The 54469-nt window shown below is 41.8% G+C and overlaps 2 protein-coding genes across 2 annotated transcripts; both read right to left on the bottom strand.

The window, feature by feature from the left end:
• Positions 1 to 280: 280 nt before the first annotated feature.
• KIAA0408 lies at positions 281 to 23361 on the bottom strand. Its single transcript, XM_082307376.1, has 7 exons — positions 23291 to 23361; positions 15786 to 15889; positions 11348 to 11546; positions 8218 to 8559; positions 7795 to 7874; positions 5081 to 6455; positions 281 to 3182 (listed from the first exon to the last, which is right to left on the bottom strand). Exons 3-7 carry the CDS (start codon positions 11480 to 11482, stop codon positions 3009 to 3011), a joined length of 2106 nt encoding a protein of 701 aa, XP_082163502.1. The 5' UTR covers positions 11483 to 11546; positions 15786 to 15889; positions 23291 to 23361; the 3' UTR covers positions 281 to 3008.
• A 1447-nt stretch (positions 23362 to 24808) lies between these two features.
• MTCL3 (MTCL family member 3) lies at positions 24809 to 54267 on the bottom strand (the record flags this gene model as incomplete). The annotated part of the gene is made up of 5 exons (XM_082307375.1): positions 24809 to 26110; positions 26752 to 26823; positions 49135 to 49293; positions 52746 to 52970; positions 53308 to 54267. 5 exons carry the CDS (start codon positions 54265 to 54267, stop codon positions 24809 to 24811), a joined length of 2718 nt encoding a protein of 905 aa, XP_082163501.1.
• Between the last annotated feature and the right edge of the window lie 202 nt (positions 54268 to 54469).

Genomic DNA, 54469 nt, shown 5'->3' with positions numbered 1-54469 from the left:
CTAGCAAATACGTGCAATAAAGCCATTACTGTGGTTCAGTACTGACAGTTCTGGGAACTAAAAAATTCACCACAGTGCACTGGCTCTGTTACGGGTGCAGCTGAAGAGAATATTTAAACAGTGTCAGTGGCAATTTTCTAAAATTGGTATGTCCAGCTAGCCACCTGCAGACCAAAATCACCAGTTTTGCTACTTTTGGGCATCAGAACCAATGTCTGTAATTAGACGGACACAGAAAATCTTGACAAAATGGACTTGTCCTTGACCTGTTAGTTTATTTCAAAAACCTTCTGTTCATTAAACTTACATACATCAGGGAATGTCGTAGATATTTGATCCTTTCTCTGTTATTCAACAACATGATATATGTCAAAGGCGATCAAAGAAACTGAAGGGAACTAAAGAAACACCTTCACTGACTAATCAAGGGAAATGCTTTCGTAGTTACGTACTTCAAACAGAAGTGCACCACCATTTTTCAGACCAAAACCGCTTAACTTTACCATGAAGGTAATTTTAAAAAGTTTTATTGCAGTCATCACTGACTGAAATGAAGAATCATATTTTTTTACAATTCTCTCATATTACACTTTCCTCAGCCGTACGCATTTAAAGCTGCTCAGCTACTTAAGCATTTAAAAGGTCAATTTGCAAGGCATTTTGGTTTGCTAATTTCCACAGTTAGCTAGAATCTTAAGCCATATTCCAAATTCACTATGAATCATCTTTAATTTTTCTAGTTCTAAGGAAGCTAATGGAGTGCAATCTCTAAATTAGGGCAATCAGGCAAATTTATAGCACTCTTGATTTTTCACTTTAGCACACAGATTTTTGCCTCTATCCAAACTGTATAAAATTTCTTCAAGATTTTATTCAAGTTCTCCTGCCCTTGTATCTTTTCCAGTAATAACTTTGCAATAATGTCTGAGTAACTTTTGCTGAATTGTTGATCTGTTTGAAGCCTTCGTATATTGTTGTGGGATTTTCCCACCACTCACACCTAGAAAGGACCACAAGTCTAGATTGGGCAAATTACTCTGAGCATATTTTTACCATGCAGGCAGCCACCATGGCATGATAAGGTGAGATTTATGGCTCTAATGCCTGCTCGCTCCAATACTGGCGTGCCTGAACAGTTACTGATACTACTATACAGGCTACATTGCTCAGAACACATGGCCTCCTGTTTTCTCTGTCTGCAAAACTAAAGTTGTACAGAAGAAAGAAGAATAAGGCCCTAAAAGGAAGGGAAAAGGCGTGGACTCTCAACATGACTGGAGTAAGACAACAGATCACTATCAAATTAAGCACAATTAATTTTCCCTATATTGCCACATATACAATTCACTAGGACAAAAGCCTACACTCTCTCTGAAATCCTTTTTACATTCACATAAGAAGATGTGCACATTAATGGATCCTGGGACGATTCTTGAAATTCCTTTGAACACACTATGTTTCTCCAGGAGAAGAAGAAAAGTTGCAAGACAAGATCAGGCTGATGTTGAAGAAGTGCCTTTTTACTCCTTTTAACCTAGACACGCTGTTTAAAGGGAACATTTATCATCATTACCACACTATGCATCCAGCCTAGAGAAGGGTGCAAACATTCCAGGATGAAGGACACTGTCTTTCTGAAAGTTCAGCAAGAGTCTGGGTAGCATCCATATTTCTTTCACGCTGTGGGAAGGAACAAGCCAGGCTCTGTGCACGTCATTCAGATGGCCCATAATAGCGAGTCAAGTGATGGCAAAAACATACTTCCAACGCCATGTGTCTAGGATTTCGGGCACCATTGTGATCATACCTCAATGCAATATTTCCGTACTAGGTGCAGCTTGTTGCCAGAGTGCAAGTAAACTTTGTAACTGACTGCCACGAGTCAGTCCGGGAGCAGTAAATGAGCAAGTGGCTCAGGCACTCTAGTCTAGGAGAAGAGTAAAAAAGGAGTGTGGCTGCAGCACTGGGAACAACGGTCCTTGTTCTCCTGCCTTGAGTGAAAGTAAACAAGTCCATTGTTATCTGACTTTGCCAAACCTCAAAGTATAATGCTAGAAGGAAAAATAAGTTTTACAGAATTGAGCATATACAACCCTTTTCTTCCCTTCATAAATTGTATGTTACACTAGTTGAAACTACCAAAGTGTTTACAGTATGCTATATATATAATGGCACATTTAAGCTTTTTAAAGGGATTGGAACATTTCAGGAATGTCTCTGGTGCTGAAAAAGGCTAATGTATTACAAATCATATAATATTTTAATTCAGAAAAAATATGTTTAGGTATTTTGACCTAGCATCATAAGGGTTAGGAAACCGAACGAGGATGCCATGAAGCATGACTGACGAATCAGTCGAGCTAGTCTGCTTCAGATACATATTGTGCAAGGCATTATCGCTGCAATCAGTCACAAAAATGCATATTTAGTTTTTGTACATTAAATACTACACCTGTGAACCTATGTAAAAGATATACAAAATATAAATGTCATCAGGACTGTATATTTCAAACTTTTTAAAATAAACACGAAGTATATATATATGTAGGCATATAGGTTGTAATTTCAATGTCAACACTAGCACAGTTTGTCTCTTCTAAATACAGACCTGTATACTTCCTAGTCCAACACATGCACCTACGAACACATGATCATGCATACAGCTTTACATTCTGCTGTTTGCAGAAGAGTCAGAATATACAGCACTATACATTATTTCAACTCAAAATTGATTGGCAAATTAAGGAAGATGCCATTCAAAAGAAATTCCTTGTGAGTTATTACCAAAAAAAACAAGAGAAAACCAGGGGTATAGTTATTTCATCTCAATAAAAACACTGAAGACCATGGTGATGATGACCTAAGATTCAAAACGCTTTGTCTGGCATGTGGTGGGGGTCACTCTTGGACAAGATACAACAGTGTAGAACTGGTTGCTATAACACATACCGAACACAGTTATAATGCGGCATAGAGCTTTCACAACACCATCCAACCCAGCTCTGGGTTCAGACTACTGAGGTCTCTGACCGAAAGGAGACAGAGCAGTTGTACGCCGTTCTTCTCACAGCAGGTGGTGCTGACGGTGATCTGGATGCCCATCTGGAAGGTAAGCGCCGATTTGCTGGCCGAGCGGGCCGAGAGAAACCCTTACCACTTGAACATTTAGCTGGCACAGATACCTAGAACACAAAGGCAATTCCTTGCTTTAACAAGTTACGGCTTTTGTGGAATGCAGCGGGAATGTAGGAAGACATTTGGGGTGACCTCAGAACAGGTGGTCTGAAGCTATTAAAAGGAGCACAGTAATGCGCAGAATGCAAAAGAACAGCTATTTCTATGTATAGGGATCCTCACATCAGTTGCAGTTTAAAATATATGGAGACAAGTGTCAGACACAAGGACAGGTATAAAATGTTAATGCAAGCCAAAACTGACATTCACTTCTCATTTCTTTTCATTTTTGGAAGTTTTTCTGTCAATGAACACTGTATACCGTTCTAAACATAGAATACGATCTTACACTACAGGAGTATGACCTACATACTTTTCAGGTATTTTTTGATAGACCCGATTTCAGCTGTTTCCATTAGAGCAACGTGAAGCTGTTTACACTTGGTAACTAATTCAGAATGGTTATGTACTAATGCTATGTCATGTCTACATGCAGAGCCTTATATACACAGGAAAACCAACAGATTTTGATCGTAGCTACAGTGATGTAAATTGGAAATAATGAAAATAAACCAAATGCTTCATGCCATGTGTAGTTCTTTACATCTTTGTGACGTGAATGCTGCTGGACCTAAAACGGTACCCTCTAATCAGGCAATATTCTACACTTAGTTTGTACAGATAGAAATGACAACATAAAGTGTGAGCCTATGGAGAAAAAAAATCCAATTGGCTTAGTAAAGTTATTCTGGACTTACATCAATGTAAACTCAGTCATTACCTACTCATTATTTCTTCCCTACATATTCATTGATGAAAATTTGTTTTCCTATCAAAAGTTCATTGGATGAAAAAGAAATCAGAAGCTTCATGGTTTTTTCTTTCTGTGCTGTAGTAAAGATGTGTCTGCTAAGCAAGATGTTGCATCACTGCAAGGCTGTCAAAGACATGCAGAAGAAAATCTGCATAGTCGGATTCTCAGCTGTTTAAATCCACATAGCTCCACTGAAGTCTGTGAATTTGTGACAGTTTAAAGCATACCAGCTGACAGCCTGAAGCCATTTAAGTTTCTCAGCTTCAAACACATTTGCCTTCTCTTTTCTGAGATGCTAAGGGGCATATCTCTCTGTTCATTGGCCAAGGAGCTCTTCAGGAAAAATTACTTTTCTTTCTTTGTGGCCTTTTACAGAACCTGCAACTTATAGTGTATTTTCAAAACCATCTGTTTCTCTTTTCATTAAGAAAGAATGTTGGCAAAGGTAATATTTCTAAACTTCTGCAAATAAGTTTCAGCCAAATCTAAATTAATTAATCACACCGTACTCTTCTGTTTCTGTGAGCCTATGCTTGAATATATAGGAGAAGCCTGGAACTGAGACATGAGTAAGAGGAGGTCACTTTATTACTGGAAATTTTATGGAGCTACAATAGCCCTTTTCATAGGCAGTTCCAAGGAAATCCTGAACCAAGCAGCACCCTGGATGCCGAAGAATGCTATCTAAGCCCTCTAGGATTTTGATATGGCCACGTGTGCTTAAACCTTTTGGGAAAGCTTAAGAAATAACTTGTCAGCTAAAGGAAAGAGCAAGGGAGTTAAAACCTGATTGCGATTCTCAATAGTTCAATCCTTGAATAACTGCAGTGCAGTTAAAATCTAGCTTTACACAACAGCAGCAGAGATCAGAATCTGGCACACCTCGTCACCGGTCATTCTTACTCAGATGCTTCTGCCCTCCCTCAGCTCTATTATCTTTAGGGAAAATACTCCTGATTCATCCAGATCCTGGCCTAAAGTGTCTATTTTTACACAATTATTTACAATATCATGTTAGCCTGACTCATTTTAGAATCTGAAGCTTGGTAGGAAACTGAATTATTTTGTTCTTGCTATTCGTATGAACCTTACCTCTGGTAACTTCTGTCTCTCTTTTCCTTGCTTGAGTTGCTGCCCAATATGCCTGGCTGAATTCCTCGGAAATTCTTGCTTTCCTTGCTCAATCTGGAGCATTTCTAAATACTGACTCAATGTCTCACAACTCCCATCGGTGAATTCAGAATTTGCCCGTGTCCACTTATCTTTGTAGCATTTCGCATTACATGGAGAAGTCACTGTGCATTTTTCATAGTTTTTCAAAAGCTTTTCAACAACACCATAGTTCGACCTTGAGTCAGCTGAACGCGGGCGACCGGATAAATTACTTGGTCTCCAGTCATGCTCATGAAGCATGTGCCTATAACCGCTAGTATTTGGAAGTCCATTTATTTGCTTTTGTTGCCCTGCCGTTCTGACAGCTTTGCTGGCGTTGCCAGTTTCTTGCTCCTTTGCTTCGGAGAATTTGGGATTTGAAACACAAGATGCATTTACAGTTTCTGTCCTGCTAATAGCAGAGTCACACAGTGGGCCGCAAGGTTTATGATCTTCTGATGCTGTTCGAGGCACCTGGTTTTCTTGCAAGGCATTATTACGTTTATCTGTGTGAAATACAATCCGGTTAAACTCATCGATCTTTGCTGCTAAAGTTTCATTTCGTTGGGTCTTTCCCAAAGTATACCTAGAGTCTTCCAAAAGATCATTGTGCAGGGTAGCAGGGGCATACAAGTCATTACTGTAATAAGGGCTGCTGTGAGACTTGGGATTTTGTTTCTGGTGCATCTTGTTGCTTTGGACCATATTTCCATCTGAACAACTCTTCTGGGCTGACAGTAGGGAAGGTTCACTTTTATTGTCTTTTCCAAGTTTGCCCACATCATATGCCCATGTGTTGTGGCAGAAACTTGTTGGTACATTGCACTCATTTTTGGTTACAGGTATTGCAGCAGTTACCATCACAGGACCTTTCACAGCCTGCCCTTCATTTGCACAGGCTGCTGCAGTTTCATTCTGGTTTATAGGTGAAGGATTCATCAGTTTCCTTCCACTCCTACAGTCTAGAGCCTTGCAATTGCTTTGGATGCCTGGATCCCTTATCGGTGCTTCAGAAAGCTGCACAACTGCAGAAAGTGAGTTTGTTAGGTGCCGAGAAGTGCTCCGTGGAGGAACTGGTGGAGCTTCTTTCTTTTGCCAAGCTCTGAAGTCTGTTCCTCTGTCACCAGTAAGACCACCATAAGACATGTCCTTCAAAGCCTTGGTGGAGCTCATCAGATTCTTCCTATTATTATGTTCCTCTCTTTCAAAAGCAACTGAAGTCTGTGATTCATTGCTGGACACATGGCTCATCTCAGGCAGAATGACTGTGTTTTGGGTTTCCTCAAATTCCCCCAGGAAAGGAAGTGACTTCATTCTGGAAATAAAAGGAGAGGTGTTTTAGGGATAAGCAATAAGGGTATTCCCCCAGGGGACCTCAGCATGGATACATTCTCCCCGTGAGCAAGTATTTTAACACTGGCTGCTTAAAAAGACTTGGGAGCAGTTTTGCTGCAGCTGATACACCCAGCATATTTGAAACATACATGAAGAATTCGAAGAAAGCTCAACAAAGGGAATCTTGTATTCCTTTCCCTTGCCACTAAAATTCTTTTTCTGAGTTTTTTGTAGATGATTGCTTGTTTTCTTACCTACCCTACAGTAAGGACAGTGGGATCTTGTGAGTTCTAATGACTACAGTGAGAGTCTACCTGATTATGAACTGAATGAAGAAAGCTTTAGGACATAGTGCATCCCTTGTGTAGGTTTCCTAACATTATGCATGACAGTACAAATGTGTCTTTTGAGATCTGTTCAAAAATCACCTTGCTCAGCCAGGATTTAGAAACTGTGCATCAGCTATGAATCTATTTGCTTTAAAGATACAAACACTAACACAGCTACAATAATAAATTAGTGACAGACAGCCAACTGATTGCATGGGGGAGTGTAAGAAGTCCCTCTGCTCTTTGAGAGAATCTGAGAAGAGCTGGCCATGATGCAGACTTCCATGGGTTCCCAGCATAGCTGAATCATAGCCTTTCTCAATCTCTCTCATGGTGTGCACCCTGTCACACTATGGGTTCAGTCTTACCTTCTGAGAATTTCTGCACAACTTGAGAAGAAGACTGGTGTTCAGCTTGCTAAGGAGACCATGAACATTGAATTTTTAACAGATGGCGGAACGTTCATTTGCCATACTTTTCAGGGTCTGGCTTACCATCTTTCAATTAGTACAAATGTATGGTTGTTCTTCCTTCTGTTGCCTTCTTTGCAGTCTTGGATTGTCAGTCCCTGACACATCCCCCACACTTAAGGCTAGATCTGGGCTTAATCTAAGAAATCTCCCAGCCTAACAAATCCATACGGTGTTGTATAGAACTGCATGGAAATGGGACCAGGGCAGACAGAAATATCTGTTCTATTTCCCAGTCCTCTATATAGCCATTAGAAACAAGTACAATTTCATCTCCTATAAGTACTAATTTCATTTTGTAGGTTCTATAGATGAGCTCCATTTTGCTAGCAAAATGTGCCCTTGCATCATATTTCAGTATATTTCATTTGAATATTTTATGCTGAGCACTGAAACACGAGGAAGATAGGAACTGCCCAACCCCTAATAAATTCAACAGCAAACCTCTCTTCAAAGTGAACAGGAGCACAGCCTCATTATTCATTTTCTTTCTCTAATATAGAGTCCAATATGTTTTTACCTTCTGTGGTTGGACTTCTTTCGAATTTCCTCTTGATAGCTGCATAATTCTTCACTGACTCTGGCAAGTTCTTTAAGAGCCTTTATAAATATAAAACCAGTCCTTTAATATAAGCCTTTTAAATGGTATCTCCAGAATTACTTTGAAACTTGTAGTGATTTGCACTTAAGACTCACAGCAGAGGAAAGTAGCACAAGGAGAGATACAAAAATGCCCCCAGGTTATGAACGGAGGTAAAGAGCATGCTGTTAACACATTTAAACAGTGAGAAGACACCCATCAATAGCAAACCAAGGAGGGAGTTGAGACAGTGCCTTGCTGGAAAGCTAAAATCAGGGAGATCAGTTCTTTAGGTTAACGTGGCAAGCCAAAGCCCTCAGCATTTTCCTCACCCTTGTAACTGAAACATGCTCATTTACTTACTACATTGAGATCACCAATATAATTCTTGGCATTTTTCTTGGAAGTTTTCATGCTGAGGCTGTCTCCAGGTTCCTCACGGTTCTCAAAGGCCAGATTGTCCATTAACAGAGTATTGTTTCTGCTCTCGGCTCTGGTTTCTTTACAATCATGTCCTGTTTTACTGAGCAAACTCCCTTTTTCCATCCTGCCATTTGCCACATTGTGTTGATAGTTCAGCTCCACTGTGTCACTCTCTTCTGAAGTAGGGGAATGCATGGACGGCTGCAGCATCTTGCTCTGAATGGCCTTATTATCATGGACGTTCATATTGCTCTCCCTTCTAAGTTTTACCTCCTGGTAAAGCTGAAAAAACAATAGAACCTTCTATTAAATCATGGTACTGTGATGAACTTCATGGTAAAAGAACATATTCATCTTCTGTTTTGAATGATGCTTCACTCAGCAGCACCAAGTAGAAAGATTTTATACATGTGTTTGCTAGCAGAAAAATGTTGAGTCACACAGTGTGATAGTTCACAGACCGTTATTGTCACAGGATGAAGAAAGGGCTGTTACCGTTCACAGACTCTTTGCCATGGTTTTAATGCACAGCTTCCAGCCATAGGATGGGATTGGAAGAGATCTCACGAGGTCAATGGCCCTGCCTTGAGCCAGAAGCTGTATGGTTGTCTTCCAAGTAATATCAGCACACTATGTGGTGGACACAGCCCTGATCTGATGGATGGGGAATGTGAGGGAATGTGAGGGAAGGAGAGGGCTCTGGCTACGTTACAGCCTGTTAAAGTATATTAGTTTAAGGAGGGGAAGTGAATTCTCATCACATATAGTGCCATCTGTGCTAGAGCAGACTCTTCTGGTTCTTAGGCAAGTGGAATTCTTCCCTATGACTGGAGTGATAAATCACTACTGCAGAATGGTATCAATTGGCAAAGTGCTGTCACCCTCTTATCTTCTTTCATGCTATCTGCTGAGATCCAGTGGCTTTATTAGTAAATGAAAAGGTGTTAATTCCTGTCACCCAGCACATTCAAACTAGGGAACTGTGATAAATTATAAATTAGAAAAAATAGCAACATCATAAAAACCTCTTCTGCTTACAGTGTCATTTCCAGTGCCAAGAATCCCACGGCTCTTTATAAACATTCATTCTTAACTTGCTCTTACAAAGAAAGTGCAGAGCAGGCACCTCTGAACAGCCATCTGCCTGCTCTCTCACAGTGCACAAGGCCATCACAACAGCTTTTGGAAGGACAGTGAAAAAGAAAAACAACACGAAGAACGTGTGGCCATTTCATGGGTAGTGCTGTGGCTTAGAAGTGTTCTCACATTCAGAGACTTGACACTTGACCTCATCCTGCGCTTTCAGATTTCACTCCCAAAGCCCAGCTGCTCATGGAACCTGAGGGCTGAACTTTGTCATTTCCAAGAAATGAGGGCCTCATACAAACAGTATGCAGTAAAAAGGAAGGATACCACCTCATAGCTCAACAATATCATCTCCTAAACCACATAAGTCTTCCTGGAGAAATCCAGGAATTAGTTAGGTTTTGGTGGGTTAGAGAAAACCACCAAATAAAAACACAAACTGATAAGGTAGCACAAGTTTTATTGAGGAAATCCCTCTACAGATGCTGATATTTAAAAGGTATCTCCCCTTTTCTCCAGCCATGCGGCTTTTGGCGAAGAAATGTCAGGCAACTGAAATCAAGGGCAGCTACAGACACAGCTTAAGAGGGGACCTTAGGATACCGATAACCTTGGGGTATCATCTGCAGTTTTGTCTGGTCCTGCAGTACCCAGTGATTTACTTCATTCCCTTCCCCTCAGCCCCATTCCATTCTTTATCTTTTTCTGTCTCTGTCACACTTTCCTAATCCATATGCTAATAAAGCACACGGAAAAAACACGGTCTTTGCTGCCATTGTCAGGACTACTGATAGCCAGAATACCTTTTCACAACACATTACCATCATTCCGAAACAGCTCATATACCTAACAAACTGAAATTCTACTACACACACAAATCACATTACTAACTTTTGAAGCATTCTCACCTTGGTGGTGAAATTAGGTAAGACTGCACAGAAATGTCCTAACACAAAAGACAAAATGTGGCAAAGACTATCATACCAAAGTCTGCAAGAACTGCAGGTAAAATATAAGAGAGCTGACATTATGGAGTTATGCTGCAGGCTGGTTTAACGGGCAGTGTGTGGCTGCAATTCATTTGGCTCTGATCATTTTCCTTCTCATACTTTCATGTGAGCAATCTCTGCCATACATTCCTGTGTTGCTCAGCCACAGGGCAGTGTTGGCAGAGACCAAGCAAAACTACTCCATGTGTATATTAGAATGAAAAATGTGGAAAGCTCAGTGGTGAAAAAACTTGCTTCTATACGTTGCCAACGCAGATTCAATTTATGCATTACAGAGTGCCAGAGGGTTCTGCTGCAGGGACAATTTGGGGATAAAAGAATAATAAATAATTACCTTAACTATGTCTGGAAGGAGATGCATTAGAAATGGCAGGGAGTGAGTGTTTGTTAGTATGTGTAAGCACAAGTGGTGTCAGGACTTTCATGCTATTTGCTGTAGCTGTTTTCTCTACTAAAAGCCGTCCATAAATGGAGTGGGTTCTAGCCAGAACAATTCTGCCACATGCAGCGGTTAATGTATGACATTCTTTCTAATATTACCATTTTCCCCCAGCAGACCTGTGTCATCTAATTCCTTTTTGCCAGAGAACTATACCTAGATTTTTTGTTACTAAATATGCATTTTCCTAAACCCCATATATGCAGTTGTTCAGCATGTACTTGAAAAAAGCATGTATAATATGAGCAGCGTGGCTCATGCCCAGCAGAACTGGCAGCAGTATATACAGCCAACAATATCATAGCAAACTTCACACAAAGTGACATTTAACCTCCTGCTTTGTATTCATGACTATTAAAACAGCAATCGCAAATACTGCTTAACCCCAGGCTTTGCATCCTACCATCAGCTATTAGAAACTTCCAGTGACAGACAAGAAATAGGATATAATTCAGGAAAAAAATAAACCGAAGCGACCCCTAGTCGCTTCACCCCAAGTCAAAATGTTAGTGTTCAGAGTTTTGTTTAAAAGTACCTCTTCTATTTTCTTCTGCATGACCTTCCATTGACATTCCCATTCTTTCCTTTCGTTGTCAAATCTCTCCAGCAATTCCATCTTCTCTTTATTCCAGTTCCTCTCAGTATTCTCCAGTTGTTTACGCAGGTCCATGGTTACAGTCTGTGTAATAGCAAGAAGATAGCTCTGCTTTTTTTTCTTCTTCCCTGAATGTTTCCTGGAAGTTTATCAGAATAAGTCTTACTTGTGTTTGATTCTAGCTTTCAGGGAAAAAACAACCAAGCAAAACCCAAAAATAATTAACTGAAATGTGCTTGCAGGATACAGCATCACACGATCTGGAGTATGACTGGAACATGGACGAATTAAGCGTTATAGGACACAAACGCAAGGGCAGAGAGGCCCAATCTGGAAAGGGGAGGAGGGACACGCATCCAGCATCACAGAATTCAGGAACGTCTGCCACAGCAGGCTCTGTACCTTGGCCACTTCGCATCTTTGCCATTACTCTTCACTATAAACCTGTTTTCAATGAAATTCAAGTCTGCATGATATTGAATGGCACTTCAGGACCTTGGGATCCTGACGTCTGCCCTTGAGGGTGAAAGCTATTTTTATGTTTGTTCAAAAGACAACTGCAAGTGTAAAGGTATCATGTTTGCTCATGCACTCCTTTCACACAGGCATGTAGCATGACAAAGACTGTGACATTCTTTTGGCAATTGAAGACTGTAAACTTGATACATACAGAAAATTCTCATGGCTCTATGAATGCTTCAGCATACACGAACGAAAACAGGACAGGAAAGCCAATAACAGGTAACAAACATATACAGTAGAAAGCATCATTCTACTATATAAAGGACTATAGGTCACTATAAAGAGTTCATGTATTTTGGATTTACAAATCTAAGTCTATAAATGTTAGTTCTAGGACCAGCATAGGGAAAACTAGAAACTATTTTCCAATAGGACTAACTCAAATCTAGCTCAAAACCTTGCTCAGAATATTTAACTAATTTGTGCTTCAGTTTCTCTTTCTTCTTCAGAAGTCTTTAGTATCTTAGTATCTGTGAATGAAAAATTATTAATCGAACTACTAAATATGTATATTTTAAGGGAAATATTTTGGATCTGCTCATCTGATTTTGGAGCAAAACAGTTACAGGTTTTTATGGGCTTTGTGTTCCTCTTGCTTTCTTAGGCTTTACAATAGAAACTCCACTACCATCATTTTACTATGCCAGCAAGGACAAAATAACACTCATTCATTCAGTTACGATGGCTCTTGTGGTATAATGGCTGGTATACACACATTGATACTTAAGTTTGTTAACTTTGGCTCTCAAAGCCAGCTGTTGTGTTACTTAGGTGGACATGGAATCTAGTTCCAGTCATAAAAGGCCTCTGCATTGCTTTGGTCTCCTGCCAGACACCAAGTGTATGGGGAGGCAAATGAATTATCACAGAGTTAAACTAGGGGTAAGCCCAGTTTACCTTCCTGGAATTTGTTCATTTCCCTGACTGATGGTCAGTGATTGTCTACTCACAGGAACTGCCCATTTTATCGCCCACATTTTCTTTGATATAGTGAAAATTCATTTTTGAGCTCCACGCAAAGTTCTTCCCCATCCTGTATTTTATTGGACAAGTCTTGTTGATTCAGCTGTGGCTACTGTGTAATCACTGCTTACCAGTGTCTGCGTTATTTCAGCTGACTGGGAAGCTGATGCCAAACTTAGGAGTCAGCTTCTTTCAAGAACAAGTAAGCAGAAGATCTCAGCTGACGCCCAATGGGTTACTCAGGTCTTTGGGTCATAGGAAGTCCTGCTACAGGATCTCTCAACTGACAGCCATCATGGGCCCAATCCTAACTAACTCAGAGGATGCAAAACTGTTTACCCCAAGCAATTTTGGATGGAGGACTTAGAGAACAAGCTGACTATTCTTCAAACATCTCTGTCAGCCCGTTTCACAACGGTGTAACCATGCCACCATGTAACGTGGTATTGGAGCTTCCTCTTTCAAACTCTGACTCACACCTGTCTTGGAGCTCTGAAATGACAATCTGTCCCTCAACTATCTACAAACTAATTTCAGACCCTTCTTCTTCCACCTGCCCAAAAACATACAGGGCAGCTTTATAAACACATAAAACTCTCTGAAACTAAGAGATGCTGAAAGACAGCACAGCATTCTCATCACAAAAGAAGTCAAGCACTGGTTTGCTCATGGCTTCTTAGGGAAGGCAGCCAGGCTATAGAGACTGCACCTCTCCAGGCCAACATTTCAGCTTTGTGCCAGACTTCAGTAAGTGCTGACCAAAAACAACTTACAAAAAAATGCCACTGCACCTAAGACCTGTTGCAATCTAAACATCTATTGCTAATGAAATTTAAAACCATTTCAATAGTTTCTCACTTTGCTAATTCAAAGGTTGCAATTTTTAGTACAGTAATTTTCTTTTTTTTTTTTGTTTGGTTACATCTATGTCTTTATAACCTTTCAAGACATCTCTGAGAAATAAACAAAAGTCAACTTTGTGCTCCACTAGAATCCTTCAAATACATGTCAGAAAGATATAGAAAAACCTGTAAATGCTGCAAAGTCATGAACAAGACAGGCAGGCATGATTTGTCTACAACTTGCACAAATGGTGATTTTTACTAGTGCACTATTAGTAATAATGACCATGCTTCAGTTAGCAGCACATTACTAGAAAGAAAGTCAATACTATATAGCATATTTCTTTTTTACACATATAAGAATAGATATATAATATGTACTCCTTTCAGGCATGCATATAGCAATGAAAAGGCCCCTGGTGGTTTCTTAGTGCTGGGAACTACTATTGCCATGTTTGCATTCATCTTAACAATTTCCAAGTTGTTTCATATGGGACTCTGATTATAAAAAGAGATTGGAGACCATCAAAATGAAATCAAGTCTTGGAAGAGGTTAGTTACAGAAGTTACAGATAGTCACTTGTAGCTCTAAGATCCACAAAAAGCTTGTATTGCTTCTTATGCTTCTCTGATTTCCTCTTGACATAAGTTCTGAGAAGAAAACTCATGTTTATTGATGTTAGCAGCTGGATCACTATACAGTTTCGCTGCTATTGTACAGTGGATAAATTCCTCTGAGAGTTTTAACTCCTATTTCTGTGACTCTTTCCCTTTTCTTTTTTTTTTTTTTTTTTTTTTTTTTGGGGGGGGGGAGGGTGTTGGTGTTTTTTTCCCCTACTAGCTATAAAGTCCAATTTGTAGTCCTGGTAGTATACCCTCTGTCTGTATAGTGCACCGAGATGTCCCCCTGGGTATTTCACATTGCTTAAGCAACCCAAAAGGATGTAAAATGCCACATTATAATTTGCTGTGTGGATCAGAGCAGTATCTGTGCTCTTGCAGTATTGGCACTTTCTGCATGTCCTAGACAAGGTCAGAAGCTCATTACAGCAATCAAATTCAAGCAAATAATCAATTTTGTCTACATCAGCTGCATTTTCCCTTAACTTTTCCTTTAGCCCTCCCTCCTCTCAAGCAAGAAATATTTTAAGCAACTATTTGATGTTAATGTTATTATTCCCACGTCTTACCCGTGCCCTTTTTATCCACATATTAAAAATGCAAAATAGTTTGCAACCAACCTCTATCAACTTCTGAAAATAATCTGCAGTGACATCAGCTGAGATGCTATTTTTCAACAGAGATTAATTAGATTGGATGTGTACAACCATTCAGATACACAAATCTTCCCTTGATTTTACAGGAAAAAAAGTGATTAAGTTATATTTCCAACAGTGCTGTATTTTGGATGACTAAGGAAATTGTAAATTTATGTATTTGTTCAATTATAAAAGTGTGCCACGTGTTACAATATTGTGCACTTTATACCTAAAAAGAAACTACAATTGAGTGAGAGAGTGAAAGAGAGAGAAGGGAAAGAAAGAAGAAAGAGAAATGAGAGAGAAGCGAGAAAGCGAGAAAGTGGGAAAGCGAGAAAGCAGGAAAGAAAGCAAGAAAGAAAGAAAGAAAGAAAGAGAAAGAAAGAAAGAAAGAAAAAGAAAGAGAAAGAAAGAAAGAAAGATAGAAAGAAAGAGAAAGAAAGAGAGAGAGAAAGAAAAGAAAGCAAGAAAGAAAGAAAGAAAGAAAGAGAAAGAAGGAAAGAAGGAAGGGAAAGAAAAAGAGAGAGAAAGAAAGAAAGAGACTCGAGTGCTCAGAATGCTACCTGTCATCCCTGTTCTGCTGATACATCTGTGCCTGCTCTGAAGAAACTGACTGAACTAATGAAGTCTTTCTCTAAGAATGAAGACCATATATAACATACACGGACACCACGTTACATATAAATAACATTAGAGAGACGTTTAAATAACTGTTTGCCACATTAGTAATTTGCTTTCTTTTTTAATCTTAACTGTTCAAAGCCACTGATTTAAAACAAACCGTAACCATACCTTTCATGGAATAAGAAATCCTTTAGTTTTTCAGTCCATTTCTAAACAGCAGTGAAAGCAATGAAATGCATAGCTAGCTGGGATCCAGTTCTGCGAATCTTGATCTTTAAAAGAAATAAGAAAGCTAAGCAAGACACAACCTTTCAACGGGGGCAGCATTTGCAACTCTCTTTGAATAACTCCGCAACTTTTGCAAACTGAAAAACAGTTCCGTTCAGCATCATCCCAGCAGCTGGCTTCCACGTGACGTCAGTGCACGGAGGATGGTTTTAAAGCCATCTCTTCCAACCCCCAGCTCTGTAACTTTATATCTCCTCATATTTTGTGTAAACAACTCCAAGTCCAGGACATTTTTAGGTTTTATAGTGCAGTCCAGTCTTTAAAGCTTGCCAAAGCAGCCAGTGTTAATATTAAAGCTATGACAATAGGCAATTTTAGGTTTCTTTTATTAGCGTCCATGTTGTAAAGGAAGATTTTTTGCTGCCGTCCAGACCCAGTTTTCAGGGTTATATTTTTTAGTATGATCATTTTGAGCTTTGCAACTTGATCCTCATAAACTGCTTTGTAAAGGGAGTTTGTTTAAGGCAGCAGTTTTGTTGGTTAACAGCTATCTTAAAGAGCTAAAAGCAAAGCACTCCTCCCTAAAATCTTTCCCCGTATTCTAAATATGCTATCACTTATGAAGTGCAGAATTATTGGGCACTGTGTAATCCTACTGTCTTGCATTCTGGGAATGGCGATAATGGCTTCTTTGGGATATACCCAAATATTCCTGCTACTTTATAAGGTTTCTGGATCAGATTCTCCAGTCTGCTAAGATACTTTGTGTCTCAGCAAAGCACTTGAAACTGGATGGAGAAACTCCCTTGCACAGGGAAACTCATCCCTGGCATCAGGCTAGCAAGGAAGGTCCAGGAACACCTCGGCTGGGATTTAAAACACTGGGAGTGCCCATAGCAAGTGTCGGCATGGGGTGAGGGAAGGCAGCGTATGCGACAAAAATGACCCCGCAAGTGAAAGTCCATGGGAGACCCTGAAGCCAGCGTAGCAAAATTTAGCTGCTCCCCCTGCTGAGCCACAGGCATGAGGAGCTCAGCTTGCTCCTTGCGTCTCTGCCCACCACAGTAACTCTCCTGTTGCGCTATGTGTTAAATTGCTCTCATCTGGCACACTGAGAGAGACCCCCGGGCAGAAGCTTCACGCACATACCACTGCCCTGCCGGGCATTGTGCTTGGATGTGTCTGTGGACAGTGACTGAGACCACCCATAGTCAGAAAATTCACATTTCAGTAAACGTTTGTCCCTACATGTACCTGGAGAAGGGCCACAAAGTACTTGACTCATGCAGCATAAAACTCTGGACAAATTCTGCTATCAGATGAGTGTCTTCAAATGCACTAAGCAAGAGTGATGTGTATTTTTGTGGGCAGAGCAGCCAATGACAAGAGGATCAGTGGGACGAAGGACACGATATGAGGATTCACACATCCTTTGCTTAGTCAGCACTCTCCTCTTTAGAACAATAAGGTTTTATCTGTGATAAAATCCATGCACAGCATAAAAATTTTAGCTCTGGGTGCATTTTATAGTAAATACCGAAGCAGGTTTCAGGGAAAACACATTTTTTCTCCTTATATGGTCTAGCTGTAAGTCTCAGTGAATACATTACTGGGGTGCTTATTCTGCTCCCATGGAACATAAGTAACGGGACTTGGGCTATTTGTGAAAATTTCAAAGATGACCTAAAAATTGAACAAAGATGCCCAAGTACATGACTGAATGTTCCTGAAGAAAATCCCCAGTCCCTAAACTGTGAGGATTTAAAAATTCCCTGTTCATAAAGCAACAGCGTGACTTTCTTTTGGGAGGTTATGTCCCAACACGCCAGCTGACATGGCTGGGAGCGAAGCCCGAGTGCCTTGGAGCAGAACTGAGCCCACAGCTGGAGGCTGCGTGCCACAGCGCTGCCTCCTCCCCAAAGCCAGCACAGCTGCACCACTGCAAATGAAGACAGACTCTGAAGACATGTTTTTTTACTCTTATCCATCCACATAGGCTATTATTCTTGTGTCTTTAACATTGCTAACTCAATGCCCCTCATCTTCTTACATGAACCCTTCTAAGTAAAACACAGTAAAATTAAAGAAAACAATGGACTAAATCCTAAGCTTGAGTTTTCGCTCAGGCAAAATCCTACATTTGTCAGTGTGAGGAATTAGAAATGTGTGAGACTGAGGGGCTCATTAGGAGACAAGAGCTGGACCCCACTCATAGGTCAAAGGGCCATGTTAAACTCAGCCTAATAGGGGAAAGGCAGAGAAAAGTTGGGACAAAGAAAACATGAAGCGAGCTCTAAAAACCTGGGCTCATTGCTCTGGACACCCTTAAGTGTAGCAGTAGAGACTTCTGCTTTTGAGGGAAAAAAGTTCCCCAACAGAGACTGTCCCTCCCCCAACAGCAGCAGACAAAGCAGCAAATGTGGCTTTCTGGCTTCTGGCACAGGCAAAATAAGCAGAAAGGCTACTGTAGGTTTACCACACCTGACACACTGCTTCCACAGGCAAAGCGCACTTTGTCCGTATCTGGTATCAGCTCTGCTTGTGTTAAAAGTCAGCACCTCAACAAAAAAGGTGCAGGGGCATTTTAAACAAGCCCTCTGCTAAATTTCTCTTCATCGTGCAAGACTGAAGACAAAGGAGCATGAGTTTCAGCATGGGCTATAATCTGATTGTATACTGAGGGTAGTGTGTATTCTGGTTAATAGTCTGTGCTGAAGATCATTTTAGAGCATCTTCAGTTCTGCTGTACTAGCTTGGTTATGGCACACCCATTTTGCTACGTCCACATAGATTTGGTAACAAGAAGGAAGAACAGCACTGCTGCCACTGTAATCAACCCAACCACACCATCAGATTCCTGAATGATTTATGCTCTGATAATCCTGGCAAATACATCTCAGGAGTGGATATATAAATCAGGATATGGGCAGAAGGGAATAGAAATTCTGTCTCTTCTTACTGTTGTGCACTGCTGCATTAGTATATAACTTAGTGGAGAAATAGAGCCAACAAAGTGTTATGTCACTTCTCCAAGGTTACATTGGAAATCGGTGGCAGATACTTTAGATGTTTACTTTAAATAGAGCCACTGTAATTTTCCCCATAGGCAACTGCATGTGTAATGGCAAAAGTTGGGTTTGAATATCACTTCCCCTGGCATTAAATCAGAGACAGAAATGTAAGCCAATGGGAATTACGTCCCTGATACTGATGCCTTTAGAAGTCTCCTACTCACCTATCAGATTCTGGGGTGATTAAGGGGAAGGGCATCTAATATCCTAAAGCACTGCTTGTTTTCGTAAACAACTCCCAAAGTTCATGTGCAGTTCATCTCTTTTTATAACACATATTTAGACAGCCATGTTTTTGGCAATTTTCTATTTTCCGACTGCCAGGCATATTTCTGCACTATAGCACCTGCTCTCTTCTAGTTTTGATTCTGAAGCACTGGTGACATGTGTCAGCAGACACTTATTCTATCTCTAACTGGAGCTTCAGGCATGGATATTTTTGGTTGAAAGAAATATCTCTGATCCTGGAGAAGATGATCATTCTAGTACCATGGGAATTTTTCAGTAACAGTGAAGAAAATATTTGTAGAGGTATTTTGTCAGGGCATTCAGAGATGACTCTAAATAGGAAACAAATGTAATTGAATTTATCTGGTTGCGATAAAGGAAAAAAATGCATCTATTTTCTAAATGACATAAAAATTCATTCGAGTTACTGCTGATTTACACAAGTGTAAAAATGTCAGAATTAGATCCATAGATGTAAGATCTCTTCTTTCTGAAAGAACATGGGATGAATTCCCTTGGAACACAGGAAACAGAAATTTAATCTTTCAGAGAAATGTAAAATTAAGGCAATCTCAGGGTTCAAATTCAATAACATTTTTGCCAGAATATTAATATTCTGCCAGAATATTCCAAAGTGGGAACTGCTAATCTGCTATTGGTTTAAGTGAGATTTGAACTGATAGGTAACCTGGCATAGCCAGCTTGTTGCCACATAAAAGCAAAATCTTACATTCTTCTTATTATCGCTCTTCAGAATTGGATGCTATGCGGCAGACAGATCCCAGTGAATCAGCAGTGCTCTGTCTGGCTCTGCCCTGCCTGACTCCCACGCACTCCTGCTAGAGGACATGGACCTGTTCAGCTGCATTTATTCACTCGCCTGTGAGGTGGACTTTGCCCACCAGGCCCGTAACTGAGTGGGGAGAATCTGCTTCCTTTCTCAGCAAGTACAATTATTGCACTTCTTTGTGAAACCAAGTTATTTCAGTTTAGCAAGACAGACAACACTCATTTCTTTGGCTAGATGTTATCTTCTGGCTATGGATAGATGTCCATACTGATTTTATTAGCTTTCTCAGCAGCTTTTAAAATAGTGAAAAATAGAGGGCTGTGAACTTCTCTGCAGTAACTGGTGCGAAACAGATAAGCAGCTCAAATCACTCCCTTCAAGCTGAAAGCAGGAGGACATGAAAAATACATCTCATTTCTCATTGAGATTTCTCTGTACTGAGGTTTGCAGGGGTCCTCACTGTTCTCCTGGCTCATCACAGATTCAAAGACTGTGGGGAGCTTCTAAAATTATTTTGTATGCTTTGGTAAGCTTTAATTTCATATTGTAGCCTGTGCAATAGCTCCTTAAATGTCCCAAAAGGTCTCAGCTTTGATTTGCTTTGTTGATGTCTGACAGAATTAGGATGAGGAAAGCTCCTGCTATATGCAAGAAAAAACACTGTGAGAAATCAATGGGATTGTAATTGCCAGTCCTGCGCAGAGGTTATCTCCACCTTTTCTCAAGAGGTTCATCCTCACCTCTTCTGATTTCTGAGAAAGAAGCAAACCTTTCCCAATTACTTCCAAGACGTATTCAATGTATGAATTCAATGTATTAAACTTTCTTACTACTTTACAGTAGTACTGTTACTGATACACTCAGTGTAAATCAAACCCTCTCTACTCATCTTTATTACATACAAGGCTGAGGAAAGTATAAACAAGTGTGGGTTAAAATCTGAAAACCCAGAACTTCAGATCAGATTTAAGTATGATTTTTTCTCTTTTATGGGACTGAGCCAGTAACATTTAACAAAACCCAAATGATCTTTTCGTCCCCCAAGGGAGACACTAAAACAGAAAGAAATTCAGTCAAAATTCAGTCTCGTGCTAAGATTTGATATGACAAGTTTAAGCCCCAAATTATTATACTTTTAATGTCCAAATTGCAAATCCTTAGGAGAAAAAGAACTTCTCAAGCAGTTGCTGTAAAATTTCCTACAGCGGTTGCTGACAGAAAAGCGGCAAAAGCGCCTTTTCCCAGTGATTTGAGAACTATCGTTACAGTTACAGAAATTCACTGTGAAGGGATGATATACTTGACCATATCTTGCCATAATAGTTTCTAATACGTGGAACTTAACTTTTAGGCAACTGAGCATAAATTAGAGCAGCTTAGAAATTCCTCAAAATTACCTTGGGCCCGACTTTCTCTTCCATCAGGACACTAGGCAAGGCTATTAATCTCACATACATTGATTATCATTTCCTTTAGACATATCTTGCTAACTACAAAATAAATAGTGATGATAACATCCCCTAGTAGGAATAAGTTTTTGGATTAAATCAAGGTTAAGTGGTTTAACTGATCAAGGTTACTACACCTGCAGAGTATGCTGAGGGAAAGCTCGACAAATGAGGAGAAAAACACAAGCTTTGTTTAATACTGAATATTGTGAGTTTATTATTTTTTTCATTCTCATAAAATAAATTTTATTGCCATAGCTCTGCTTCCCTCTGAGAGGTTTCCCTCAAAATGGTGTCTCTCTACTATCTCAGGTAGGAGAGCACAACCCAGGCAGAGAGATGAACTGTTCTCACTGGGGAATGGGTTAAGTGAACAGAGTGCTAGCATGATAAATCAAAGGCAATCCTTACTGCCAGCTAGAAAAACAGCTGCTTTATTTATTACTAGATTTTTTTATCATGGCATCTGCATAAAAAAATTCATTAATATGCTTACTTGTAAATGATCACCTTTGGAGAATTCACATTTGTGGGACTCAGTGGTTTCAACATAGGTTGAATAAAACAGAAAAGAAAACGGACCTCCATTGGGCATTTCCGATGAGGTTTTCATAGTGGGAAATCTACTGTTTGTAGGAACCGCCTATGTTCAGTGTGATAGAAAGATCATGAGTTGCCTGTGCTCTCAGTGCAGCCTCTCATAGGCAAGACGGGAATATTCAGTAACTATTGATGTGCACCTATGTACACTATATAAGCTTCCCTCACTTATGGTCACTCTCCTCCAACAGCATGGTTAGGTGGGGTTCACTCAGCAAGCCAAGAGATACCATGTTCATTCAAAACTCGTTCCGAAACACGCACAGGTCTTACAAGGAGCGGCTGAGGGAGCTGGGGTTGTTTAGTCTGGAGAAGAGGAGGCTGAGGGGAGACCTTATTGCTCCCTACAACTACCTGAAAGGAGGGTGTAACGAGGTGGGGGTCGGTCTCTTCTCCCAAGAAACAAGCGATAGGATGAGAGGAAATGGCCTCAAGCTGCGCGAGGGCAGGTTTAGGTTGGATATTAGGAAAAATTTCTTCACCGAAAGGGTAGTCAGGCACTGGAAGAGGCTGCCCAGGGAAGTGGTTGAGTCCCCATCCCTGGAGGTATTTAAAAGACAGGTAGATGTGGTGCTTAAGGACATGGTTTAGTGGTGGACTCAGCAGCGCTAGGTTAACAGTTGGACTCGATGATGTTAAGGGTCTTTTCCAACCTTAATGATTCTATGATTCTATGAAACCTGGAGAGAGAATCCAGAGCCCGGTGGCTACAGACTGGAAAATGTTATCTGATAAACTAGGTTGTCAGGAAAAGATATTTGACATCAGACAAGGTGACTAGCATCACTCTCTTCAATTCAAGTCAGACTGTAGCGTGGCCATTTCTCTAGAGCACTGAAAGAATGCAGCCAGCCTACATCTCTCAGAAGACTCCTCACCTACTCTGATACCTCCTCCTTGTGCATCTCATTCTCAGGGGCTCCAGTTCCTTGCCACATTTCCAGATATAGTACTCTACATACCAACCATTCTGATTTTGTCCCCTCTGTGGTGTCTAATCCACATAATACAGTGCTGGAAAACATTATCATCACAATCATGCAAAATATATACAAGCTGTGACATACAACTGCAGAATACACATCGAATGTGGTTTTACTATTCATACGTGGCTACAATACTAATTCTTTTTCTGGGAGTGGGAGAAGGAAAGGAACAGACTCCTCACACCCACTCTGCCTATTTCTGTTTTGCTTCTGATTTGGTGCAAATTAATGCATATTAAATTGGTTCCAGTGACTCAGGAAATTTTTGTTCAAAAATGATAAAACCAGATGAAGTGAAAAATATCGTCTTCTGTTTGCTTACCTGGAACACCACGGTGAGCGGGTTTCCTATTCAACTGGGTGACTTTTTGGTATGTTTTTTGCAGTTTTTTTGGTTTTGGTTTGGTTTTGGCAAACAAGTAGTCTTCAGTGTTTTTACAGCAGTGGCTATTACAGAAACTATGTCTCTTGCACTTCTTATCTTGGAGGGTGGACAAAATAAACAAACTGAAAATAATACTACAATGAACAGTAAATGATGAATGGCTTACAGTACAAAAAACAGTGTAAAAAGGAAGACAAGTTTAAATATTGTTGTGTATGAAAGGGATGAAAATAATACAAGGATGAGAATAAGTAAAATGATAGGCTGGAACATCTGGGAAAGTAAATACAAAGACAAAGAGAACAGTCAATTAATGGAATAGCAAGTCCAAAGTTTCAACAAAATAAATAGTGAATCAGACTATGCTTGTGGAGGGACCAAGTGCCCATCTCCCATTGACTTCAGTAGGAGTTCTGCATGGCCAAGCCCCGAAATGTCCAATTTAACTATTGCTGTTATTTAACTATTGCTGTTATTTATTTAGAGAAAATACTAATTAGTTTGCTTTAAATTTGTATAAGCCCATGCAGTGCTCTGCCTTTAAGCTAATGGGAGCTCTACAAGCTCAGAACTATGGCTAGATCAGAAAGTGAGCATGCTAAATGCCGTTTCTGTTTGATTTCATGCAATACATGTATAGTAATTGATTAGCTTTAAACTCACTGCGTCTGTGACTTTCTGATACAAGGAAACAAAAGACTAATTAGTCAGCATAGGAGTAAGAAATAATAGCTTCTAGCTTCACCGGGAAACTACTTTGACTGTAAACTAGCAGAACAGCACAAAGCAAATTAACACAGCAAGAGACTTACTAAAACATTGGATAATACCATGAGCAATAACAAGATTTGCCAGCTATAGGATTGCATGATAAGATAAGGGTACGTAATTTTCATTTTTCATGGCAAAAGATCTTGAGTCAGCAAGGAATTTGCTCCCCGAAACCTCTCTGGAACAATTCTGCATAAAAATGAACTACAGGAAAGATGCTACTCACTGCTGCATGTAAGCAGTGACCCATAGGCCTTCAACAAGATACAACCAGTTACAGCAATTCCAATATTCACACTACCGTGTGGCTCTGTGACTCTGTAAAGTAGATTTGCATGGTTTATTTTTCTCTGTGGTTTGTCATATTCTCTATCATTTTGGAAATTTAATGTTTCCTCCTGTTTAAAACTAGTAAGATTTTCTTTTTATTCATTTAACAGGAACCCAACCACTAAGAAAACAATCAATCATGTTCATTTATGTGCCAAAAATGCTGTCTGCACTGTCTTTACTGGCGATGAAGGCACAACTCTGGCAAATGCAGTGGCAAAGCCAGAAAGGAGTAAAATCTTCCACCTCCTAGAGCATAAGTCTTTTAATTTCCAGGAGACCAGACTTATTCGCTGTTCACAAATATTGGTAGAACAAGGTCAAATGTATGGCCAAATGAGGATTTAAAAAAAATTAAGAAATAGCACTTTTTGTCCACTGTCTAGAATAAAGAATTTTCATGTGCCATACATCGAATTTGAGGCTTAATTGACTCGGCAGAGCCTTTTTACCTGTAGGCCGTAATAAGTAAAAGTCTACCTGACTCACTGACAAAGGTTCATCGGCACTTCGATCATCCGAAGACTTTGGGACTTCGAGTCTGTCGATGAAAGCCTGGAGCTCTTTCCTGAAGGCCTTCATCTGTGCGTTGATCCGGTAAAGAAGCTCATGCTCACGTATTCTGCTGCCATCGTCTTCCTCATCCATCAGTCCAAAGAGGTCCCCATTGGCTACATAAATTCTTGCCTCTGTTATGATAGTGCTCGTGTCAGAAATTAAGCGATCTATTGTCTTGCCCAGCCGCTCAGCTTCAGAGCGAATGTCCTTCATCTGCTGCCTGTCAGTGAAGCTTTTTTGCCACCCAGATGGTGTCGGATAAAAAGACCTCGTGGGTGTCAGGCACCGAATGTTGCGTACCTCTTCGGAGTCACTTTCCCCACCGATGGGGCCTTCCCTTTTGCGGTGAGGGGGCCGGGAATCATCATCGCTCTCTTTTTTTCCTGCATCACTTTCCGCATCACTGTCTCTGGGACTGCCACGGATCCCAAGATGAGAGGCCAAGTCATAGCGTTGCATGTTGGACATTAAGACTCTGTTCTCATATTGGAGTTGCATGACTTTGCCACTCAGCTCGTTGATCTGCATTCGTGCAGCTTTTAGCTCTTCCTGTAATGCTTCTGTCTTGGCATTATCATGGTGCCTAGAGCTCTCATGGGCCCCAGACTTGTACTTGTATTTGTTCAGCTCAGCTGTTATGCGCTTGTTTTGTTCTTCCAAATCAGCTAAATTTCTCCTCAGCAATTCTGTTTCATCTTCTACTAGCTGCAAATGCTGTCGTAATTCTGACAGGGATTCACTCTGCTCTCCCAGGAGCGGGTTAGTGGTCCCTGAGAAATCATCCCCTCTTAAATCATCAAGCTCTGCTTTCAGTCCTCTATTTTCTACTTCTAGTTCCACTATTTTCCTCCCAAGAATGTTAGCTTCCTCCTCCACAAGTCTCAATCGAAGCTTGAGTTCAGCTTCCCTTGTGGTAGGTGGCCCACCTGCTTCACCTTTTGGCAAGGGACTGTCCAAATCCCCATAAAATGATCTATATTTTTGCAGCTCATGTTCAAATCTGTCTTTCTCTTTATCAATCTTAGCCATTTTCTTCCTCATCAAGGCTGCTTCTTCTTTGACAAACTGTAACTGACATTTCAGGTCTTCATTGTCCTCCTTAAAAAAAAAGAAAAAGTAGTATTTGAAGAAAGTTGATGTAAAACAGGAGACCTCCAGTGGATGGTCTTAAATTACAAGATTAACAATCTCAGGTACATAGTTTTAGATACTAAGAGATTTTCCTGCAATCATTTTTTCACCGATCAATAAATTAAAGAGAGGGAAATGAATACTTAAATTTAAAAGAGGGGGAAAGACTAATTTACTTGCAACTAAAGTTTGCACAGTCCCCAGAAAATACATTGCGGGGGTGGGGGGGCTTGTAAAAAATCCTTATATTTTCTAGACTTGCAACACTGTAATAAACTGTACAGTGTTCAAAAATCCTGAAGTCAGCACACAAAGGGCCTATAATCTTGTTTCACTAGTGCTCCCATTTACTTATTTTGCCTAAAATATCGAGTACATGAAAGCTGGTGGGTTCTGTTGCAGCATCAGCGGTTTGTTTAGGTGGTCCTTGACATAGTGTTGTCTGACTGCAGGTCTGGGGTAAGAGCTCTCCGTTTCACAGCATACAGGAAAACGAAGAGCAAAGCAAACAAGCAAGCAAAGTGCAAATCTACAAATCATGTACATCATTTCCATAGTGTCCCTGAAGCCTCCACATGAGAATCCAGGCTGCTGTTATTACAACATACCTCTGTTGGTGTCTGCTGTGACTTTTTTTCTGATTTTGGTAGGTCTTTGCTCCCTCTTCTTTTCAGTGATTGCTGCAACAACGAAATGAGATGCACCGAATATTTCACTAAAGAGGTATATGATTCAGTCACTCTTTTAAAACATAGCAAGTCAAATGCAACTACAAAGGAATTAATTTCTTGTAATCCTTGAGATACCAAATACAGAGGGGAAACACAGCTGCCCAAAAATGACACAGCAATGTTATACAAGTAAAATATTGGTTTGATCAGTCTGTTACCTTTTTTATTCAACACATTTTAAGACTAATGCATAATGAATGTTTAACACATGACAAGAGAGGTAAGAAAGCAGGTATCCCAAGTGGTAACTTACAGATGGGAAAGCTGAGGCAAGCAGGGAAACGCAGCTTGCCCATTTGATATTAACGCTAATGGGGCCAAGGCACTTAAAGATGCATCTAGCCAGACATGTAGCCTTAGGTTTTGTGGTAGGCAAGCTACATAAACCAGTGTCACTGAGATCCTGTCAGCGGACTTGAGTGTACGTCTACAAGCACACCTTTCTCTGTGTCCCACCCACAGGCTTCAAGCTTGCAGTGTATTGCAGTCACACCTCTGTAGATGTATGCTGTAGACAAACTCTGTGCAGACAAACTCACACATAGATCTGGTTGCTAGGTTTGTTCTGTTTCCAGAACATATTCAAGTAAATACAATTTAAAACTGCTTGGACTACAAAGTCCTAGTGAGAAACAAAGCATATTAGCTTAAGAACAGCACCACAGAAACACATGTATGCACCACCATATGAGCAAGCTTCTTTGGTGTCTTCTCATCTGCTATGTAGCCAAAGTGAGTAGAAAAGAAAATCCTGCTTTTAGAGCAGGATACACTGGAATCAAAGCCTACTAGCATATCCAGCAAAAATCTCATAATTGCTGACAGTAGAAAGTTTGTTAGTGGGCAAGCAGTAGCAGTGGAAAGCAACTGCAATCATCCCACCGTCAACACCCAATACAGATCATTAAGAAAACAGCAGGAGAGAGGAAAGCGAGTGAGACAATATGGTAATACATAACATCCCACTTGCAGCTGTTCCCAGTTTTTATGTTCCCCAGGTAAAATGTAGGCCCTGAGGCAGGGCAGTGATACAACCAACACCATCTCCCTCCGAGATTATGCTCTGGTAGAAGGATCCTTTGTGCCACTGAGAAACATGCATTTCCCTGCACCAGCCAGGGGAGAATCCAGCTGTATCTAAAAGCCATCCAGTTCCACACAGTGGGAATTAAAATATGTTCATAATCCTCAAGGAACAGAGGACAGTGGGTGAGCATGCTGTACATAACAAGCCTGTGCACTGTTCGCCTGCTGGTACCAATTGCTGTCTTTCTTCTGCAGATCATCCCCATAACAAATACTAAGCTCGTGGACTGCTCACTCCAAAGGGAAAGTCAATGCCATAGAAATGACTCACATATATATCTGAGCAATCACAAGAGATTTCTCATGAGGCACTTTTTGCTAAAATTTACTATAGAGCTATGCAAGAATTAAGAAAAATGACCTCAGTTTCAGAATCAGAACTAAAATTCACAGATGGGCCCATCAAGAACCAGAATTAAAATTTTTATGTCTCTTGCAGAAACACTGAATGCTCTCAGTAGACAAAACAATAAAACTAATCAAAGATCATTAGCTGTGATAGCTAGATAGCTGGATAGCTGTGAATCACAGGCTTCTAAAGGAATCTAGAAAAGACAAAAAATAATTAAATTAACTCACTTTTTCCCTTTAAATATAAAGCCAACAACTTTGAGATCCAGTCTACAAACAAAATTATTCTTCTCCAGGGTCATGCACCAGTTAACCTATTGCAGAAATGGTATATGCATGTGGAGGTTTTTTTGTTGTATTTCTTTTTGAATTGGCAAATTTATAAAGCAATAAACTTTCAAAGGAGCAGCTTCCTCCCCTGTATTAGCGTTAATTATACCACTATGTATTATCACTTTGAAAAAACCCTTTGCAAATCAGTTAGCACTGCAAACTTCTCCTTGCTCCAGATTCTTGCCAATACCACCCACTAATAAAATAACCAAGGGATAGTTAAACTATATTTCTGCTTGATTACCTAAACGCCTTCTATTCACCCTGCTGAGCTCAGCATCTCTCCAGATATAATGAGGTTCTGAAATGCTGAGCTGCAACTTCTTGTGTACCCTACAACTTTTCAGAAGATAAGAGATATATGAAAACGTTTCCCGTGACAAAAAAAAGAGAAACTACAGAGAACAAAAAGTATTTTTCTAGGTTTGACACAAAATGAAAAATCTGTTTTTCTCCTTTGTCTCTACATCTTTTGTGTTCCTTTTGGTAGTCAGGATAGCAACATTTTAACTACAATAGTTGTGGCTATGTAATGACTAGGCACTACTTTCTGTTCTGCTCTACCTGAATTAAAACAAACCATCCACAGAGCTTGTATTATACACCAATGAAACGATGGCGGGTTTTAGCAACAAAATTTTATAGCAGAAAGCAATGAAGAACATGCACAATTCAATTAGCAGGATGATTTGGGTAAGTGGATTAGGCCCAGCTGGAATTGCTATGATCTCTTTTCTTGTGAAAAACACCATGAGACAGTTTCTGATCACTAGAGGTTAAGATCTCACTTGCCCATCTCAACTGACAGATGACACCTGCAAAATCACAGTGCGCCATAACATCTTGGTAGGGCACTGAGGCAATACTCATACTGAACAAAGAGTGCCACATATCAAGCAGTATATCCCGCTACAAATAATACATTTTTGAGGTTTTTTTCAGAGGTAATTTCACAATTTACAGTGGCTACTCTTTCTGTCATTTCTCTCAAGCCTTGTATAGTCCACTTTTCCAATCCAGTTTTCAACATTAAACAATTTATTGCTGCTAATGAAAATAAATCCATCAAAGTAAAACAGAAAAAGGAAAAAGAAGTTCAAATAAACATGTGGCAAAAACAAAAATAGCAACCCAGACTCCTGCAAGTAAATCTTCATATTATCCCGGTAACTGGACACTATTAAAACTGTCTGCATGTTGCTTGTTTTGACATATGAACAAATGTTAGACAGGGTGAGTGAGTGATTCAGCCACCTTCATGTACAAAATCTGTTTGTTCAAAAATTTTTGTGTTAGGTCACCTTTTAATATAATTCACCACTTGTTGATCCTTTTCCCATGTCACAGTGTACCACAAAGCATGCTGTAGTGCCACTAAAAGCCACCTCTGCTGTCTTCTCAATTGTAGCAAAAAAATCTGCCCCTCATATTCTAGAATTGGTTTTGAGAGTTTGTTGTGAAGGATAACATGGGGCCTCACATAATGTTTCTTCCGTATAATTTTCAAAATCATATTCCGTTCACTCTATTTAATGATTATGAATTAAAAAAAAGACAAAGGTAAAGTAAGAAACATCAGACTGCTTTTGAACTATCTGATCAGTAATGCTTACCAGACAGTGTTACGGTTTTAATAACCTTGAACCAAGTTACCCATCTGCAGGAGAAAAGAATAAGCAAAAAATGCATGTAATATTATTTCTACCATAGGGAGTTTGCTAAACTGCTCAAGTACTAATGAAATATTTCAACAGCACTGGGGATAATAAGACCAGCAACTGGGGCATGTATCATTATATTGTATAATCTCTGCTTACCTCTGAAAGACTAGGAGGTAAAACTGGGTTTGACCTGGCTATTCTAGCATTCACTGTAGCCAGCACACGTGGGGCTGCATGTGTGTTCTGTCCATGCTGAGACGTTTCCACAGTCTATGTAAGACCACAGATAATGTTCCTATTATATGCTCACCAGACCACATGCAATGGGCAATTCTGTTGTGATGTTCAGCACCATCGATTCTCCAGTGACCTTCACTGGAGTTCATCCAATGTCTTGCTGGAGATGCTAAGCACTTCTCAAGACCAGATGGTATAATCCTTCTCCTGCCAGCCCTAAACTGCAAGCCAAATGTGCAGTCCTAACATCACCTGTGATGCTCAGTGCTTCTCAGGTGTAAAAACACCTGAAATCTACTCTGAGAGTAACACAATGCAGAAATTATAGCGTCACACTCCACCAAGTAGGAAAGCTGTGAAATGAACTCAAATTCTCACCACCTGATCCTAAGCTGCAGTAAATCTCTCAGCAATTAATAAAGAAGCCCTAAGCAAAACATGCCAAGATTTTCCAAGATGCTTAGGTTTGATTATTTCAAGCCTGATCTGGGGGTATATGATCAGGCTTGAAATGTAGGCAACCACAGGAGGAATTCCTGACACATAAAGGGATTTATGGGTGCACAGAGCCCCCATAACAGAGCAGGCTAAGGCAAAGGGCGTGCAGCTTCTTCAATCCCCACAGCTTCAGTGGAACCTTCTCATCTGCACACAACTGTACAGTACACACTTACGGTTAGCTGCCTTCCAGCTGCTGTGACCGGTCTGCAGAGCTTTCAAAAATCAGAGCAAACCTAACACCATCTTTACAGTCTTGAAAAGTCGCTGAATATTTATAACTTTTGGGCTGCACAAACTTGCCTCGGTCAGGCACAGAGTGACTATGACCAGGGAAATGGAAATTTGCCCTAAGACTCTCTCTGCATTTTCCCTTCAGTCAATACGGTGGGTAGCTCATGGAGCTGGATCAAAACAGACACAAGACAGATTTTTCAGTTTACTGCCACCAACTCTAATTCAGTGTATTAGAATATGTAGTAAAAACTAAATGGACACTATCCATGTTGGCAAATTGGAAGTGCATATTCTCCTCAAAAAAAAATCTTTTTTGTTTTAAAATGTGTCCCTTACTCTGCAACTCTATCAGTGCAATTTGCCAGCAACAAACTCAAGACACTGCCTTTGTCTGTCACTGGCACAAGTACATAGAATGATACAACCCTTTACTCCTTCTACCCCCCTTCAAGGGCAGGAGAAGTCCTGAGTAGTTCAGTATTCTACTTGCTTGCAAAATTAAGGCAGGAACGAAAAAGCAAGGGATAAGCAAAACGCGAAGTAGCACAGCACCCCTGCCCATGAAGCAAACACTAAGTATATCCCTGCTAGCTCTAGCAGTGCTCTCTTCATATTAAAACTGGCATATTTGAAAACACTGCTGAGGATCGATACAAAATGAAAGCAATCTTCACTACTTCACTATGGAGAGAAAAATGGTTCTTATGTAGTCTTTTGAATATCTTCATATTGCAGAAGAGAAAATAGGAGCTGCCCTCCAATATTTGTATTATTTCATTTGCATTTATTTAGGAGTTATTTCAGTTATCATTTTCAGATCCTTTGCCATTTTTCATTTGCCAATTAAACAAGAAAAAAAATAAAAGGAGAGAAAAAGATAGACAACATTTGCACTTTACCCAGAGAAACCTTTTGCATTTTGAACCAAAACCATATTGCTAGAGTAAATAATGATAACTGTGGTATAACTAGGTAAGAGCATTCTTCACAGTGCATAAAATGAAGCAGCACATTTATGCTTCCATTACATTTGCTTCCTTCTTTTTCTTATTTGAAAATAATCCTGAGCAGCAGAAGATGAAAGCTGCCTTTGCAAAGCTCCCCATATGGCCTGGTCAAATAGCTGGCCAAACGCTGATGCTTTGCTTTCTGTGATCACACACTCCTTCATCCACTAGCATATCATAAAATAGTGGAAGCAACTTCTCTGAAGAGGAAGAGGTCTCCTGCCATTTGAACCTTTCAAAAGATGCAAGAGCTAGACATGCTTATTTCCCCAGCGCTCTCCAAGTAGGCCTCATTATGGATGCAGAAATCACAGTCAGCTTATACTCGGTTCCCTAATCCTGAAATGCAAAAGCAAATCTCAGAACACCATGCATATTTCGGAGTGAAAGTGCAGAAATAAGGTATTTTGTTGCATAGTGATGCTGGTTAAACCTATTTCCTAGGGCTTCCTAAGTTGCTGTATATTTGTCAGCTCAGCTATTTGTCTTTTTTGGGAGAAGAGAGTCAGTCTTTTTGTCAGGGTTTGCACAATGCGTAGTACAATGCACTGTCCCAGTCTTTATCTGGGACCGCCAGTATGACAGACAGTATGTCAGCATAGTTCAAAACACCACCACATAACAATACCAATAATCACAGTCACAGACGTGGATATGGCAATTATGAATTAAATACATACGAGATTTTGCCAAATCTAAAAAGAGTGTTCTTTCTCACACCTATTATCACATGTACAGTTTTTCAGTCTTCTTAGAAGAATATCTCAGAAGAGATTCCAAAGAAATTTTCATGAGAACAGGAAAGTGCAAGCAACCAGATTAGGTTCATTGCCTTGGTTACAAAAATGCGTATATATAAACCAAAGTGTAGTTACCATATCCCAACAAAAAAGGTTAGTCTGAGAATGAAAAGTAGTGAGAAGGAAAAGAAGAATGATTCTGCACACAATGTGCACCTTTACACTGCTCTCTGGAAATGTATACAGAAGCCAGTTCTGCAAAGTTGTGGGCTGATCACACATGTACACTTGCATTCAAGCTTGTTTCATACTGAAGAGTCATATTAAATGCACAGACAGCTCTTACAGTCCCTCACCTGGATTCACAGGGTAGGATGGCATCAAGAACATGCACATCTGTGTAGGTTTGTAGGCACACAGCAGAGAAAGGAGCTTTGCAGCTCGCCCTATGAGGCTGCACACCTCAGGCAACACCTCCAGTTAGAGAGTCATCTCACAAAAAAAATCAGATTTTAAGAGTTCATTTGAGAGGATGCAAAAATTTAAGATTAATTCAGGTAGGAAAAATTCTGAAATCTGCACATGGTCTAGAAGCCTGAGCAGTGAGCAGAACATTTTCTATTAACAGGGGAAAGAAATCCCTCTCTCACATGTCAGCAATCACCACTCTGACTATAAGGGAGGGTCTTCTGTTACTCATCATCTCTTCTTTTGTCTGTGTTTACTTGGGAAAGTTCTATTAACCACCCATTTGTAAATCAGATGAAAAATATTTTCCATAATACAACATATGGGGAAATTTCAATGGTATTTGGGAACTTAGGTTATTGAAAACAGAGGATCAGACTCTGCAGTGCTCTGAAGTTTTGCCAGTGTGATCCTGACACAAATTATATCTAAGTTTTAATCTAAGTTTTATTGAGCAGCTCATGTAAAGAAGGTGATCTGGAAAAATAAACCACGGAGGCCAGAAGCTAAAATGGAAGGAAGACATTTTAGCGGTTTGGACATCCCCACACCTACCTTTCTCACTCTGGTACCAGTCTGCTCTCCCATAAGCCTGCACCCAGTGCTTTTCCTGGTGTTTCGACCATGCAAAGATGGAGATGAGGGGAAGGAGAATACCATATAGCGCTGGCTGGAGCAGAGTGTCCAGCAGCTTCACTGACTACAAAACGCTCAGAAGACCTGTGACTGATCCCCATGCCTCATCCTCCTGAATGATGACTCTTCCTCCTAAATGAAACTTGCTCAGGCTCCTAAGGGAAATGTGTATTCCTAGCAAGGGAAGGGGCTGTGGCTCTTAGGCTGACTTAAAACCTTCATGTAGAGATTGACTTGAGACTGTTACTTAAAGGTTCCCTTTGCTAGAAATGTGAAAAACTCATTCTGAAATGAAGTTTGACAGTCTTCAGCTCATTATAAATATTTGATGACTGGGATGCATTTTTAACTAGCTATAATGAACAAACATCCGACTCTTCAGCATTTATCATAAATGTCACTGAACCAGCAAATTAATGCCACAGCAGTCCTAATGGGGTTATGCAAGAATCAATTCTTGGTCCTATGCTAATTAACATTTTTTGCCGCTGCCTGGAAAAAACATAAAATAATATTGAATAAAGACTGCAGATAGAGTACAGGTTGGAGAAATGTTAAATACTGAAAAGGGCAGTCACTGATACAAACCTTGGTGCAATCAAATAATCTGTTTTAATATGACTAAATATGAAGATAAACATGTAAGAACAAAGGGTGAAAGCTATGCTAAGACAATAGGAAGACAGCCTAGAGAATAGAGAAGATGTCTTGAAAATCCACATCCCTGAAAAAGGGGGTCAGGGTCATAAAGGATAATCAGCTGAAACAATGTCCAAGTGTAATTTTGTGACCAAAAGGCTTAACTTAGTCCTAGGATTTAGATGTCAAACCTGAGGTTCGCTGTGCAATAACAAGAAGGGATGTGCCTCTCCACAGAGTCAAACCACCCTCAGACAAGTGGAATGAATCACTTCCAAGTAGTGCCCACCTTTCTACTTTGAGGGAGGCCAAATTCCTAACTTAGGTTAAATGCTTAATTTTTAGATGTCTAAATGTCTAAATTATATCAACTCTAAGCATGCAGATTTGAAAAAAACACCACCAAAGCCTTGAGGCTGGACTCTTGAATTTAGCGTGGTAGTAAGAACATACGTTTCCTGGCTGGTAACTAGCTTTCAGCAAATTCAGATGAGAAGGGAGGTGCAAATTTTTATCTGTTCCTAGGACAGTTCAGGAAGAGTTGTGGTAGACTGTTCTCAGCTGTCAATTTTTAACACAGACCAGCACCCTTTTCTGAAAAGTAGGCATCAGTTTAAATAAAATAGCTGGGGGTATTTTATGACCCATGTTATTCAGGAGGTCAGACTGGTTGATCATATTATACAGTACTGGCCTCATAATTTCTGAATGCATGAAACCTGACCAAAGTTTGGGAACTCAGCAACAATGCTCCTAGAAGCACACCACAAGGAAAACGAACCTTTGAGCGTATCTACGTGACCATCAAGGCAAGTTCCAGTTCAAAACTCTTTCTGGGGCACCATTACTGGTGCTTCTAATTAATCATTTAATCAAAGATCTAAACTGCTAGCATCTGTAAAAATTAAAATAATTCAGCCAAGCCTGTAATATAAAACACTCTTGGTAATTAAGCCAGTTGGATGTCATCATCAGTCATGCTTTACAGGGATGTAGAAGCCTCTCATTACACACAACACAGATGGAAACAGATGCATGGCAAATACCTTCTAAATGCAAGTACTCATCTGTGACCTAAGCAAAGAGCTTGGTTATTATCCTAACCTGGATTCATTGCTGAGATAGCCAAAGTCAATTAACACAATCATACAACTAGGATCAGACAAAACAAAATAGAATTGATACCCACAGGTCTCATTCTGCACATCTTGATATATGCTGTTGTTAATACTAGCAATGGGAAAAAAAAAAATCACATAATATGTCAAAACATCTCAGCAGAAACAAACACTTCAGAACAGCACACCTGCACATCTAAAAGGTTAATCCACTGCCCTTTACTTCAAAATAAGAAATGAAGTGCTTGGAACTCTTAACTATGGAGTGTTATCAATACCTGAATCTGCTAAAACGCCAGGGGGTTGCATTTCTTGGTATTATGAACACTGTGGTAAGTGAAAAATAAACCTCCAGGTTGTAGTTAACAAAGATCAAAAGCCTGGTGTTCTTACTCCTGGCTAGTATTGATTCCATGTGATTCAGAAGAGCAGCTGGGCTGATCCCAGAGCCCAGCACACCCTATAGCTGGGTGTCCTCCCTGTCAAGTGACTCATCTCTATTTAACATGCAGTGACACACACCATAGACTATGGCTATAAATGTGTGCAAATGAGAGGGTCTAAAAGAAGGTGGTTGCTCAAAACATGTCATTCTGCTCTCCGGAGTGTAGTACTTAGAGGGCAGTTCAGAGGTAGAGCACAACTAGCACACTGGTAGTCAATGAAGAATCAGCTGGCTGCCTTGCACAATCACATACAATCTCTACTCCTGTCCAGCCCAGCCACAGAAGCCATTTGTTGGGCAGTATTCCCTACCACTGTACTGTGTATAATACTTTTTTGTTGTACTTTGTTCTTCGTACATTACTCCCCTTACTGCATGTTAGGTATCTGCCTGATGGAAGGTTTAGTACTTTGCACGCAGACACACACACACGTACAGCTGTACTGCACAGAACACGACTAGTTGCACAAAACACCGTGCATATCAGCGCAGCAGGAAAAACGCCCTGCTTGATAGCATGTACCTGCCTCTGACCTCCTGTTCGCTTGCTGTGTTTTGCCTGAGAAGAAAGACAGCTTGGACAGACCCTGAACTCTCCCTGTTTAACAGAAATAACCTGGAAAACATTTCCTCTCTCCCCTTCCAGACGTGACCTTTTCTAACCCCTGTATGCTCTGCTGCAAAATGAGAAATTAGATTCTGCTTGTTATTAACAAGTACAGAGTTGAGAAAAATCACAGACCAGGCGAGGCTGAAAGGGATCTCTGGAGATCTAGTCCAGTCCCCCTGCTCAGAGCAGAGGCAACTAAAGCAGGCTTCCCAGGGCCATGTCCTGGGGGATTCTTGAATATCTCCAAGGATAGGCAACGGGTTCGGTGTTTGACCCCCTTCACAAAAAAGTTTGTTCTTGCCCCGTCACTGGACACCACTGAAAAGAGTTTGACTCCTTCTTCTTTACACCCTCCTGTCAGGTATTAATACACATCGATAAGATTCACCCCACACATGCAGCCCCCTACTCTTCTCCTGTCAGGGCCCTGAGGGCACCCACAGGCCCTGACCAGCCTCACCTGGGGCCTCCCCACACACCCTGCCCATGGGCCCAAGAGCCCCATTTCAGCTCAGCCCAGGGGGCTTCAGGTCCTGCTTGAGCTATGTGAGAGGAGTACTGGTCTCCAGTTCACCTCAGTTGTTCCTCTGCTCAGCCATGCACCCTGTGGATCCACCTGTGGATGGCTTCCCTGCTTCACCTCAGACCTGCCTCATCACCATGAAGCTGCCTGGTAACCTGGACTCTTGTTTGAACCTGGCCATGACCTCTGGGTCTGCCCTGCTCACCCCGCTGGCGTGCTGTGGCACTGGGCCTTGGCTGGCAACACCCCTGCCCCGCCGGCTGTGTTATCCCCCAGAACTCCCCATCCCGCAGGGAGCGGCCAGCCCTTGCTGCTCCCCGACATCTCCAGGCTGAACAGTCCCAGGTCTCTCAGTCCCCCCTCATTTCACACACGCTCCAATCCCTTAATCGTCTTCACAGCCCTTGCTCCAGTACGTCCATGTCTCTCTTGTACTGAGGAGCCCAGCACTGGACCCAGCACTCCAGGTGTGGCATCACCAGTGCTGAGCAGAGGGGAAGGATCACCTCCCTCAACCTGCTGACCTCATCCAGGTCAGTAATGAAGATGTTAAAGACAACTGGCCAAGTGTTGAGCCCCGGAGTTCTGCCAGAGGCCTGAGTGTGTTAACAGGCCTTCATTACCCTGATGAGCTTCACCTGGGGCTTCTACCCACAGCCCTGCCCACGGGCCCAGCAGCTCCACCTGATCTCACATCTGGACCTTGAGTCCTTGCCTGAACTCTGCTGTAGCTGTATCCAGCTCTGTCACAGCTGTGCATGGCCACGGACCCTCTTGATCTTAACCCTCATCGGTGGCCTGACTTCTGGCTTGACCTTGCACTTGCCTCATCACTTGCCTCATGATCACTAGACCTGTGCGCTGACTTTCCAGCTTAATCTCAGACCTGCCTTGTCACCACAAACCTGTCGGATGATCTGGACTCTTGGTTGACCCTAGCTGCCGTCCCCAGGCTTGTTCTGGTCACTTTGCTCAGGTACTGCTGAACGGGGCCGTGGCTGGTGGGGCCACTGCCCTACAGGCTGTGTTACTGTGCTGGGCTTCCTGGCTCCCAGTCCTTCAGAGCAGCTGGCCCTTGCTGTTCCCTGGCAGGTACATCACTAGTCACCAGCCTCCAGGTGGACTTTGTGCTGCTGATCACAACTGTTTGAGCCTGGTAGTTCATCAGCCAGTTTTCAGTCAACCTCACTGTTCACTTATTTAGCCCATACTTCATCAGCTTGTCTAGGAGAATGTTATGAAAGAGGTTCTCTGCACCATTCACCAGTGTGCACACATTTTTCCTCATTTTTATTTTGCTGCTGATATACCTGTAGAAGCCCTTCTTGTTGCTCTTTAACGTCCCTCACCAGATTCAGCTCCAGGTGGGTCTTTTCCAACCTAAATGATTCTATTATCTCTCCTTCAGAAACTACTTTTAATCATGTATAGCAGCACATAAAGAAGCTATACTTGCTTCAGTTGGCTTTTCTGATTCTGTAAGTACTGGGTACTTTATGGTAGCCACCTAAGTTCTCAGAACCATCGTTCTGAAGAAGCAATGAGTAATATATCGAATAGTAAATATAGCAATTTCTGTGATAGTTTTGTTGCATATGGCTCTGTTGTCTGTGTTCCCATTTGAGGTCTTGCCAGTCTCTTTCACCTGTTTTTACACTGGAAGCTGCACTGAGGTTACTCCCTGAGGGCCCACAACATGCTCCAGAACAGCCATCTGTACTATGACATGACAAGGTTCTCCTTCCTCACACTGGCAGCTGAGTTCAGCCAAAACATAGGACATTGCGTACCTCCATGGTGCTACTTTCTGCTTACTCTCCTAAAGCCAGGACAAACTACCTAGGGCTGTGAGGGTCTGCCAAAGAGCCGTCAGGAACACAGGCACCTGAAAGATGCACTGGGAAATTCTATGTGTAGAATAACTAGTAAATCTACCAGGCTACAGAGTGACCTGGTTTTTTAACTGTACACTTGCTAGCAGCACCAGAGAATGTAAACACAGAAAATTGTTTCGTGTGGGGTTGCTGAAGAGCTCAATTTAAGACTATGAGAAAGACAGCCCTGAAGCCAGCAGTGAGCACATGCACTGAAGAGAAACAAAGCTATGGTAATTTTCCTTTCAATCTGAAACAAGCTTAGCTTTGACCTGTATCAGCACATTGCTAATGTTCTGTTTTTTCAGGTGTTTCTTTGAAGGGACTGGTACACTTAAGCAGGACTGAACACAGTGCTATAAGGTACAGAAATCATATATTACTCTTATTCATCAAAGCCTTAGTGAGACTTCCAGAAAGATTATGACATTTGGTGTATACTGATTCCATACAAAAACATGTATCTAGACCTCTGGTTCAGCACTTAGAAAACGTCTCTGTTCTGTCTCCATAAAGCCTTCTAGCTGGTAGAAAGCAATTTTGCAAAGTCATCTGGATCTCTTCTAAATCTAGAGACTCCTGGCCTACCTCTATACTCCCATTCATGCTTTCGTAGCAGTACAAAGAGGTTGGATTTGTCCTCTCTATCATGCAATCTCTTTCTTCAAGAAACTAAGCAAATACACAGTATCTTACAAAAGAATTCCAGAGACCTGCCAAAAATGACAAAATGGGCATAAATACAATGACAGTTGGAATTTAAGAAGCATAATATATTATTAAAAAATCTTAAGCAAAATAACAACAAAAGAACCAGTCTGGATTATGTACTGTCTATGGATACAACTATGGATACAACTGTGAAAGGTAGCATGACAGCTATCAAAAAGACAGCTATACCAGGGAGCTCATTTTTACACTTTTAAGTTACCTGGCAACTTTTTCTTTCATCTGAGCAGTCGAGTTGGTACCTCTATGTCTAAATTATGTATATGGACACTTGAATGTCCATTTGAGCAAAGAAATACTGAAACTGGGAAGTGCAAAAATAAAAACTTGTCTTCTATGATTGAGGACCATTATAGAGTCCTAAAAACTTTGTCTTTTCCTAGAAAGTAAGTAAACTTCTCAGGCTTACAGACAGCACAGTGCCAACAATTGATTAGGAGACGACTGAATATAAACCAAGCAATACTGGATTTCCCAAACTCCTCCATTTATTAATGTGGTATTGTACTTTGAGGACCTTATTGAAGTCAGTAGCAAGATTGCCTACTTCGGTAATAAGATATAAAAGGCCTTCTTTCTCCTTTAGACCTCAAGGAAGTCATACCGTAAAGTCTGTAGCAAGAGAGATACATCTTTTCTGGCCTGCCCCACTGTGAGTTCATGCTCACAAACCATTTTCTCTGGTAACCAGTTGCCATCCACCACCCGAGCCACAGTTACCGCACTGTCCATTACTCCCATAGACAACTCGGCATGCCAGCTGTGTTTGCTTTGACACTGCTGGTGATTGCCCCTTGCCAGTAATTCTCAGCGGTAGGAATTCACATGGCAGCAATGGACTGGACTTGCTGTTCTGTGTCTCATTTGCCATCTCATCTGGCTCCATACCAACTCAGAGACCCTTTGCCTAGTTTTTACACTAGTAAATGAAATGGCCAGGGACTGTTCTCAGGACCTGATGCCAACTGGCACTCCACAATTCAGTCTCTTTTCAGCTAAAAGGACAATATAGCTAAACTTCCCTACAGCTTCCTTCCAAACAAGCAGGACCACATCCAAACTGTCAATCAGGAATAAGCTCTGACCCAGGCTAGACCCCAAATCATGCCCAAGCACTGAAGCAGTGGTAGCTGATCCAGGCCAAGCCACTGGAGGGATGTGCTAGCAATCGCTTGTCAGTGTGTGGACCCTTCCTTAGCCTGATTTACTTTACAAATATAGTTTTTGACTAATGGAAACAATTGTGTAGCAAGGAACAACTTTGAGAAGAATGATCCAAGCAAAAAAAAAGGATCTCAGGTGCTGACTTGAGACCTGGATGTAGGGACTCATGTACTTTCTCTAAAACATAGTTTCTACGTGTTTGGAAGCTCAGCTCTCATCCTGTGCCTCTGTTCTGGTTAGTTTTTTTTAAGATGGTCATTACTTTTTATTTTCTTTAAAATAGAGCTTACTGCAAAGAGACTTTGATTTTACCTGAAGACTGTATGTAGTATCAATAACAACTTTGACAAGAGAACTTGCACATCTAAGGCTGCTGATATCCATCACAGACAGGAAGGAAAACAAGATAACATTCTGCCACAAGGAAGGAAGTCCCATGCCCCCATCAAACCAGAGTAGCAGCATTATGTTTACAGATTCAAAAGAACTGATCAAACCTAACTTTATTTTGTGTTGGCTAAATTCTTTTCTGTTTTAAACATATTCCAGATACACTCTTTTTCACTACAGTTGCCACTCTTTCATTATTACTTCCCCATTAGCAAGCAATCCTGCTGCTCCTTTTACACATCCTTGCAAATTTTAAGACAATTCAATAGGAATCCACAAAGCAGCACAGCAGCTTCAATGACCCTCTGAAAAAAAATCCCCTCAAGGGATCTTTACTCACAAAACCTCTTCACGGTAAGATATTTATGGAGTTTTATTCTTTTGAAATCATTCACTATTTATTACACACATTTTGGAGCTATATTATTGACCATTAGGCTGTTTATTTTCAGTTTTGATAAACTGTCTTGAAGCAAACGGCTCATGTGAATTGCTGATGGCTGATACATAATTAAAATGTAATTTTATGAGGTTTAAGTGTAAACTACTTCGCAAGTGTGACATTTTCAGAGAATTACCACAACAGATTTTGTAATAGAAATTAATTTCTTTCTCCATTATTATTCTTTTGTCATATTCAAAGAACTAAACTGAAGCAAACTCTGGTTATCCTGCTTACTGTGAAATCGCAGTGTGCTCTGAGCAAAGATGTCAGAGTCACACCCTCACAGATGATGAATAGCATCCCTACTGAGTATTGTTTTTAAAGGAACAAAATATTTGGGCAGGATACCAAAGGTAACAGAATTTCACATAAGCAAGTCTGACAGAAGTAACCGGGGGTTCTGCATCTGCAGAGATGTGGCGCTTAGAGAATCACTGAGCCGTGCTTGGAAATAGGACTTTTTTGCTTTTTCCTGTCTAAACTCAGGCATAGACTTGTTTCTCATCTCTTTTTAAAAAAGCCTCCTTATTATCCTGTTGTTCTTTTCACCAAAGCAAATTGAACTTTCCTGAGGCAACAAACTGAGATTCCAGATCATGGAAACCCTGTGCTTAAAGGTACTTTTAGTAGAAATGTTGCTGATAGACTCGGTATTTGGGTCCTCCAAAAGATCCAGAAAGGAACCGGGCTTGTGAGAGATTTATTAAATCCTCCCCTGCTGCCATCTGGTGCCAGGAGCAAGTAAATTACTGTAACTCTTCGAAGAGTACTGCTTACCACAGTGATCCTGTGAAGCCTATCAGCTACATCAGCAGGCATACTAGCGTCTCATCTCTTTACCTTGTCCCTACTCCCTCCATTACCAGCTGTTTGAAATGAGGCTCAGCCTCTGAAGAGAAATGAAAACGTGAGGGGCAATTAGGAAGTGCTTGGGAGGCAGTATTATGCATCGGCTCAAACTTTCCCTTTCAAAGCAGCACAACCAAGTATCCATCTCCAGTGACTTGTATGCATGCAGAATAGGAAACAAACAGAAGCTAGAAATCCATGCACAGTTACAAAGCTGTGGCCTCACTGGGATCACAGAGACATGATGGGATAGCTCACATGCCTGGACCGCAGCCACGGATTGATACAAACTCTAAAGCTGAGGAAGAAGGGTTGTGCGCTACACAAAAGAGCAATTCAATTGCACGTAGTGTTGCCTTGTAATGGGTGATGGGCCAGCTGTGAGCTATGGGTAAGAATCAGAGGACAGAGAAGCATGGGTGGCATCATTTGGGGTATCTTCTACAGACCATCTGATGAATAAGAGGAAACAGATGAAGCATTTTTCAGACAACTAGAAGAAGTCACATGATTTCTGCAATGGATTGAAGACAATTTTTGCCACAGATGATAAACAGGTGAGCTGTGGGAATCATTTTGACGGACCTCTTGCAAATAAGGAAGCATTGGTCAGGGGTTTGATGGCCAATGGTAGCATTGGCAGCCCCAACTGTGAGATGGTGAAGTTTAAGGTCCTGAGAGAAGGGACCAAGACAGTGGATGGGAAAGTTTCGGTTCTGAAGGCATCCAAAAATGTAATGCTGCTGTTGGATATGGCTGCCTTGCCTGTTGGAAATGCTGCAAACCACCACCCATTATGAGACTTGTTTCAAGTTCCTTACAACCTCACCACAATTTAGATGTTGCAGGTTTTCCACGCCAAGCATCTGTCTTAGGATAAGTTATCAACATTGTTAATATTCTGGAAAATTTCAGAAAAATTATTCAGCTCTTTCCAAGAAGAGAATATCCTGGTTTGCTCATATTAAATTATTCTAGCAACTGTTGATTTGAGAAGTTCCAGCATGCCTGTGCTCTGGAACATTTCTGTGTCTGTATGCAATATATACCTCATACTTTTCTAATTCATCCAAATCATGACTGGCCAAACTGTAACCTTTCAGAAATCTTCCATTGCTATACATAACTAGGTAATTATTTCTTGGAGTTTACCGGTTTAAGTTGCTGAAAATTCTGTATTTACAAACTACTACATCTTCTCCCACCCCAGCTATCAATCTGCACATTTTCTCCAGCTGACAGATTATGTTCCAACTCCAGGCCAGAAGGCAAAGTCCTGCAATTGTTGCCCCATGTGGGTGTAGATAAAGCCGAGGCTAGGCATTAGAACCAGAAATCCAGTGCTCACAGTGATATAGTTGCTGTTTCCTAGCACAGTGAGTGATCCTCCACTGCTCCCAGTCCAGATGCAAAAGCAAAGAGCTAAGGCTTGGAAACAAGAAAAGGAATACAACAAGCCAAGGAAGGTGACAGATTTGTATGAGGGGGTGGAAGAATCAGGGGAAAAGGACAAATTTCGCAGAAGAGAGAAGCTGTAACTAAGAAATGTGGATAATATACTCAGAGTAGAGTAAGAGAAAATGAACTGGAAAAGACTTAAAATCCAGAGAGGAGATTGGATACTCATGAAGAGTTGGAAGGATGCAGGGAAAGAGGGAATGGAAGGGAGAAGGACAAGACTGGGACTTAGGAACGAGAAGACAGTAAAACAGCCACTACTACAAGACACGTCAAAAAAAAAAAAAGAAAAGAAAAAACAGACACAGGATCAAGACTGAGAGAGAGAACCTGGAGAATCTGAGACTTCATGAGTTATAGGAGAAAGACTGGAAATAAGTGGTTGTGGTTAAATGGCAGGAGAAGGGGCTTAGATAGAGAAAGGGCTGTGAGAAAGGAGAGACACTGGATTTTTATCAAAGAGACATAGTGGGCAAGCTGACATTGGTGACCTATGGGACTGGGTCAGGGTCATCCCTTACCAGCTCTTTTCACAGCTCTCCATTTTTCTGGGTTGGGGGGGGTTGTTTGGTGTTTTGTTTTGGGTTTTTTTTCAGCAGCAGCTTTTGTTGTGAAATTTCCAGCTACCCTCCTGATTTCTGTGCAGCCTGAGCACTCAGAGATGTATGGAGAGCTAATCTGTGCATAAACAGGGCAGGCAAAGGTTGCAAGAGTAAGCAGAAAAGTGTAATTAATTCCCTGTGGTCTCACAGCAGGTTAGTATCAAAATCAGGAACAGAATTCAGATTCCTCCTCCCAGCTCCAGTGCCCAGTTCCCCAGACCCTGCTGCCTTCTTCCATTTCCACGCAGCGTACAAAACAGATTGACTGACAAGACAGGCACCACTCCAGCAAAACACAGGCCCATGTAGGGAGGCATAAACTCCTCTTCCTGCAGTCTGAACTGATGGGACAAAAGACATCTCTAGTTCACATGCCGTGTAGCTATGGCTATCGCAAGCTCTGTATCTGAGCTAAGAACCTAGGCTTAGAAGAAGAAAATGGTAGCTTGACAACATCACCCTAATGTGGCTGTAAGAACTGAGCTGTCTTGCATCTGCCCAGCTTGGAGCACTAGCAGAGCAATCTATTTCTATCCAGAAAGACATATGTCTCTGAAAAACACTGTGCCTCTTGCAATTACGTATCTGCATTGCAAAGCCCAGCGTCCAGCACATCTGTCGCATTTTCCCCCTACTTCATTTGTCTCACAACAAACCATCTAAAGCATGGCTAACTGGGCATTTCCTACATAGCTGTAGCAAATGAATGAATTCTTAGTTCATACTATTATCATGAAAAGCTCTACAAGAGTTAGCTAGGCTTTAACAAATGGTTACCATCAATTTAATTACATTAATTAACATTAATTAATTAATTAACAACTCATTAACTTTTTTTTTTATATCTGAAAAAACTACATCTAGCTACAGTTGGTTTCTTTTTCTTCTAGGAAACAATTTCTTTAGGTTGTTTTCAGGTTCCCAAAAAGCATTACCAATAATAATAACAAAGAGGAAATCAGCAGCAGTTGCTAGAAATAAATTCCGAGCACTGACAATGCCGATCTTGTGTTTCCATGTGTACGTATGTAGGAGTAACACTAAATGAAACAGCTGCAGGTTGGGGGACTGAAAGTAAAAGTAACTGATAGAAAACGTATGCTTTGCTGGAACACCTTCCAAATCCTGGATGCTTACAAGCTTCTGCTGCCATCAACAACAACTTCCATTTGTCATGGAATATATCAATTATTTTTTTCAAAAGCTCCAAACCAAGAAAGTAAACAGAAACTATCTCTCTGTATTAATGGACGAATACATTCACAAGTCTATATTCACCCAAACGTTCACTGGAGAACTCTAGATTTGTCTCTACACAAACACATCTGCTAGCATTTATCTTTTATACATGTTTCCAGTCAAGCCTACCATGTTTTTTAAAACAATATAGAATCCACACAGAGAGAACTTTGGCTTTGGTCCTGCTCTAGAGACTACCTAACAAAGAATTATGCTTCTGCCTCCAACATTTTCTATTAAGTCTTGTAACTATTCTCTGCTATCTCACACTGTTCATTTTAAAAGGAGAACAAATTTCCCATGGCAGTTATACATAAATAGATTTTAAGGAGAATGGGAAGGTCTGTGTTTTTGCAGTACATTTGATGACATAAAAGTACAGAAATCAGTCATTACAGACTCTGACCACTGTTATTATGCTGTAAAATAAAAATGCTTCATTGTCTTTGGAGATTAACTCTCCCATTAATTCTAAGCTCAATAAAGTGAAGATCACAATCCAGACAAAAGGTCTTGACTCTGCATTCCTATTTATGCTGAGTAGGACTTCCTGAAGCAGGAGGTTGCATTGGTTATTATGGCTGTACTGAAATGAGAAAGGGTTGTAAACCCATGAAACTGGAGGAAATAACTCACAAGCAAACAGAAAATTAACATTATGACTACCTGACAATAACATTTAAGATGCATGAAACCTCTGATTGTCGAAGAAGAAGAAAAGGTATTTGTCACAGAAAAATTCTAATGCACTTCAGACTGCTTTGGGTGGTTTTCATGGTTGTTTCATGTCACATTTTCGTAGCTTCTTTCCAGATTCTAAATTTCAAATCTGTAAGATTTAGTATTCTTCACTAGCATTCTTCCATTGGTCCCCCAAGTCATGGCAAGCTTGCAAAGTGCATAATGAATTGGCTTCACTTCAAACTTGCTTTTCTCTGACTTGCACCTCCGCAACCATCCTCCAACTTCCCCCATGCTGTGCTGAAAGTCCTCGCCTGAAAAGCAGCCTTCTCCTACTGAAAGGGACTCAGCAGCCTGTTTGAAATACATAAATGAAAACTCCTGCCTAATTATGATGATGCATATAATGACTGGGCATGGCAGTTCTCCTCTCCAGTTCAGTATAAGGATGTATTTCTGACTCTTTGTCCACTCCATCTCAGCTCTGGTGTAAAGTCTTACTGCATTTTTCCATTCTGGCTCAGTGTCCCCATTCTGTGCCAATGGGAATCATCTCTCTGTTTCAGCTTCATGAAAATAGTGTTGTGTAGAGGAGCCCCTAGCTTAAACATGACACTTTCTTCTGGAGTCTCAAGTGTCCTTCCATTGATACCAAGAGCAAAGACAGAAAGGGGCAAACACCTAAGCTAAAGAAAGAAGTGGAGAGCAGTATGAGAGCAGCAGAACCATAGCTCAGCATAGTGGGCCAGAGGGAAGAATGAAGAAAAGGAGAAAGTGACTACTGATGACAGAGGCGAAGAAGCCTATTTATTCGGTTCATTTCCTGCAGGTACATAGCTCCCAAAGAGCGTAAGATATTAAACTGCCGCTATGCTTTATTGTAATGTGAACATCTATAAGAAGCAAGGTAAAAGAAGCTTAGTGTGGTACAACCTATCACAGGGCAGGAGGAAAGGATCCAGAAATGGGAATCTACAAGGAAGTACAGTCTGAATGGACAAGAATATGGAAAATTTGGAGTAAAGCCAAGCTTAGCAACAAGTTTTAAGGATAATTACAGAAAGATCACGCTCTTATGAAGAAGATCGTCCTGGAAACTGAGTTGTAATTGGTGGCAGAAACCAGAGTGAAAACAAAAGAAAGTCTCAGGCAGAGGAGAGGGAAGCTGAATAAGGCTCAGATTTCATGCCCTTTTCAAATCTGCAATTATCTGGAAAAGCAGCAGAAGGTGGAAAAAACCACCTGTTTATCCTCTACTAACACGTTTGAAATTCAGTTCCTGTAAAGAAAAGATATGAATATTTTTAATACCACATCACTCAAAGAACGCACTTGCAGTTCCTAAAAATACTATAACTTATCATACAACTGAAAATTTCCTGCCTTTCTTAACAACTGAAATACATCTCTTCTGCTTCATACAAGATCAAAGTAGACATTGGCATTCCTGCTAGGGAATATTACTAAAAGTGAAAAGCAGTGGCATTCATTAAACTTTAAACAATGAACTGGAGAGATGTTTCTAAAATCTGTTCCGACAAGTCATACTTAGTCAACAGTTTCTCTTTTTACTGCATGCTTTGCTATCTCTGTCGGCCAGGCTATTACTGCTGTAATACAATTTTCTGCTTACTTAATGGCACAGTATCTTGCATCTATATAATGGTGAATGGAGTAATTCTGAAGATGAATTAGATATAATGTAAAATTATGCTTAGACTGAAAGGCCAGGTAGAGTCTCTCACTCTCCAATACTCCCAAAAGAGCGTGAGTGAAGAAGATGGGAAGGTGGCTAGAACCCCAGTCTCAGTGTGCCTGCTAGTTCCTAGTAGTAGTTAGCAAGGGAAAAATACTGGTCTTCATAAAAACCTGTGGGGAACATCATCTGCAAAGTTAGATGTCTCTGACTCCCTTCAGCACTCTTTCTGCATGTACCTTAACGTAAGTACAACATCTCAAAGCCTCTGAACTCTGTTACCATCAGTTCCACATTTCCCTCCTTATACAGGAAAAACAAAGCCACAGTTTGGTTTCTGTTTCACCTAGAAAACACCGAATATTTTAGTTTGCTCTCAGCTTCGCAATCACCAAGCTGTACTTCGGCACTCTTGGCAACTTTCAACTTTTGCCTGATGTATTTTGTGCCCCCAAAACAAGTTATAGGAAGAAAACCAGTTAGTTCAGCAACAAGGATTTGAGAACTTAAAATACTTCGTGCAGAAGTAAATAGCAACACTAACCTCTTTCATTTTTTCCAGTTCATTCTGCAGTGCTTGTTTGGCAATTTCAACTTCTATAAGCTGCTGTCTTAATTTTTCATTTTCATCTTCTGTTACAGTACGTTTTTCTTCCACGTTTTCTAACTCATGGTGAAGTCTCACTGATACATCTTTTGCAACCTAAATGAAATGAATGATATTTCAAAAGAAAGATTAGAAAAAAGAATTACTGCTGCAGTGCTTAGAGCCTAAGCAACCATTTACAGGTTACTTCTGGATGTTTTGATGGAAGCGGTATGAGAGGAAACATGTAGACAAGGACATCCACAGACAGAAATCTAAATGATTCCAAATTCAAGCCGATTCCTTCCAAAAAATGGTATATTATTCCTATGGACTTCACTGGAAACCACATTAGACATAAAGCCACAACTCCTTCTTAGGTTCTGTTATGTCAACAGTAAAACAGGACCTTCATTATTCCTGGAGACAGTGCAGCATCTATTTTCTCTCAACCACTGCTAGCTTGTGTTTTTCAACGTACTACGGCATATGCAATGCACTCAACATGCAGAAGCATCTAAAAGCAGGGCCCACCTTCTCCGGGCCTACCCTACCTGAGCCTGGTACAGGACCACGAACAGACACATCTTTATTTTGACCCTGCTAGTTCCTCTCTCCTTCATGGACAGTTAATCTAAATACCTGGTATTTACTACTATTGGTTAATGTAAAGAGTAAAATATGAACAAACAACATTTTTATTGACCTTATGTTCACCAAAATGATGTCCAATATTGAAATGAAAATGAACACTAAGGTTTTTGCTTTTTTCTTTTTTTTTAATGCGTTTTCACAGGAATAGATTTAAAAGGCACATGTCAAGATCTAATTCCTCTTCTTCATATAAAGTAACGAGAATTTTGCCATTCAAGCCACTTGCATTGTATTTTGTGAAACCACCAGAAATTATAATCATGCACCAAAAATATTTAAATATACACTAATCACTGTTATAATGGTGATTTAGACACAGAGTTTGAAAAGCCTAGTTTCCCGCTTTTTTTAGAACATTGGAAAGTATAATTAATCCTTCTTAGCATTAGCTAGGGGAGCTCAGAGAGCTATCCTTTATGGCTTTCACTAGAACTATCTTTATGTTTGTATGTCAAAGAACTCTCTTTGACATACTAAAACTCTAAAGAAAAAATAATAATAATTGCAAGCAAGCAGTCTAGAAGAATCCGATCTATCAGAAAACAGCAGCAGCTAGTGACTCAGCCTCCCCTGACAAGAAGGCCAGTGTGTGTGAATTACTGATACAACACTGCAGTGTAGCAGAAGATCATTCAATAACCTCCCCCACTGCACACACAGTCAAGACACATAATGCCCAACAGAAGGAGAGAGTGGAGGGGAATTTCAATTATAACCATACTCCAAAGAGACTGCAAGATGAGCTGAGAATCACACCACAGGGCTGTATCTTGATGTCTTTTCCTACACTCGGTATTAAGCTGCTCAGCTGGTTGTCCAACCAAAGTAAATGGAAAATCATGGGGGACATTTTCAACGGCATCCTATCAGAATCTGTCTTCGGACCATAGATACAGTCTGTGTCAGTAAATACAACCAAGTAACAAAATCATTACTGGTAGTGATTTTTTGACACAAAATTTGGTGGAGTAGCAATTAATGCAGGGAAATCCTACAGAGCATTCTAGATCACATGGGAAATGGGACTCACTTATGCAAGATGCATTTTAATACAGCTATATGCAAGACTGTATCTCTGAAGGATTAAGTCCCCTAATATATTACCCATGCAAAACGGACAACATTATTTTGGATAGCAATTCTTCAGAAGAGGACTTAGGAACACTAGAGAGAAATGCACATGAGTTACAATTATGGTTAGACAGCACCTGGAATTCAATTTGGCAGAAATTTGGCATTAGACATTCATCCCTACTCTAAAGCAGAACACATTCATGATCTGTGGGAATGCTTTACAAAAACACTATTCCTTTCCAAATAGTCAGTTGTATCGTTACTAGGAAAGATAGGGGAGAAATCCTAATTAAAGTGAGCTCTTTGTCCAGCTAAACCTAAGGCCTTAGCTAATATCTCCTGTATTGCAGGTGAGCACCTCACCAGAGAGCCCACTTCGCTCCCAGGCCCTGCGCATGTATTACTTGCTAATACAAAGTAGCATCGAGCCAACAAAGAAATCAACTCTGGAAGCTGGAATCACAATGTTCACTTGGGACACGAAGGCTCACATTCAAATTCTGCCTGCAAAGGTGCATGTCTCAACTATTCACCTAAGCATCATTCTGAGTGTACAAAATGTCCCTTGCTTCGATCAGCGACTCCATCTGACCCCTGACAAGGGGGTCATTTTGCTTCTGACGAGGAAGACGCTATTTTGTTGAGAGCCACATGAACAGCTGTACTTACAGAACTGTCACGGCCAATACAGCAAACGTGGGTTTTGAATATGCACAAGAAAGGAATATCAAATAGAAATACAGAGGAGGATATTGGCATTTTAAATGGCATTAGTGAGAAAATTACTGGAATGTGTCTTGGACCGGTGTCTACATTTTAATAAGAACGATGACAAGCTGGAAAATTTTCAGAAAAGATGATCCAAGTCTGCAAACCAGGCTTGGGAATAACAGACTCTCAATCCATTATACTTATCAGAAAGAAGTTTAAGAATGGCCTTGTTCCTGATCATGTATTAAATTAGCATTTTCAGCTACAGTCCACTGAATCCAACAAGCCATAGGTAGCTAGTCCTATACAGAGGACAAATGTTGCTATACAGATGTCTGTACTTCCATGAGAAACGGAGGGAGACCAGTCAACTGAAAAAAGTTTAGGAGTCCTGACGCAGCAGGAGCCTTAACAAAGTCTAGTGGATGGAAGGAGAAATTAAACCACTTTCAACTAGCAAAGAAAGGGGTTTTTTTCTGTAATTGGACCAATCTATAATGGAGATGATGGATATTTTATCAACAACAATCTTTAAACAAGGATTGAAACTTTTCCTCAACAATGGGCTGTGGTTCATTCAGATGTTATGGATTAAATACAGTTGATTACACACAGAAATTTGATGTGTCTATGGTTTCAGGTGGATGGGGAAAATCCTGCCTTCACTGGAGATAACAGCAGTTTTTCCATGGATACCAACGGAATCAGGATTTTGTGTTGTGACTCTGCAAGTATTCAATCTACCAGTCCTCTGAAATCTTTCCTAAAGAGGACAGTAATCCTCTCAAAGTCAATGGGATGATTCAGTGAGGTTGGGTTAAATTTGCGGTGGTAGGGTGTTTTGCGTTCAGCATAAAAGATCCAAAACCTCTAGATCCTAATTTGCATTTGAATCACTTCTTGCACATTAACTTTACAAAAAATGATTTGACTAGAGCTGAAAATAGCCTACCTACGTACTGAAGGGCTTCTATTACCAAGGTAAGCTTGGCCATTGCTATCCTACGAGCTGCGCTGGGTGCACAGCGTACGACAGAAGGGATGGAAATGCCTGAGTCATGAGGACCGAGAGCACGCTCACGTCTCCGTCTGAGGCACTCCCTTCCCTTGACAGCTGCTCACGTCCGTACCTTGAGGTCCTGCTCCATGCTGCGCAAGAGCTCGCCGTCGATCTCGCCAGTCTGGGCGTAGCGGAGCCTCTTGCGCTCGGCCTTGCGCAGCCGGTACTGAAGGATCCGGCAGTTCTTGTTGGCTCGCTCCAGTTCGTGGCGCATTTCTTGAAGCTGACAAGCGTCCTCCTCGAAGAAGCTGTCCCTCATCTCGTCCATCTCCGTCCTCAGCTCATCTATCTCGTTCTGGCACCGGGGCGAGAAGGGGACAGGGACGCAACAGGTGGGTCAAAAGCACAAATGTCAGCACGTACAGGGGAAGGCAGCCAAAACGGAGCTCCTCCCCGCAGGGACAGGGGGGATACAACCCAGCTCATCAAAAGCACCGCAAGCAAGCAGGGAAATGCCACTGCCCGCAGGCCCCACGGCCGGGCCATCTCAACTCTGCCTCCGGCGCTAGCGCCGGGGAGAGGGCGGCCGGGAAGCCCCCTCCCGGCCCGGGGGTGGAGAGGCCGCCCGGCCCCCGCCCGGCCCCGGTCCCCCGCCGCCGCCCCGGCCCCCGCCCGCCGCCCCGGCCCCTCACCTTGAGGCTCTCGTTCTCCTCCCGCAGCTTCTCCATCTCCTCCTGCATCTCCTCCTGCAGCTGCGGGCTCAGGGCGCCCTCGGGCGCGCCGCTCCTGCCGCCGCCGCCCGCCTCGCCCTGCCGCAGCCCCTCCGCCCCGGCCGCCGCCATGGCAGAGGGCGAGGAGGCGGAGGCGGCCGGGGGAGGCTCGGCCGGGGCGGCGGCCGCGGAGGCGGCGGAGGCGGAGGAAGCGCTGCCGCTGCTGCTGTGGTTGCTGCCCTTGGTTTGCATCTGGGCGGCCGCCGCCAGCCCCTTCCTGAGGTGGAACTGGATGAGCTCACTCTGCAGGCATCCCTCCTTCCAGTACCCGCCGCCGCCCGCCGCCCCGCGGCCCTTCCCCGCGCCCGAGGAAGATGGAGGCGCCGGGGCCGCCTCCCCCGCGCCCTTCAGCGGAGACCGCCCCGCTTTCCCCCGCCAGTGCTTGGGCGGCGGCGGCGGCGGCGGCTGCGGCGCCACCGCCCCCTCCCGCTCCCCCCCGCCGCCGCCGCCTCCTGCAGGGGGCGCCTCCTCGGCGGCCCGCGGCGCGGCGGCCTCGCCGGTGCGCGGCGGCGGCGGCGGCGGCTCCTCGGCGGCGGCTTTCCCGCCGGCGGCGGCGGCGGCGGGCGGCGGTTCAGCACCGGCGCCGGGCTGGACAGCTCCCGGCGGGCCCGCGCCGCGCGGCGCCTTCTCGGCGGCGCGGCCGCGGGCGGCTCGGGGGGCCTGGCCCGGCGGCGGCCGCGACGAGGCGGCCTTGGCGGCGGCGGCCGGGCCGCGGGAGGCGGCGGCGGCGGCGGCGGCGGCCGGCGGGCGCGGGGGGTTGTCGCGGGCCCGGGCCGGAGAGGAGGCTCGCTGCTGCTTCCTGCCGCTGCTGCCCTCGGGATGGAGGCGAGGCTCGGCGGCGGCGGCGGCGGCGGCGGCGCCCCCTGCAGGCGGCTGGCTCATGGCGGCGGCTATCTCGGGGAGACGTCCATCACCGGCGGCGTCCTCCGCCTCCGCCGCCGCCGCCGCCCTGAGAGCTGGGGGAGGAGAAGCGGAGAAGAGGGTCGGGGTGGGGACGGGGAGGACGGCCCGGGGGCGGCGGGGAGACGGGCTCTCCGGCGCGGCCGGCGGCCAGCCTGCCCGCTCCCTGCCGCCGCCGTGCCCC

The sequence above is a fragment of the Platalea leucorodia genome, assembly GCF_965183815.1.
Source record: "Platalea leucorodia genome assembly, chromosome: 3".
NCBI classification, from domain to species: Eukaryota; Metazoa; Chordata; class Aves; order Pelecaniformes; family Threskiornithidae; genus Platalea; species Platalea leucorodia.
The sequence above is the reverse complement of the archived record's forward strand: the minus strand, read 5'-3'. Positions and strand labels throughout refer to the sequence as shown.

Bases quoted from the DNA above. Each gene is read 5' to 3' on its own strand.
- KIAA0408 (XM_082307376.1), bottom strand. From the start codon at position 11,482: ATGGACCTGCGTAAACAACTGGAGAATACTGAGAGGAACTGGAATAAA. The intron at 8,560-11,347 runs GTACTTTTAAAC...TTGTTTTTTCAG, and splicing joins TGCAGAAGAAAATAGAAGAG to CTTTACCAGGAGGTAAAACT. The intron at 7,875-8,217 runs GTAAGTAAATGA...ATATTTATAAAG, and splicing joins ATATTGGTGATCTCAATGTA to GCTCTTAAAGAACTTGCCAG.